We start from the raw sequence: 72,089 nt of genomic DNA, 5'->3' as shown, positions 1-72,089 counted from the left end.
GTTGCACAAATGTATGATGGAAACTATAAGTGACTGCCCAACATCAATGGTCGTTTCCTTTTTCTACCAAACATGGAACAGATGTTCCCTCTCTCTTATTACCAGTGTACTTCTATCCTAAGGTTCATGGATTGGGAACTTGTCCAGGAGCAGGACGGAGTTGCTATTGGACACCTTACCCATCACGGTGTTCATCTAGCTGGTTTCATTAGACAAATAGTAGCTTTGAGGCCTGGTTCGGTAAAAAAAGATCATCCAGTTAGCGAAACTGCTAAACTAGAAAACACATTTATCCAAAAATTTATATCAATGGGGAGAGAATTCTCCGCAAAGTATTTTAGGGCTCCGACGTGGGTGCACTCTAACAAAACTAGCTGGTGGGCTTAGATGATCGACTTTGTCTTGGGTGAACTGAACGAGCCACTCGAAGTTTCTGGCCTAAGGACCCTAATATTTGCCAGCCAATATGAGATTTCTCCTAATTACAGTGCTCTCTTTACAATGTTGGAGTTCTACAACCCAGATACCAGCATATTTTTTACACCGGTTAGAGAGTTAGGCTTTGCTCTCCACGAGATGTTCGAAATTTCAGGGTTATCATTCGGGGAATTACCTTATGAGGAATTCATACCAGGGGCCGAGGAACTAAGGATTTTAAGAAAGGTCGCTCCTGAGATTTATGAAACTTATTGGGAGTTAATGTGTCATTTCCACATATGTTCACAGATATCTAGAATGCGCGGGAGTGGCATCAAGTAGGGTTCCTGGGCTGACTACCTTTTCCAAAACTTACATCAAAAGAATATAGAAGTAACCCGGATGGCTGTTAGTACTCTCGATAAAATCAATTATCGCATCAATGTTGTTATTGCCCATTATGTTAATGAAGCTCAGGAGGACATTTTCCCCTCATTTACTAAATTTGAAAGTTTCCACTATCAAACAGATACTCTAATATATGACATGGCTCTGTTTGTCGGCTTCCTCACACTATGGCTAAAGCGCTGTGTGGTGCCTACAAGACCAGTGGATGCTATTGCACATGAAGTGATGTATCTAGCTATCCTATTGGCTCACGAGCGGCCTCTGAATCTTCTAACTACCATGGTGTGCTGTCTATAGAGTGGCCTTCGAGAATTAGCCTCCGAATTCATCTTGGTTAAGGAGATGGACTTGGACAGAAGAAAAATTCTCCAGACTCCCACCCTAAGAGTACCCATGCCATACATTTGTTTGGTGTCATGGTTTGTTTTGCATTGCCCTGCCTTGATGACAACACCTGCATCAAGTGACTCTTCAGCACCTCTTATCTAGCAACTCGAAACTGCTAGATGGGTTGGCTAGTACCAAGTGAAATTCTGGCAGATATTGACCAGGGATATTAGCTATACAATAGCTCATTGTTTTCCTAACTTTGAAGGAGGTGTGTATGGGCAAATGTACCAAGACACAAAGGGTCACAATTCATTTACCACTCTTAACGAAGGTGCTTTTTGGTGGCTTATCAATATATGCTCAAGTTATCTCGTCTTTTGATAGGGGAGGAAGTGTTTCATTGAGCCTTACCACCTATACCAATTTTCACGTTAATTTGGGTATGATCAAATATATATCGACAATCCTAACCCTAGACTTGCATTCTTTGGCAATGTATATATTAGAGCGAGGGCTTGGTACTATTCCATTACGGGTTATACCGGGGCCACATTCAGATTGCCCTACAAAACTCCTAATATATATACTTCCATAGGCTTTGTAGCTGGTACCAAGCCGCTTCACAAATCCCCAAACACAAAATTTATACTTCCTGCCTGAAGGCGATTCGGAAGATGTATGATTCGAAAAGGGGCTCTAAGGTGCCTCGTCTAAGAGGAATTGACGAGTACTTATCACTTGAGCCCAAAAATATTGCAGAAGATGAAGATGAAACACATGTAGTCCCTGCGATGGAGTCTCCCATGGTTACTACTCGGAGCAAGAAGGTGGCTGGAAAACGAGCTCTTACGGCGGAAGAGATGGGCCAGTATGAGAAGTGGACTCGCCGTAAGTTATTGGTTGGATCCCCTACTTCTAAAGGTCCACAAGGAGAAAAGCTCTTATAAGATGCTTTTAAATCGGCACATCTGGAGGAAGAGGAGGAGGAGCAAGGATCGTCTGTTAGGAGCCTCTCTCATCAAACTGGATTTCGTTCAGTTGGCCCAATTTTGTCAAGTACCGCCTCTTCCTATCATCCATCAAACAAAGAAGAGGATGGTGATGAATTGCTTGCTAAGGATGCAAAATCTCTCCCCACAATGGATCATGCTACTTCAACAACCCTGGGTCATGCTTCAGGTGTCACTCTTCCAATTACAAAGGCAATGCCAGAAAGAGTCGAGCTTGCCACCACCTAAGCTGAAGAGGGTAGGCCTCCTGTAGATGAACCTATAGTGGCCGAATCTAAAAAGTTTAGCAGGGCTTAGTCTCCCTCCAATTCAACATTAATACCACCCATAGGGGATATGAGGCCCAGCCCAATGACAAGACTTGTTCGTAAGTTGACTACTGTTGTGAGCTCGCCGGAACCTTCCACTACAGATGATGAAGAGCAAGTAAACTATGAGAGCTCTCCACATGATGATAATGATGATAAATATGATGAATGTAACAATGAAAGTGATGATAGTGAAGAAGACTCTTTGGACGAATGCGCTGACTTTGATGATACCCCGAGGGCTACTTCAGATAAAGCATCCACTTAAATACCTATCTCTCTCCTTGGTAAGTGTGGTTCATTTTAGACTTCCCCAGCAGTTATCTTTTGTATTCTAACAATAATATTTTATTTTATTTTTTTATGTAGGGTTGTCGACTCCCATGACTGAGGAGGCCACAATCGTAGCTTTGCCACCAAAACAGTTACCACCTATACCAACAACTACTCCTCCTCCGGCGTAACCATCTCCTGCATCAGTAACGATGACTTATCTACTTCCATTGACAATTTCTCTCTCTCTGATGGTGACTGTAAGTGCCCCAAGTTCATCTCAGACAGTGGAACTTATGACTCTTGCATTGAGTCCTTCGTAGTTAGACATCAATATTCAGTCTCCGGCCATCGTACCAAAATCGCCCGCTCACTTCCTACTTGTCTCTGCGACTTCGAGGACCTTGGTGCTATCTCCCATTGCTTCTTTAAGCTTGGTAGATGCTCCCGACCTACTCAAAATCTCTCTTGGCCATTTACAAGGTATGATGAAAAAGTTGGTTAAGATCGTCGCTGCTAGTCGGGGTACCTTTGAGTCTTATAGGCCTCTTCTAACACATAGTCTGAATAGCATTAAATACTTGGGTGACATTCAATGTATTGAATGTTGCTCAAAGGTCGTCGGTCGCCTAGAGGAGAAATTAAAAGCTTTAGAGGATCTAGGGCGCATGGATATCAAGGCTCAAATTACATCAACTTTCGCTGATATCCGGACTGAAGAGGCGAAGCGGTACAAAATAATTCAGCGTGGCTTAGCTGAAAAAGAACTCCGAATTGTAGATTTACAGAAGCAAAGTGTTCAAAAGAAAGAGGAGCTGAATATTTTAATGACTGCTTTAGAGGCTGCTCGCTCAAAGATCAGGCAAACTAAAGAGGCCATTGTTCGCTTACAAGTAGAATTGGTCCGGCAGAAGGCTGAATTCGATCGAGCTGAAGCTCTCACGACCACACTCAACGTCCAAGCTATAGAAACTCTTGTGACTTATCATAAAGAAGTCTGGGCTCTTGAAGAGGCTAAGAAAAAAGCTGCTGTTGCAGTGCTCAAGGAATATGAGCTCTGGGGAAGAGCTGAAGAGACGGTGCAGGCTGCCTACGAAGAGAAACTTTCTGATATCAAGTCCCAGCTCACATCTATTCACTGGATGGAGCTTTAAATTTTAATTTTATTTTATCATTCTTCTGACAAGAACAATAGTATCTTGTATCACTTCCTTTTGATTTTGAATAAAAGTGATACTATTTTATCTTTTCAGTGTTTCTTTTATGTGTCATGTTCTGACTTGGAACAATGAAAAATATAATTGAAAATACCAGAGGTGTGATTTTAACTTAGCATAATTTTCCACATAAAGTGAGATTTAATACTTTTCCTTATTATCATTTAAGATAATTGTAGAAAATTTCAATCTGCTGGAGACATTCATTGGCTCCCAGACTTGATATTCTGTTTAAGAATCATCAAACTCTTAGAGTTGTGTTGAATGATTGTCATTCTGTCGAAAAGAATTAGCATGATTGTTTCTTCCTGTGTTGCATTTTCACTTGAAACACTGAAGGAAACTTATAAGCGTCAGAGCTGTAATATTAACGTGACACAAATTTTTTTTCTTTATCACCACTTAGGATAATTCTGGAAAAGTTTAATCCGCTGGGAGTTTTATAAACACTTATTATTCATATGCAAAAGAATAACAAATTAAAAGGGGGTTTAAGCTGTTAGAGATATAGTGTTAACATTACAGCGATTTGTGGACTTATCATCCTATTGAAGAGGATTGATAAGTGATTTTGATTATCCGAGGTGTGATATTAACATGATAGGAATTAGTTACGATCGGAGCCACTTTGAGTATATATCATTCTATTGACGAGGATTGATAAGCAGATTATTAGATGTGTGATATTAACATGACAGGAATTTGTTACGATCGGAGGAACTTTGAGGACCTATCGCTCTATTGAAGAGAGTCGATAAGGGGATTGTCAGAAGTGTGACATTAACATGACATAAATTTGTTGCGATCGGGGCAACTTTGATGACTTATCGCTTTATTAGAGAGAGTCGATAAGGGGATTGTCTGAGGTGTGATATTAACATGACAGGAATTTGTTATGATCGGGGAAACTTTGAGGACCTATCACTCTATTAGAGAGAGTTGACAAGGGGATTGTCAGAGGTGTGATATTAATGTGACAGGAATTTGTGTACTTGTGACTTGAATGAGATTTTAGGAATTAGCGTCTCACTGGGGAGTATTGCTAAATGGGCTTATCATCAGAACTGATGAATTTTGGTACTTGTGACTTGAACAAGATTTGGAAAATTTATTACTTTGTTGAAGGGAGTTGATAAATTGATTACAATTTGAGCCATTTTAGGGTTTTATCACTTTGTTGATGAGAGTTGATAAACTAATTTTGACGGAAGAATTATTGTCACATCGGGGGGTGATGCAAGCTGAATCTAGGCTCTATGGGGATGATGGTCATCATAGGTGTAATGTTAACTTGATGATAGTAGGGAATTTTGCCAGCTAAATTAGCTTAAATTCTATAGAGGATGTATAGAGGTTTTAACAGCTCTCTATTAACAGGTTTCATGATACATGACCTTAGAGAATAAATATCATGTTGGAAAACACAATGGTTGACCCTACGTTTAGCAGAATTAGAATGCAAAGGTAGTCTTTATGTTTGGAGTTTGAAACGCAAGGCTAAGCCATGCGTTTAACCTTGGCAACTTGGGTCTGGGTTGAGCATTCAGAATTTGAACACAACTTCCAAAATCATTGTGTTTTTTTAAACACAGGGTCTAATCATGTGTCTTATCAAAAGTCTAAACGACTTATCTAATAACGCGAGACCATGTTCAGGCTGGAGTTTCTAAACTCAGTGCCATCTACAACATGACGGCTTGTTATAAATAGACCTTTAATGGTCATATCAAGGGTCATTAACCACCCATACCTCCACTTTAACTCTTTGAACGAGTTCGTCTCGTTAATTCTCGAATCTCTAGATGATTTTTATCTGTCCTCAACCACCAGCGGCCATGGCTTCCATGAGAAGAAGTCCTCGCCTGCAAGGGGTCATGAAAGCGGATTTTGTCTTACCATCGACCAATGACACGAGAGGTGTTTCTGATTCCATGTCAGCACCACCGTCGATGCCCTCATCACGAGTGTCTGGTCATCAAGGTACGTAAGCATCACTGTTTACTCTTTTTTGACGAGTTTGTTCAAAACCCAAAGTGGGTTCTTAGTTGACGATGATGAGGAAGACTTGTTTTCTTCTGATTAAAACGCAGAGTTGAGACTCTGTGTTAATTATAAAATGCAGTGTTAACTTTTGCATTTTGAAATTTAAACGCAGGTTTTGATCCCTTGCATTTGAGATTGAAAACATGGGCCTTGACCTCTGCGTATGAGATAAAAAATGTAGGTGTTTTGACCTTTGCGTTTGAGATAAAAAAAATGCATGTGTTTTAACCTCTTCGTTTTAGATTAGTCTTTTGGAATTTTAGGAAGTTTATTAACTTCCACCTTTTTTGTTTTGCAGCTTGAGATGATGTTCCCAGTGCTGAACCTCACACATCGTGATCCTTGGAAAATAAGCCCCTTACTGCAGAGGAGGAGATTCGTTATGAACGAGATGCCTAAAAGAGGCAACCAACTGAACCTATCATCATATCTGATGGTGAAAAGGAAGAGTCATCGAGAGATGACAACCCAAAGGATGCTCCCCTAATTCAACCCATCTCGATGATCTTCCCTGGCGAAGATCGAGAAAAGTTAACCCTTGACTCTCTTAACCTTAATCATGAATGTGTGTTGTTCCTCGTCAGGCGCTTAGAGAACATGATGAAACAAGCCATCTCTGTCGTTGAACACAGCTAGGGTACTTTCTCTGGATTTCATGCCATACTGAGAGTGGCTTAAATGCTATTGGTCAAGTAGATTATCGACGTGCAATGATTTCTGTGGAAAAACTCTATCGCTACATAAATGCTATTCGCTATCTGGAACAGTTGCTGTACACTGATCTAGGGCCCAAGATTGAACAAGCCGTATGTGTTGACCAAATCAAGAAGATGATTGAGGATGAAGTTCGATGGCAAAATATATCTGAAAAGAAGGCCTACATTTGTAGTATTTTTGTCAAAAGTTGCTTTTCCATTGCTTTTGAACCTATAACATCGTTTATCGGTTACAAGTCTGAACTGAAAGAAAAGTCGATATTTTTATAAGATCTTCTTACAATGAAAAAATCAAAAATTACAACTTTATCCAACAAAACACAATAATAGTTTATCTCCTGATGCTTCGTGTGAGATCTTTGCCTGTGCGTGTTAGTCCGTAGACCACCACAGATCAAATCAGGTTGACTGTATAACTATGCTCTTGTTTCACGAAGGAAATAATTGTGACAGCGACAATCACGACCAAGCGGGATTGTGGCTCTTCTCAAGATTAAAACAAGGTTTAATCTGGAGGAAGGTGGCGGAGAGAATCTCGAATCTTTCAAAGGTTTTTTCTTTATGAAAAAGTTCGCCAAGATTCGCTGATTCTCCTTTAAAATTCGTGGTTCACTGTTCAATTCAACAACACATCGCCCTCTGATTTTCAGATCCTCTCAAATAAAGACCCTGGGCTTCTATTTATAGGCTTCTGTTGTCATGTTTTCTAATAAGATAGGTATTCTGATGTCTTCTGCAGTTGATAATGATTCAGATATGTTTGGGGGAGGTTCAAACCGATTGAAGAAGTCCTAGAACGAAATAACTCTGATAAAACATCAAAAATACATTTTCAGGAATTTCAACCGGTCGGGACTGTCCGCGGTGGCCCAAAATTATACAAGACACCATTTGGTGGATCACAGAGGTGCGAGCCACCATTTGGTGCCTCGCACAAGTGCGGGTCACCATTTGGTGGCTCACAAAGGTGCGAGCCACTATTTGGTGGCTCACACTCACGCAAGCCTCGTGGCTTCCGTTTACCCATCTTTTCAATATTTTGACAATTTTCTGTTTCATTTGTTCACTTTCTCTATAGTTGTTTTTTACTTTATGTGTGTTCGTTGATTTATCTCCTCATGTGCAATTCGTTTTTATGCGTTCCGCAAACGGTTTATTGAACTTGTGGTTCGCTTCATGCGTTTCAATGATTCGCAAGCAAACATTCATCGAACACGCGATCCTTTTAGAGTTGGTTGGTGAGCGTGTGAGTCTGTGGTCTTGTTCCAAATATTTCGTGACTTTGTTGTGTCAACGATTCATTGTTACATCGCCTTGATCTGTATTCGGGGCCGATAGGTAGTTTTTGACGCCTACAGATACCCCCTCCAAAGTGTTTCAGCCTCATTTCTTTTATAGAAGAGGTTGTGATACTTTGGACATTTTACGTATGGTTCGTAATCCCTCAATTCCTCTTAGTCTATTCAATTCTTTGTAGAATAGCTAAGATTCGTCCGGTTCTACATTTATCATCTGATCATTGTCGAAATTTCTGGTTTAGACTGGTGTGTTTGATGTCTGGATTGGCTCATGTTTGTTGAATTGATCTAGAGCCCTACCTCGATGAGACAGTGGACGCATCGATTAGCGTTGAGTTCTCATCGCCGTTCGTTCGGATGACGTTGAATTATGTTGACCAATGCCTGCGTTCGCTCCTCTCCATGTTGAAACATGATGGAAAGCTAATTTATAATTGTATTCCTTTGTGAATTGCATTAATCGGTTTGAGTTTAAATATCTATAGGGAAGCTATGGGTTATCCTTAAGAATATGGTGTACGATACTCTCCAGGAACTTCCCGTTGAAGATCCGAATCAGTTCAGACTTGTGAACCCATCGGAGTATAAATACGAATATTCGGTCCAAGATAGGTCAGAATTTATCCGTAAATTGATCGAATCACTCATTTGTAGAGAATCTTAGCTTCATTTGGGTGATAATCGGTGAATCGCGGCTTTGCGCACGTGCGAATCAGCGAATCGTGGCTTCACGTGCGTGCAAACCACTGAAAAACTCTCTTGGGGCTATTTTGGTTTGGTCCGGTCTGGTTTGGTTTGGTTTAAGATGGTTCAGACTACGGGTTGGTTTGGTTGGATCAGGTTTGGTTTGGTTTAAGCTGGTTCAGACTGTGGGTTGGTTTGGTTGGATCAAGTTTGGTTCAACTGAACCGGACCCAAACCAAACCCTCTACTTGTTTTTGTGAATGACTGCAACCATTGTATTTGAACATTTGATATTATCGATGATATACATATCTTTTGTTCGATGTACTTCTCATCTTTATTGTGATTTATTATTCCGTTTAGAATAATTAACTGCAATACTTATAGGATTTTTGGCAAACCCTCAGCCATCAATAGATTTGATGAGCCATTGCCAACTACCATTTGAGTCGGGCTAGCATGTGAATTGTCTAAGTCCATTTTACATGTAACGTTATGCTAAAGGAATAAACTCCCTTAGACTTAGTGCTATGATATCGAATACATAGGCTTTGTCTCTTTCGCGAAGAAAGGCTAACCGACAACGTGTGTTAGGCGCTAACTTATCTCTGCTTAGGATTTGAGATAAAATTCCCCATGCGTGTAAGACATGGATTACGGCGTTATTAATGACAATCTACCATAATATCGAATATGTGGGCTTTTGTCCTTTTTATAGTCAAGGACTAACCGGCAATGTGTGTTAGGTGCTAACTTATCCCTTCTTAGGCTTCAGGATAAAATTCTCCATACTTGAATTCGGGTGTCTTTTTCAATCGGTGAAAGACTAAACTGACAACGTGTGTTAGGTATTGACTTATCCCTACTTAGGCTTCGGAATAAAATTCTCCATGCTTCTGAAGCACGGATTTCGACGTTATTAATAATAATCTGTCACAATATCGAATATGTGGACTTTTATCCTTTTTACGGTCAAGGACTAACTGGCAATGCGTGTTTAGGCACTGACTTATCCCTTCTTAGGCTTCGAGATAAAATTCTCCAGACTTGAATTCTGGTGTCTTCTTTAATCAGTGAAAGACTAAACCGATAACGCGTATTACGTATTGACTTATCTCTACTTAGGCTTCGGGATAAAATTCCCCATGCTTGTGAAGCACGGATTTTGGGAGTTATGAAAAAAGCAATGTCTTCTCTTGGGGCAAAGACGAACCCGATGCTAAAGAGGAAGAATTTTTATATTCTCTCTCCAGTTACAAAGGACACTTAAAGTGGGATCTCCACTTCAAAATCCGGGAATGTAAAACTAAGAGTGGGATATCCACTCCGAGAATCGAAAAGATTCGGATAATCCTAACTGTCAGATTGTTTAATTACCGAACGAAAGGTGGGTTTTTCGTTTATCGAGAGTGAATTATGGTTTTGCGCCTAACCGTTGGAAGGTTTGACCAAGTAGGAGGTTTGAGACGACCCTAAATGTAGGAATGTTTGATCACTCGATTTGGAAGTGGACCTCTTGTTCGTAGAAGGAATCGAGAGGAGATTTTAGTTGTGGTCCTAACTATAGGAAGATTGACCAAGTGGGAATGAAGGAACAACCCTAACTGTTTTAAAGGTATAGTCGCTTGATTTGGAAGTGGACCTCTCATTCGTGGAAGGAATCGAAAGAAGATTTTGGCTGTGATCCTAACTATAGAAATGTTTGATCGAGCTGAATCAATAGGAGTGAGGGTGCAAATCACAGTAGGAGTGTTGATTTGTAAAAGTCACTCAGCAGAATTTTTCAATATTAAGTGATAAGAATTTAAAATGAAAGGGGCCTGCCGCTTGCCATGAATTGGAAGCTAAACTTTGAGAACACTGCATTAGGACTTAACCTTGGGTGTGCTAAGTGCGCAAATGCAGTGAAAGTTTGAATGGATTTGACCAAAAGAACTCTGATTGGCTCACTGTCAATTGATCTGATCCATGAGGGGCAGTGGGAGTTTCATATTTATACCCGTTTATAGTAACTGGGCTATCCACCCCAAGCTTTCCTTACGAAACTGGATCTAATGAGGAATACTTTGTATTCTGATGAATGGTCAGGTTATACTTAAGAATATCATATACGCTATTCTTTCAGGAACATTCCGTTAAAATTAGGAAATAGTTTAGACTCATATATCTATTGGAGTATGTAGGGAGCAGTTTATCCTCATGCACCTATTGGAGGATTTAGAAGTAGTTTATACTCATACACTCTTCGGAGTGTGCCGTTCTCATTCGGCTCATTTTGGCATTATGATGCCAGCATCGATCAAGGCTTGAATGTTGTTCTTGAGAGTGAAGCAAGCCTTGGTGGAATGAAGGATCTTCCTGTGGTACGCACAGTACTTTGGATCTGAAGTGTTATTAGCTTTCTCCTGATTCGTAATAGGTGGCAAGCTTGATTTTGTTGTTTTCAAGGAGGTATTTGAAGATAGCAAGAACCTCTTTATCCTTGAAGGAGTACTCTTTTTGGAGTCTTAGATTCAGAGTCTTTTGCTATTTCTGAGGCTGTTGTTGTGACGTTTGATTAGCGTTAACAACCGCTGTATGTGCCTTTCCATTACCACGAGAGGAAAAATTCGAGCTTGGAGGGTTAGTCGTCTGTTGGCCTTTTTCGAGCTTTTTTCTTTTGAGAAAGCGTTTGGCCTGTTCCCTTCGTAGTTTTAATTATTTCCATATTATGGACGGTTCTACTCCCATAACTTTCAAGATATCAATGGACAAGTTATTATGACAGGTTTGGAGGATGAAGTTCTTTGTGACCGGATCTCGGTAATTCATCGCTTTATTCCGGAAGCGCTTAATGAAAACGTCAACCACCTCTCTGTCTTCCTGTTTCTCCTCAAAGAGTGTCCTGATTGATACCTCGGGGTCATCATCAAAGAAATTACCGAGAAATGAGCTTTCCATGTCATTCCAGCTGTTAACGCTTCTAGGCTTGAGATGACGGTACCAATCGAAGGCAGCCCCACGAAGGGTGCCCACGAATGACCGAACTATCAAAGCTTCATTGTTAGAAATCATGCCTAAGTAGGACTTGAAGTAGATTAGATGTTTAGTGGGTGAGCCCTTCCCGTCGAACGACATGAAGTTAATCAGGTTAAACTTCGCTAGGTATGAGATCGACTCCCACTCTCTTGGCTAAGGACATAGAATACCGAACTTCTTCACCTCTCGAGCAGACATCAGAGCGTTAATTTTGCTCTCGAGGTCTTTCATTTTTTTGTTCTCGTCTATATCATTCTTTGGATGATTTTTGAGAGGAACAACACAGCCACCCCCGACATTGTCATCTTCGGTGGGACCACCCCCAATGTTATTGTCTTCAGTGGGGCCACCCCTAGCGTTTTGGTCAATAGGAGGGTTATCTGCATCGAGATGTTCGTCCATGTTTGAATCGCCACCTGCCTAGTAGGTATTGTTGTGAAGACTAAATTCGCTAATCTGATAAGATAAAGCCCAAATCTATTGGTCATATGTTTCCCTCATCTGCTGCATAGCCATTTCCATTTCATATTTAAAATTCTCTCTTTGCTTGGCAAGAGCATCTTCGAAGATTTTAGCCATTTGTTCAATGTTGATCATGAACACCTTCACGAGATTGTCCTGTGCTAGACACCGTATTATCGAAAGCGAGTTAAGAGTTGACATCTGATGCTTCATCATCTGAGGATAATCCTCTATTCATCCTTTGATAGTCCCTAAGTCTAGTAGTCCCCTCTCGTAGCCGAGTTAGACGATGCGATATGAGCGAGTCAGAACTAGAAGGTCAAATTAACTTTCCCTTATCAGCCATGTTTATTATGACTTCTGGAAGTTCGTTATCTTGAATGGCTGATCATTTCTCGCGAAAACACCTTAGCTTGGTTTTCGACACTTCAAGGGAAAATCTTTGGGATACCGAGACCCTCTTTAGAGCAGTCTTGGGGTAGCTACATACTAATAATACTACCCTAAAAAGCTTGGTGCACGGATAATGAGAAGCTGCTTCCCAAGTATTTTCCTTTCGAGTCTTTTTCGTACTCGCGGTTCGATAGTACAACTTATCGGCATAATTACCAGAGCAACCTATCATATGTTGGTCATCTTCTTTTGGTGAAGATAATTCCCTAAGAGTCGCATGTTTAAAACCACGCTTTCGTGAGTGTGGGGCCTCAATGGGCTCTTGAACTTCAACTTGCAACCCGAGACGATTAGTCGCAGGTACCATCTCCATGTAAGTAGCCTTCAACCTATTGAAAAGACGCGTATATCTCCCAGTCTGTCGTGTTGTGCATAACTTATTTGTTAGTCCCGGATGCTCTCTTGCTTGGGTTTCGTCTTTATTTTTATGCAAAGGGCCAAGACAGTCTGTGACCTTCACTTTGAATTAAGACAAGTCCACGCTTTCATGAAGCTTAATCGGAGACTCCAAACTTATGGGGATGAGAACAGAAGCCATCGGAGGCTCTTAAATAACCGTGGGAACTGAAATTTCTACAACAAAAGGTTGGCCGGGCCGGGACATAGTTCCAAACGAACTAATATTTGGTGGTTCAGATCTGAGTGAACCAATCTTCAGCGGTTCAAGTCTGGCTGAACCAGTTTTTAAACCAGTTTTTAGCAACCCAGGTTCTGCTGAGTCAAATTTTGGTGGCTCGGATCTGACTGAACTAGTTTTTAGTGGTTCAGGTCTTACCAAACTAAGCTTTTGTTGTTCAGGTCTGGTTGAACCAGGAATTTGTGGTTCAGTTTTTCAAGACTTCGTATTGGATTTTGGCCTCCAAATTTGGCACAGTTTTGACTGTTTATTCGGCGGGTCGTGCCCTTGTAACTTCTTAGCCTCCTGTCTGAGGCTCTCCACACGTGCAAGCGACATGCGGTGTTTCCGGATTCACTCTTTAAGGGTTGAACGAGTCCTTTTGACATGGGTCCACTTGTTAGCCGTTGTTGTAAAAGAAGAATCTTTTGTTCGCTGCAGGGAGGTTTGATATCACTTAGGCTCTAGGTTTGCCTAATGATGGATTCCATCTACCGATTCTAAGGCCTTTGTGAATTGACGCACGAGGCGTTGGCATTGCCTTTGACGTGCTCTTTTTTAGAGAGTCGGCACATTTTCAGAAGTGAGCTCTTTGATTGAAGAGCTGTAGTTCGTGGCCTTAGCTTTGTCATACGCTGGGAGGCTATTGCGGGGTGTATCTTGGGCCGCCACGAGGTGAGGATCCTGATTTTGAGCCTTCAATTCTAAGTACCCTCGAATCTTCCTTGTGGAGTCTCTCCTATGCTTACGAGGAGAGGATGATCTAAAAGATAAGGATAAGTATTCCTCGTACTTTGCTTGGTCGAACTCGTACTCGACCTCTTCGTCAACCGGAATGATAATCTTCGGCTGTGATACTACAGCTTCGACAGAAAAGCTGTTGGCTCCCACTGTGGTCGCCAGTTTGTTTTCGTCAAAAGTTGCTTTTTCCATTGCTTTCGAACCTATTACATCGTTTATCGATTACAAGTCTGAACTGAAAGAAAAGTCGATCTTTTTATAAGATCTTCTTACAATGAAAAAATCAAAAATTATAACTTTATCCAACAAAACACAATAATAGTTTATCTCCTGATGCTTCGCATGGGATCTTTGCCTGTGCCGGAGATGCGTTAGTCCGTGGACAATCGCAGATCAAATCCGGTTGACTGTATAACTACGCTCTTGTTTCACGAAGGAAATAATTACGGCAGTGATAATCATGACCAAGCGGGATTGTGGCCCTTATCAAGATTAAAATAAGGTTTAATCCGAAGGAAGAAGGGGAGAGAATCTCGAATCTTTCGAAGGGTTTTCTTTATGAAAAAGTTCACCAAGATTCGCTAATTCTCCTCTGAAATTCATGGTTCACTGTTCAATTCAACAGCACCTCGCCCTCTAAGTTTTAGATCCTCTCAAATGAAGATCCTGGGCTTCTATTATCTTGTTTTATGATAAGATAGGTACTCTAATGTCTTCTGCAGTTGATAACGATTCAGATATATTTGGGGGAGCTTCAAATCGATTGAAGAAGTCCTAGAACAAAAGAACTCTGATAAAACATTGAAAAATATGTTTTCGAGAATTTCAACCGGTCGGGACTGTCCGTGGTGGCCCTAAACTATGCGAGAGACCATTTGGTGGCTCGCACTCTCGCGAGCTCCGTGGCTTCCGTTTACCCGTCTTTTCAATTTTTCGATGGTTTTCTATTTTATATGTTCGCTTTCTCAGCAGTTTTTTTTCTTTTTATATGTGTTCGTTGATTCATCTTCTAATGCTCAATTCGTTTCATGCGTTCCGCGAATGGTTTATCAAACTTGTGGTTCGCTTCATGCATTTCGTTGATTCGCAAGTGAACGTTCATCGAACGTGCGAACCTTTTAGAGCTGGTTGGCGAGCGTGTGAGCCCGTGGTCTTGTTTCGAACATTTCGTGACTTTGTTGTGTCAATGATTCATTGTTACATTGCCTTAAGTTGTATTCGGGGCTGATAGGTAGTTTTTGATGCCTACATGGAGCTTACAAAAGCAATGCCATTCTGCCAGGTTTGTTGGAGGGGAAATGAATTAGGAGGCATTCGATCTTGGGGATGCCGACCTTTACACCATCGTTCAAGCAGAGAAAGAGGCTCTTCAGGTGTTACAACGAGGGGTGACCACTGCTGCTACTATTACTGAGGATCAACTTCGGAAGGAGGCTAAACAAGAAGCTTGGGAGACGCATGCCAGGCTTATATCTCAAGTTGAAGCTGACCTTGCAACCTTTTCACTTATGTAACCTTGGTACTGCTCTTATTTTTGTTTTGTAATAACTTTAAATTATCCCCAAAATAATTAATGTCTGCCTGTGATGAACGGTTGATATTATTCTACTCTTTATTAGTTCTTTTTTGCTGTGTTTGGACTCTTGAGATGCCATTGTCATCATGTTGAATTAGAAATTCTCTTCATTATCACTTAGAATAATTCTAGAAAATTTTAATCGTCAGAGATGTAATATTAACTTAACGATATACAAATTGGGGAAGGTTTACAACAGTTTATTACTCTCCATTGAAATGAATTCTAAATAAGCAACCCCCGCTCTAAATACAATTGATTTCTTATCTTAGACTTGCTGGGGAAAGTTAACATGATTTGTTACTCTCTATTCAATGAAACACGAATAACCAACCCCTAGCCTAGGGAAAGTTGATTCATTATTTCAGACTTGGCTGGGGATTAGGAGAAAGGGAGCTTGATAGCCTACGGATAATATTTCTTGAGAAATTTCTCGTTAATAGGCATCATGAGCCCGTTGCCTTTCTGGTTGATGAGATGGTATGTCCCATTCGAATAGATTGATTCTATTATGAACGGTCCTTCCCACTTTGGATTGAACTTCCCCTTAATCTTGTGCGTCATCACCATAGGTCATCTGGTAGCTAGGACCAAATCACCTTTCTTGACGATACGCTCTTTGACCTTCTTGTTATAGGCTTTGGAAATTCGAGCTTGATACAACTCGATCTGTTGTTGAGCCTGAAGTCGCCTGTCGTTTAATACTTCAAGTTCTTTAATATGCAATTGATGTTGTTCTTCATCTGTCATCCCGGTCGCAAGGGTGACTTTCAAAGATGAGATCTAGATTTCCAATGGTAATAGGGCTTCATAGCTATATACCAAAGAGAATGGGGTGGCTTTTGTAGGGGTCTTTACCATTGTGTGGTAGGCCCACAAACATTCGCCAAGTTTTTTATCCCAATTGTGACGGCTCTTAGAAACAAACTTCTTGAGGAGCTTCACGATGGTTTTGTTGAATACTTCTGCGAGGTCATTGGCTAGTGGGTAGTATGCCGTAAATACGACACTTTGGATTCTAAACTTGTCGCAGAATCTCTGAAAACTATGACTAACAAACTATGTTCCATTGTCATGGAATATTCATCTCGGTACACCGAAGCGATAGATGACATGATGTTTGATGAATTTGATCACGTTTGAAGCTTTGACTTCTTTCAACAGAATCATTTCCGCCCACTTAGAGAAGTAATCGGTCACTGGCAAGATGAACCGATGTCCTTTGGTTATTGGCGGAGTGATGGGTCCACTAATATCCATTCCCCATATCTCAAATGGCCAAAATGCAGATGTCAGATATAAGTTCCTTGGTGCTTGATGAATGAAGTCACAGTTGATTTGGCACATGTGATAATGTTTAGTGTAGTTAATGGCATCTACAAACATCTTTAGCCAATAATAGCCAATTCGTCAGAGATGGTCTCCTAACTTAGCTACGGGTTGATGAGCTCCACACATCCCATCATGAGCTTCCCTGAGAGCCTCCTGTGCTTCTTTTCTAGAGAGGCAACGAAGCAAGACTCTATCATATGATTTGTGGTACAAGGTCTGAGAGACCACATCGTAATAGAATCGAAGAGGCTTCTGTTTGATGGCGGCTGCCTCTTTAGCATCATTAAGTAGTATCCCGTATAAGACATAGTCAATATACGGGAATCGTTAATCCCTGGGTTCCAGCTCAATTGAAGTTGCACAGGAGATCTCCACTGTAGTCTTATTTGAGTAGTGTTCTAAGGGAAGCTTCGGGTGGTACAAGTCATGACCCATGATGAATATCATCGTCTCTTCTTTTGGTGGCAATGCTAGAGAAGTTGCTAACGAGGCTAAAGCATCCGCATATGTATTCTGGGCTTGTGGGATGTATTCAATGAAGAAGCCTTCAAACTTCTGAACTAACTCTAGCATGACGAAGTGATATGGGACTAAGTCCTCATTACGTACTTTATATTCTCCTCGGACTTGATTCACAATAAGTTGTGAATCACCATAAGCCTCGAGATGTCAAATATTAAGCTCTTCGACCAACTGCATCCTTAGTACCAAAGCATTATACTCTGCTATATTATTGGTGTATGGCTCGATTAGAGAGAATCCTTTTAGGATTGCATGATCGTCTGGGGATACAAGTACCATCCCCACGCCAGTAGTGATTCCTCCATTAGGGTTTGCTCTAGGCGCACTATCATTTTCATACTTGTATAAATTCTTGAGTTGCACAAGCTTCGGCAACTTTATCTAGTAAATCTTCATCTAATTTGGATGATTCAGATATCGGATGGTCGACTAGGAAATCTGCTAGAGCCTGACCTTTAACAGCCTTCTGAGGTATAAATTGCATGTCATATTGCGACAAGAGGATTTCCCATTTTGCTAGATGACAATTCAGAGAAGACGGCTTCGTCATAAGTATTCTTAAAGGATTTACCTTAGAGATAACGTGGATTGTTTGGCCTACTAAGTAGTATTGCATCTTCTAGATAGCAAACACTAAAGCAAGGCACTCCTTTTCCACCAGATTGTACCAGTGTTCGGCTCCAATCATAATTCTGCTAAGTTAGTAGATTGCCTGCTCATGCCATGGGGCATTGTTTTGAGCTAACAAGGCTCCAAGGGAATGATCCATGGCCCTCACACATAATAGGAAAGGTTTTCCTGATATCGGGGCCACTAGGACGGGTGGTTGTGTGAGGTATCTCTTGATTTCCTCAAACGCCTTTTGGCAATCTCCATCCCAAATGAATGAAACACCTTTCTTCATCAACTTATTGAAGGGCTTGCAGCATCCCGAGAGGTTTGATATGAATCTCCAGATGTACGCCAATCTGCCTTGCAAGCCTCTGAACTCTTTGATATTTCTTGGAGGCGACATTTCTTGGATAGCACAAACCTTTTCTGGGTCGAGTGAAATTCCCTTTGATATGACTATGATTCCTAGGTATTTACCGCTAGAGAACCCCAGGAACGATTTGGTTGGATTCATCTTCAGTTGATATGCTCGCATGATGTCGAACATCATCTTCAGATCTGTAAGATGATCGCCTCTATTTTGGCTTTTTACTACAATTCATCCACATAACATTTTATCTTTTTGCGTAGATGTTTGTGAAAGATTATGTTCATGGCACGCTGATATTTTGCACCAGTATTCTTTAGTCCGAAGGGAATTACCATATAACAGTACACCCCTAGGGGTATTCTGAAAGCAGGATATTTTTAGTCTTCAGTGTACATTTTAATCTGGTTATATCCTAAAAAGCCATCCATAAAGGACATCCTCTCATACCAACAAGTATTGTCGATCGTGTCTTCTGTGATAGGGAGTGGAAATTCATCTTTCAGACATGCATCATTTAGGTCAAGAAAGTCGATAAAAATTCAAACTTTTCATTATTCTTAGGCACGGGGACAATATTAGCGACTCAGTCAAGATGTTGTTCCTCTCTGATAAAGCCTGAGTTGATAAACTTTTTGACTTCCGACTCAATTGCTTCCATGATTTTTGGATAGAACCGGCGTTGTTGTTGTTTGACGGGTTTCACATCCGGATCAATGTTAAGACAATGCATGGGTACTTTGGGATCAATACCAAACATGCCCTCATAATTCCAAGCGAAGACATCTATATATTCTCTAATAAGAGATATGAGGTCTTCTTTCTCAGGTGGTGATAAGCTCTCGCTTATGAAGATTAGCTTGAGATCGGATTCATCCCCATGTTGACCTGGATTACCTTATCTTTGGTGGGTGGTTCGTACTATTCGAAACGCATATCCCACAAGATGTTAAGGCGTTTGATCTAAGGATCATTGGTTGATTCAATTAATTCTTGGTCATCCTCTGCATCTTCGACCGGATGACTAACTGAAGCTATATTCTCGGACATGCTTTTAAATATTGCTCTGACACTTACATTGAATTCTCATGAGGATGTTTCGATTAATTATTTTGACACAGGCAGTTGCCAGTCTCGTCTTCTGAAAGAGGAGGAGTTGAGACATAACCTAACCCTCTTTTAGTTTTATGGTCACAATCAGGAGGTTTTCCTTCTAGAGTAGAAAGATGAATCGGCGCTCGTCTTCCTTTCATAAAATTTAAACCTTCCTATTTACCAAAGTCATAACTCATTCTTTTTATCAATTTGATGTAGTTAGGTTTATAATAATGGAATTGGGGGGCTCCCCGGTCTTCCTTTGAACTCTCTTGCTTGAGTAATTCAGGTTTGACTTTACTAAAGTAGATCAGCTTTTGCCCTTTTTTTTGGACGGGACCATAAAGAAAGACTTCTATACATCCTCCATCTCTTCAAATACGGTGAAAGATAATTTTAGATGCAAAGTGAGTGATGCCTCAGCGTACAATGTGTGCCATGAATCAGTACCTGTATCTATATCAATCTTTATTTGTTCATATTCAGAGGACACATCAAACAAGTACGCCAAATTAAAATCTTCATGAATGTACCACTCGCCCTCACTCGGTACATTGTTATTATCTTCATTCTGACCCATTATATCAAAATTCAACTCCCATGGACAATCTTTCTCAGGATCAGGCTCGATGTCAGCTTCGTTACCACTGTCAGCAGCCTTATTTGATTGCTCAGGCTTTTGTGAATCTAAATAAAAGACCGAGTCGGTGTGAAAGTTCTCCACTCCTCTAAAGAGTTTCTTCTCAGCAATCAGAGTTTGACTTCTCCCTCCTCGTCAGCATATTTCATGACCCGATGAAGAGTAGATGAGACAATATGGTTCACATGAATCCAAGGTCGTCCTAATAATAAATTGTAAGATGTGTCCGCATCTATGATGTAACAAGTCACTTCGGACTTAAGATTTTTGATTTGGCCCCTGAGTTTGATTTGACCCAAGGGTCATGTGCTGTTGTCGTTGAAGCCGAAGATGGTCGTCTGAGTGGAGTTCAAATGGTGTAGAGAAATCCCTAGAACTTGTATGACCCGATATAGCATGATACTGAGTGCCGAGCTCAGATCAACTTGTACATGACTGATCTCAGAAGAGCCGATATACCCCATATAATACAGAGGTCTATTATGCTTGTGTTTAATCTGCATGTCTTCCTGAGTGAATGATATGCATTGTAGACTTCTTGTGGCTAGCAGACGCTGTACACAAGATTGTTCCTTAGAAGTTTCTGGAACTGAAGCAACTTGAGTAATAAAGCTCTCAGTGTCTGTTAAAGCTTCAATTATAGCTTCTCTTATGGTCTTGGACAATTGTAGGAGCTCATACAAGGTGATCCTCGATGGGATGTTAGCCAATTGCGCCAAGACGTTAAATCGGAAGGGAGTGTTCGATCCTCCAGTCTCCTGTTGAAGAAGATTCTGGCTGAAATGAAGCTCTTTATGTTTTTCTTTATCGGTTGTCTTCTTAGGAGCAGAACCCCCAGCCTCCTGGGCTTGTTCTTTCTGCTCCTTGAGTATCTTGGCTATAGTTTTTCAAATATGTTTTTCTTGATCGGGTGCCAGGGTTATCTCTTTGATCTGCTGCATGGACAATACTCTCTTCTTCTGAGTCCGTAAGAGGTTTAAGATGATCGTCATCCGTATTTATAGAGGGGCTAATCATATTGGATGACTTTTCCTTGCCTCTCTTCTTCTTCCTTGATGCACTTGTCCACTGCTAGTCTTTAATTAAGTCAGTTGGACCAACATGATTTCTCCTTTTGGAGTAGTGAGGGGTGCCAAACCTTTATCCTTCTGACCATGCGAGCCAGCATTCTTCATGTGTATTTCTTCCTTAGGGATAGGGATAACACTGTCTGCTGCTGCTACAGGAGGAAACTCTCTGAACTGGACTGATATCAAATTAGTGGACACGGTCTTCTGTTTTGGTTTCAGCTTGAGTATATTATCATCAACCAGGAGTTGCAGAATATCTTTGAAGATATAACATCTCCTCGTTGGATGTCCTAGCATTCTATGATAATGACAGTAGTTAGGATGTCCACATGTTCCTCCTTGAAAAAGTACTGCTTGGGCACCCTTTGTTGATTTGATGTTTTTCCCTGCTTTGCAAGTGGTGCTCGAGTGTTGGTATCGGCGGCTAGCGTCTCCTTTCCCTTGGATCTAGGAGCATTGCCTTGGTTGTTATACGCTTGCAGGTTTGACTTGTTAGCTTCTTCAGCTCTGACTTAGATAATGATCTCTTCTGCCTGCTCTCGTTGTGAGACCATCTGCTTTTAGGAGCGATATTCTGCTACTCCTATTTGATCCAAGAGATGGGTCTGCAAGTTGTGCCTGCAAGTTTTCACCAAAGTAGATTGTGTCATACCTGATGAGCATCGTAGGGCCATACTTCGGAACCCCTCCACAAAGGTCTTTATGGATTTTCCCTTCCTCTAGTTAGTTGCGAGAAGTGTGGGGAAAGAGACTTCTGAATCATCCTCAAAGAACCTGGCTAAAAAAAGCCTTTCTAGATCTACCTATTTCTGAATAGACCCAGTAGGAAATTTTATGAACAATTCAAAGGAAACTCCCTTAAGGGTGCCGATGAACAGGAGAGTCAATATGGCATCGTTCACTATCACATCTCCAGTCTATGACTTGAAGTAATAGATGTATTGATTTGACGATCCTGTGCTATCAAAAGCTTGTAGAGTCGAGGCCTTGAATTTTGGAGGATAGGGAGTTGTGTCCCATTCTGCAGGATAAGGCCGCACTACTCCGTCATTTTAGGGCTTGCTCCTATTGGCAATTGCATTGAGACGAGCTTCCAATTCCTCCAACTTGATCGACTGAGGATTATGCTCATTTTCACCCTCCTTCTCTTCTTCAGATGTGAACTTTATGATGTGAGCTTCGTGGTCCGAATTCTCATTCATTTTATCTTTCTCTTTTGACGATTTTGTCTTTCGGGAGGATTCAGCTTTTTGAACCTTTTCTATGACAAGCAGAGTCATCAGATCTTGTAGTTAATTGAGAGTCTATTGCTGAGCCTGGAGCATGGCCTGATGTTTATCATTCTTTTTGTTGATAATTTTCTCACGAAATCCTTTTTGCGATGAATATATTCTTTTCTCGTTGTTACTCTTTAGCCTCAATATTTTTCCTCACCTAATCTCATACATTTTTCATCACTAAACTACAGTTTCCTCGCCAATGATACGTGAATAATATTTAATTTATATATAATAAAAGTTATAAAAAACTATTTTCGTCGTTGTAAGTATCTTTCAGCGAGTAAACTGTTCCTCACCAAAGGTAAATCTTTAACGAGGAAATTGATTTTATTCATTATATGTATCTTTTTATCATGGAAATAGTTCCTTAGTAAAGGGACTCAAAGACAAGGAAATTTAAATTTGTCGTTGTAGGTTGTACCCCATATTCTTCGCCAAAGAAATTCAATTACGAGGAAATTTATATTTATCGATATAGGTTATATGGTCTATAGCGAGGAAAATTACTTTTTCTGTTATAGGTTGTATCACTATAGCGAGGAAATATGTTTTTGTCGACGTAAGCAGTATACCCTGTAACGAGGAAATATTATTTTGACGACGTAAGCAGTATACTTATAATGAGGAAATTTTATTTCATCAATAATAATGCTATTACGAGAAAAACGCTCAAAATATAAATAATTGTCATCAATTGTCACCACAGTATATCAAAATAATTAAAATAAATAAAGCAAACAAGTTTCTACCATAAGTAACAATGCTAGTCTAAAGCAATAAAAAATGCAACACGATTAAAGAAATATTTCTCCAAGCTTTAGTTCACTAAGAATACTAAGCTGATGGATGTTGCCTGGAAAAATTAGCCATAAACTCCTCAAACTTTTTGGCTTGCTCCTCCAATCTTTCGATTACCTTATTTTGCGCATCGATCTTTTGTTGTTTTCCTACAAGTTGTTGGGTCTCTTGAAACTGTTCTTACAACTCTTTATTCATTTCAAACATTTCACTCATCGAAAAAACGAAAGAACCTTAATAGTGGTGGTCTAGGGCCAAAACCACAGCCTTTAATGTAGCTTGATTTGACTTTGAGAACTTTTGCACAAATTTCCTTATCTGTCATTGTTCGAGTTCCATCAGGTTGAGTGGTATTTGCTCGCATCATTATCATTTGATCCTATAAGTAAAAACAATATTCAGTTCAATCATATGCAACTTCTCAATTACAACCTCATCAATATAATATTCTTTAGAACAATAATATCAATTTAACCTATATTCTTAAAATATTATAAAAGCATGCATCATTGACACGTTACTTACCCAATTTTTCTTTTCTCCCAAGTCCTATCCTTTTTTTGTGCTTCTATACTCTGTTTCAAAATGATCAATTGCACATTGCATCTCTTCAGTTTGTGCTGCCTATTGCATTCAAACTTTTTTTTTCAACATATATATATGTACACAATTAAGTTACAAATTTATAAGCAAAACTAAAAAGTGTCTTATAATTTGCTCTTTGTGTGACATAAATGATTTTGACCCAGCTTTGTGGTGATATGTCAACTTTGACCTATTAAGAACATTCTTCTTTGAGCGAATCTAAAATTATTAAGACATACAGTTATAAAGAAGTAAATGAAAAAAGAAAAAATATAATACGTGGAGAAAAATAAAAAAAAGATATTGTACCTTAAACTTTTCACTAGAAAAATGAGTGCAAAGAAACTCCCATTCTTCCTTGAGCCAACAAAACAATACAAGGTATTATACTTCTGTGATAGGTGTCAAGCACACATAAATCTAGACAAAATATGCAAGTATTATACTTATGTATTCGTATTTTAATTATATGCTGACGTGTGCGAATTTTCTTTCTTATCAGCTACACCCATCCTGTTTCATCCTTCCAATGACTCCGGTGATTGTTTAATTTCAGGTTGGGCTGTCTATGTATGTATTATAATAGAAACATATTTTGCGTTCAAAACTCATACAAGCATTTGAACTAGTAAAGCTACTGATACTTGTAACTCTTGATCATCCCAATACTTCTTATTAGATATTGATAAGCATGAGTTAAGAATACAAAGCCTCAATATGTCAAAAGGTAAGAAGTGTTTACCTCTTGATTGAGCTTTCTCCAATGCCTTGCCATATCTACCACAGACTTGGAGCACATTGGACATGTGTATGAGTGTATCTACTGCAAAAGAAAGAAAAACAAGAAAAACATTAATAACATATACAATTTCCCTTCTTAAACACCAAAATCAAATTGGATTGGGGTCAAATTAGTAGGTACTACAGTTTAGTAGGGGGATGCAGCTTATTGATGATGATTCAACATTCACGCCAGACATTCAGAGTGCATTGTGTGCCCACATTTCAAAACACTTGTCACTTTTAACGAGTCAAAAAGATACTATAACATAGAATCTAACATAATGATGTTTCAAATTTCAAATGTAGAATGCGAAAGAATATCAAGAAAATGTACCTCAACACATATGGGCTAATTCTGTTTCATTGAGTTCTCCACACATGTATGCTTACCGCGTAGAGAATTTGAGTAGCAAGAACCTATAGATAATTTCGAATGGACAAAGATATGTAGATTAACAGAAAGTTACAACTAAAGAAGATGTATCCATAAAATGTAGATAACAAAGTGCCATGAATTTCATCTATTCCATACCACATGCTTGAGTACAATCAGATAGAACAATGAGCTCAACAAAAAGACAAAAAAAGCATGTATATACAACGTCAACAAAAAGGAAAACAAGATGTCAGCACTAAATGTAGATAACTGTTGATTGTTCTAATAGAAGTCTGGTTCGTCATTAATAGAAAACAATTATCAAGAAAAGCAAACAAATTCAAACATTTATCAAGAAAAGCAAACAAATCCAAATATTTATCAAGAGAGAGGCACATACCACACATTTCGCAATGGAAGAAATTATCATGCCTTCCAACTTGACAAATACCGCAATCATCACAGTGAAACTGCCCTTTCTCAGTGTCGTCGTAAATTTGTAGATTTCACAGAAATACTCCCTCATGTTTACACCACACTTTGTACAAACTTTGGTAACCTAAAATCACCCTAACTCTTGCAATAATTCCCAGAAGGAAAAAGAATTTCAAATAAACAAAAATAATTCAGAAATTTTACCCATTGTTCAGTATCGCAGACCAAACAAATCACCTAAAAAATCACAAAAAATAAAAAAAACTTGAGAACAAATAATCACACATCAAGCCCAAATTTAAAAGAAGAAAGATACATATATACCTTCCAAATCAATTATACTTGAAATCTTGCCGCTGGCGGTTGAAGATCGTAGCACGTTTGGTTTAATCTATCTTCCAAATCAATTATATTTGAGAATCAATTATATTTGAAATCTTGCCACTGGCGGTTGAAATCTTGCCTCAGATCTGACGGTTGAAGACGTAGCCGTAGACGAAGGAGGAGCTCGCCGGGAACCTGAAGGTGAAGATGGAGTCGATGATCGAGGATCGGTGGTGGGCCTGGTGCATTGAATCAGGGAACGAGGAGAAGGCGATGAGGAGCTGCTGGTCGGCGGTGAAGGAGTACGGTGGGAAGAAGAACTCGACGGTCTGGCCTTGCTCGAGATTGAAGCGGATGATGCAGAACCCTAGGACCCAGCGGCGGAGCCCGACGAGATCGAAGCAGATGAAGACGACGTGGAGGCGGCGGCGGGAGCGAAGGAGGAGGAAGAAGATGGCTGAGGGATTTGAGAGATTGGGGTTTGAGAAGAGGGATTTCAGATGAGGGATTTGAGGGGATGGGGATAAGGGGCGCGGGGATTTTAGATTTTGGGGTAAGTTTTAGGGGGGAAGCAGAGAACGGATTTTAGATTTTGGGGGAAATTTTGGGGGGAAGCGGAAGAGCACAGAAGAAGAAATGTTTTATTTTAAAAAAGAAAAATAATTAAATCACCTAAATGAGTTAAACCATTTGGGCTAAACATCCCAAACGGTTAAACCTCTTTGGAGGTTACGTTTGGGATCTCCTAACAACCCAAACTGTTTCAACCATTTGGGTTTTATTATCCCAAACGGGTTTAATCGTTTAGGATATTTTTACTTGTCCAACCGGTTCTAATAACTATTTGGACTGTCCTATTTTGTATTAGTGCTATGCCAAATAGAATAAGAGATTTCATTGCACGTTTGGTTTATATGCCAAATAGAATAAGAGATTTCATTGCACGTTTGGTTTAATCTATTTTCAGAAGTCAATATTATATATTAACATAATCTAATTTCAGAAGTCTGCACGTTTGGTTTAATCTATTTTCAGAAGTCAATATTATATATTAACATAATCTAATTTCAGAAGTCTAAAATAAATGTATATTCAAAACTCGCAAATTGTTTAAATCTTATCAGATTTGTGAGTAAACCTTTATCATTGGGATCCCTTTGAACCTGAATAAATATTAATTGGTTGTTAATCTTCATGTGAATTGTGCAAAAAACTACAAAAAGGAACCATCAACCAGACAAACCAAATCCTTATTTCTATCCATACTGGAGCTTTACCTCGTGCTGGACATTTATTGATTCTTTTAACGAGGAAAGGGTTCCATGTAAAACAAAAAAAAAAATTAGTGAGGAAACCTTCAATTTGTCGTCAATGAATTTGGCGGGTGTTGCATATTTTTCCGCCAAATTAATATTGAGGGAACTATAATTTTCTTGTTAATAGGTTCTTTTTTACGACAAAACGGTTCCTCGTAAAACAAAAACTTTTAGCAAGGAAGCCTTAAATTTATTGCTATTGAAATTGGCGGGTTTTGCACATTTTTCCACCAAACTAATAATAAGGAAACTATTATTTCCTCGCTAATTGTTTTTTTCAACGAGGAAACAGTTCCTTGTAAAACAAAAATTTAGCGAGGAAACCTTTAATTTATCGTCAATGAATTTGACGGGTGTTGCAAATTTTTTCACCAAATTAATAGTGAGGGAACTATAATTTCCTCGCTAATAGGTTCTTTTTAACGAGAAAACAGTTCCTCGTAAAAACAAAAACTTTTAGCGAGGAAGCCTTAAATTTGTCACCATAGAAATTAGCGGGTTTTTTCCCCCGCCAAACTAATAATGAGGAAACTATTATCTCCTCGCTAATTAATTCTTTTAATGAGGAAACGGTTCCTCGCAGATTATAGATCTTCAGTGAGGAAATCATACTTTATCGCTATTATATTTGGCGGGTTTTCCTCTATTTTCCACCAAAAGAACAGCGATGAAATGATTATTTCCTCGTTAAATGTGCATTTCACGATGAAAAAGTTCATCACCAAAATCTCATATTTCCTCGCCAATAAAATAACTAGTTAGGAGACCAAATCATGATCATCTTTAGTGAGGAACTAAAATTTTCATCGTAGAAGGTGGTCTACTGTAAGGAAAATATATTCCTCGTAGAAGACCTACTGATATTTACCGAGAAAACAATTTTTTCATCGTCGAAAGTGTTATTTGTTGAGGAAAATAATTTTCTCGCAAAAAAATTGGTCGCTAAAAGACCTGTCTGTTGTAGTGATACCAAATATTATAAATAATGAAATTGTGCATAGAATAATTAGCTCACACTACAACAAATAAAAACACTTCCTGCACTCTTACAGACTAAAACATGTAAGATTGTTGATTCTTGATTTTTGACCGAACATAATACTTAACTTTTAGACAATAAATAAGGTTAAAATGCAAAAACACGTACTAAAGCATCACCAGATACAGGATGAGTGTCAAATTGAGTGTTGTTTCTTAATTATTGAAGAAATACAGGAAATTAACTAGCCTTCTACCATTCTTGATTATCTGAAATTGCAAATTTATGACCCGATGAACGATATTTATTCCATAGTTTAACATTTTTAGCATGTACAACACACAAGAATGAGGAATTTCAGATCTCAACATCCAGGCGCCGAAGCAATTTCAGAAGACAATAACGAAGAAGACAGTGACGAAGCAGTTTCAGATCTCAAGTTTTGAAGTTTGCCACAATTTCTGCGACGACGAAGCTAACGAATAAGGCGAAAGACGAAGACGGCGAACAAGAAGACAGTGACGAAGAAGATTGTAGGAGATTTCTGATGGGAGGAGAGAGACAAGGAGGTAACCCTAGCGTCACCAAAAAAATCAACAAGAGAAACCAAAGAGCACTTATCAGACACGGCTAGGGTTTTTTTCAATTTCTCTTAGTTGGAGAAGGAAATCGGAGAGAGGAAAAAATCTGAGGTGGAGAAGTTTTTACCCTCTGCTTCTCCCCTTCAACCCTAACGGACCAAACCTACGAAAAAAAAGCGGCGGAAAAAAAATATCTAATGTGGCATTGATGTCAGGCCCAGAAATGGGTTTCTTTGGGCCTTTTAAGCAAACCAAACATACCATATAATTGATACCAGAGAGCACTTGTCAGACGCGGGCACGGTTTTCCTTAATTTTTCTCGGTTGGAAAAGGAAATCGGAGAGAGGAAAAAATCTAAGGTGGAGAAGTTTTCACCACCGTTTCTCCCCTTCAACCCTAACGAACCAAACCCACGAAAAGAAAGCGACGGAAGAAAAAAATCCGATGTGGCTTTGATGTTAGGCCCACAAATAGGTTTCATTGGGCCCAGAAATAAGGTCATTTTCCTTTGTTCACATCTTTACCAATCTTTCCTCCAGTAGAAGTAAAACGCAAAAATAGAATTGTAAGCCCGTATATTATCAATAAATTCTAGATTGTTCAAAAGATGGCTTAAATACTGTGGTGGCTTTTAAGCAATGGTAATTCGACTGTACCTCCCTGCAAGATATTAAGAATTCAATATGTTTATCATTTTTGTGCTTATCATTTCTTTTTTCATACCACGTAACAACACGATAATGAGGACGTGTACGATCTGGTTCCCCAAAAGGGCCAAAACCTAGTATTTCCTCAAAACTTGCACATATTTAAGAGTTAAAAACAAAGTTAGAATGCTTACAAAGAATTTCCTTAAGATTGTACAAATATTTCAATGCATATATACAAACAACTGATTTAAAAGTGTAAATTTTAATTCTCTTTGTATATAATATGTTGGATTTGCAAGGCACAGTTTTTTTTTTTTTTTTTGTAGTTTTTCAAAAAATATCATAATTGGTGTAAGTTTTATATATGCCCAAACCAACCACAACCCAAACCAAATAAAACACAGTGCAAGCAAAATGCCAAAAAAAAGTAACCATAAAAATAAGTATTAATTTATTAATAATTAATTAAGTAAGAACTATATAGTTTAGTTGTTCATGGTTAAATTTTCTTTGAAATATATTAAATTAGAATCAGCGGTATACATAAATAGACCCCAAAACCAACCCCAAGCACAACCCAAGCAAACCAAAATGCAAACCGTAGCCATAGTCATAATTAACGAAGATTAAACCTATCCATAAAATAAAGATTTAATTTATTAATCCATAGAGAACTATTTAGTTAACTCGTTGGGGGTTAAATTTTATGTGGAATACATTAAATTAGAATTAGAGGAACACATAAATAAACCCCAACCTAAACTCGACCCAACCAAAGTGCAACCTTAGCCGTAACCATAAGTATAACGAAAAGTATATGTAACCACAAAAATAACTACTAATTTATTAAACTTTAGTCCATTAAGAACCGTGTACTTTAATAGTACTAGTTTTTTTTTTTAACCAAGTCAGACTGGCAACCTCTTATTGACTCGCTTCATAGAAAATTGTCAACTTGGAAGAAAAATTCACTCTCTTATGGCGGTAGACTGGTTCTTTTGAACTCAGTTCTTACATCTATCCCTCTTTATTATATGTCCTTTTATAAGTTACCAAAATGGCTTATTAAGAAAATTGACAAAATCAGAAGGAGCCTTTTATGGTCAGGCAAGGCAGATGCGACCTCCTTCAAATGTTTAGTTAAATGGAAGAAGGTTTGCTTAAGTAAAAAAGAGGGAGGTCTGGGTGTGAAGGATATTTCCCTGTTTAATTCTTCACTTTTATCTAAATGGTTATGGAAGTGTCTAGATTCTAATTCCTCCTCAGGCAAGTTTCTTCATAATCTCTATGTTCAAGATCATATATCTCTACGTTCCAGCGTATCTCATTCATCCTTTTGGAAAGCTGTTTTATCTCATAAAGATTCTTTTTTGCATAACATAAGATGGCATTTAGGAACTGGAGAAAGAATAAGATTCTGGGAAGATAAGTGGCTTGATTCCAACAGTCTAGCAAATCTATTTCCACAGTCATACAAGTTCTTTCTTCTAATGCTTCCGTCAAAAGTCAAGGTTTTTTCAACCATCAAATCTGGAATTGGCATTTATTGATGAGAAGAAGTATCCTCCCTTGTGAGAAATCTGAGAAAACCGATCTTTTGAATCTTATTAAAGATTCACATCCTTCAAATAACTTTGATCATGCAGAATGGTCTCTAACTACAAATAAACAGTTCTCTATCAACTCTCTTTATAATTTTCTTAATGAGAGAGGTGTCCCTAGTCCTATATACAAAGTTATCTGGAATCCCCTTGTTCTATCAAAAGTTCGTATTTTCCTTTGGTTACTTTCTAAGAACAAACTGCACACAAAGGAGGTTCTTTTTTCCAAAGGATGGCAAGGTGACACTACATGTTCCTTCTGCGAATTAGAACTGGAATCTATAGAGCACTTGTTCTTCTCATGTCCAGTTACGAAAGTAGTATGGCAGCATTTCATAAACTACAATCTTCCTTTCACTTGGCCGGCAAAATGGGCTGACCTATTGCTTACCTTAGAATCAGTTCTTGGGTGGAAAGGTCATATGCGGCGCAGTATATTTGCATCTGTTTGCTGGAGTCTATGGAGATCAAGACATAATTCTATTTTTGATCAAAAACAGTTTTCTATCAAGTCCATTATTAACTATGCAATATCGTCATTACATGATTGGACATGTTATGGAAATGGAGCAGCAACATGCAAGGTTAAAGCAAAGTTGGAAGAAAAGCCGATTCAAATGAGCACATAGATGGGATTGTGAATGTCTCTTTTGGTTTTTAACAGTATATAAATCACTTTTGTAATCTTAGTTTTTGTTTTTTATTGGGCTATAAAAAGTTTAGTTTCTTATTACTATATATATGGCTGGCTTTGGTTCTCTCTTATATCCATGTCAACGGTGAATGACGGCAAGGCCCTCTCTTCACCTTCATGGATGTTTGATAGAAGAAAGTCATATATCACTAGTATTGAGAAACTATCTTTTCTATCTTCCAATACTTGGATACAGTTCGTATCCTTTTTTTGTATCTATACTTTTGATTAATACAAATGACAGGGTATATCCCTTGTTTTCTCTCAAAAAAAATAGTACTAGTTTTTTTGTACGTGTATTGCACGTGGTTAAATATTATAATTATTTACTTTTAGTTTATTTTCTTACTAAAATTTATTTTTTGATTTCAATTTGATAGGTTTTACTCACTTAGCCTCTAAAATTTAATAATGTGATTATTTATCTTCTTTAATATTTGTTTGAATGAGCTATACCTAAAAAAATTTTACCCTATGAATATTACTAACATCACAGAATAATGTTTATAAAATATAATCAATTCATGTTAAGCTATTATATCACTGTCTTTCATTCTATCAATATATTAAATTTTAATCTATCAATATATTTTTCAAATTTTATGATTTTTTTTGTAATTTTGAACTTTAAGGGTCTTTCTATAAATTTTAAAATTGAGGGTGTTAATTGTAAATTTTAAATTTTAGGGGGCTACTACTAAGTTTTAGATTTTATGTTCGTTGTTTTAATTTTTGAAAAGTCAAGATGTTTTATGTAATTTTGAACTATTGAGGGTGTTTTGTGTAATTTTTGAAACTTTTTAGTTTTTTTAACAGTAAGTCATGTATTATAGTATGTTAGATACTTATTATTACCATTAGAGATCAATATATATAAATTATAATCAATTAATATTAAAATATTATATTATAGTCTTTTATCAGTTTTTTGCAATTTAGTCTTCTATCAATTAATGATACATATGTATTTTTTTGCTCTAACATATTGATAAAATTATATGCAGTTACTTTAATTTATACAATAATATTAATTTTTAATCTATCATATATATTTTAAAATTTTTATTCTTTAACTGGATATTTTAATATGTTATTATTACTATTTTTCTGCCAGTATCAACTTGACTATTTTCAGATTCTGAAAAGGGATAGTAAACCTTAAATTATAAGTTATATTTATATATCTTAATAAAAGAATATCATGCAATTACTCTTTTATTTGCCAAGTTCTAAATTTTTAGCTTTTTATTTTTTATAATTTTAAACTTTTGAGAGTATTTTGTCTAATTTTTAAAACTTTTTACTTTTTTATAATACTTTATGTAATAAACTGATACTACGGAGCTGTTTCATATATTTTATTAATTTTATTTAAATTGTTGAGCTATAGATAGTTTATAGGGTATTAGGATTTTATAGGGTATTAGGATAGGATACAAATATGATTAGGATAGATTATAATTTAAATTAAATATTTAAAATAGTACATGATAATTTTGACTATTGAAAGCTTTTCCCGAACTCGTGCTTTTAAAGGGAGTATGATTTTTATTTTACTTAATTTTTTTTTATAATTTTAAGAGTGACTTTTCTTTCTTTAATTTGTTTGGTGAATTTTGTAAATATATCATTCACATTATGTATATTTGTAGGTCTACCTTGTTCCTAGGTTCGACCTTTAGGGTAGACAATTATTTGTCTCATTAATTTACTTGGTTTTTGTATATACACCCTTTATTTTGTAGACATTTACAAATTTGGCATTTAATAACTTTTTTATTAGATTTACATTTCAATTTAAACTGTATCCTCATCTTCATACTATGCATATCTAATAAGAATTCATCAATTTATCAACTTACTCTTAATTAATGAAATAATATTTGAATTCCAATGATACTTTTGTCTACCGAAAGATTTTTTTGAACTCGTGCTTTTAAAGGGAGTATGATTTAGCTTAAATTTTCTTTTAAACACATTAAATTAGAAGCACTGGCAATAAACCACAAAGCGAAGCCCAACCCAAACCAAACCCAACCATAGAAACATGCAAACACTAGCCCTAACCATAGATATAATGAAAATTTTAGTAAAAATCTATTTCTAAATAACTTTTTAAAAATTATTAAACGTTAACTCTGGATCGAATAACTATGTTTTTACCTTGTTTTGAAGTTAGGATGATACTGTAATTGATGTGTTGTAAAAATAATGTCAAGATTGTAAGTGCATAATTAAGTTATAGTATAGTACAATGTCAAACCCACAAGAAAGGTATGTAGGAAAAATCTAAATTTGAATCCTAAAATTGTGTGTGAACAAATACGAGTGAAAGTGAAGAGATATGAAAAGTGTGTGATTATTTACATAAAAAAGTAAATTAGAACAAGATGAGAGAAAGAGAGTGAACAAATTAAAAGGGCACAAAAAATAAACAAGGAGGACAAATAAAGAAAATAGAGAAGAACAAAATCAAGAACAGAAAAAAATAATAATAAAAAATCAAAACAAGTAAAAGATAGAGTAAATCAAGTAAAGAAGATAGGAATCTAGAATTGAATCCATTAGTTACTTTCATTTAGGATTTATGAACTACTCTCTTTTTAGGATTTAACTACTCTCTTTTAAGATTTGTAAACTACTATCTTTTTATCACATTTTTTAGATTTACTCAGTATAGACTATCAAACCCCTTAAGGAAAGCATAACCTATTAATTTATCATTGGAGAAATATCATCTTTCATGAAAAGAACAAACAACTCGATAATAATTCTAGAATTCATAAGTATAACCTATCAAATCACTCAATATAAGCATAAATCATCAAATTTTTCTTCTACCAATCAGTTCGATCTGGTTGATTATCCTAAGCATAATCATTTTGAGCACAAAAGAGAGCAATCCACAAATCATAAAATAAATCAAACTAGTTTCATGCAATTCTAGAATTCCTATAAAATAAAAATAAAGAAATAAAATCTAGACTAGAGAGCATAGAAGAAGGGGATCTAAAATAAAAACTAACTACAAAAATAAGAATAAGAATAAGGAAATAAATATCTAAACTATGAGCATAAAGAAAATCTTACTAACAAAAATAAAAAAGGATAAAGGTAAATCTATACTAAAAATGCAAGAAAATAAATTCTACAAAGCATAAAAATAAACAACATAAATAAAAGAGCATGAAAAATAAATCTACGCTACAATGCATGAAATAAATCTAATCTACTAGCATAAAAAGAAAATAAAATCTTAAAACATAAATTTCCAAACAAGAAAATAAAAGAGAAAAATGAAAACTTAGCTTGTAAGGGATTGACTCCTTGAAAGCAAATCTTCATCTTCATCAATAAGGAATAAGAAATAAAATTAAAAAAGAAAAAAAATTATTTATTGTAAACTTAAAAAAACTTTACAAATTGGAAGACCTAATTAAAGGTCCTCCTCACTAAAAAGGAGTTTATAAAATTTTTAACATTCAAATTCCTCACCCTTTCTCCCTATTTATAGCCTACAATAATCAACAAGAACTCTTGGATTAGTCTTGGACTCCAAAAATAAATCGTAGTTGTTTACTATTTCTGTTATGAACCAATCAGTCAGCTAATTGGTTGGCCAATCGGTTGATCGACTGATTAGTCAATCAGTTGGTGAACCAATTGGTTCCTAACAGAATTATATCATTGGTTGATTAGTTGGCTTAATTTTCCTTGATTCCTTGGACTTTTGCCGGCCTACTCTTAGCTTCATATTAGGCTTCAATAAGTGGTAGGAAAATAAGAGAATTTGATTCTTTTAGACTCTTATTCATCAATTCTTCTTTTCCTGCAAATTAAGCAAAAAACACGTTATTAGTGATATATTTATTCAAATAAAATATATAATAATAATATCAAAGTGTAATGAAATATGATGATCAAATACGCCCATACCTAAAATTTTGCTAGTCCTCTAGCAAAGAAAAACAGAGAAAAATAAAAAAATAAAAATCCTAACTCACTTTTGTAGGTATCGCGGTTGTATTTAGCATATATAATAAGCCTTTAAACTCCTAGGTTGCCCTAGAGGACAAGTTGTAGTATCGTGAGAGTTTGCAGCGAATACACCCACAAAATTCAATCAACTTGTCAATTTAAAAAAGTTAATATATAATTAATTTACTCGATATATTTAAACAATCTAATTGAAGCTAGTTTTGACTCAGGAAAATATTTTTATGTATAATTCCAAAGTAAATCTCTTAAAAAACCTTTTCATTATAGTTATATGAAACAAAATCTAACTTAGAAAACTGGCGGTTCAATAGGTTCAGGATCATCATTAATGATAAAACTCCCACATGGACGAATGTGATTGTAATACTGAAAGTAGGAATCTGAGGCACTGTCGTAGTTTTCGTGCTTCAGAAATCTAACAGACGCTGAATTGACGCTTTCCTTTTCAATTAGCACACAGTGGCATGGTATTCCGTACTCATCTCTTACTGCCCATATCTCACCATTTTTCAAGCTTAAAGATGATCTTTCTTTCTCAAAATTGAAAGTCGATGAAAAAAAATACTTCTTTGATTGAAGTTCCCTCATTTACTTTTCTTCTCTTTGGAGGCAGAGGACCAGGGGTCGAGCCATCTCTCTCAGTCTCTGATGGTCTCATTACAGGAAAATTTTCCCTAAATTAAGAGGAGAAACCAGGGTGCATAAGCATTTATTCAAAGTCTTAACAACAAACCTCAAAACAAGGCACCTAGAAAAATGTAACTGCAGCAGCAGAGGGAAATACTGCACTTAAATTAGAAAGTGATCACCAAAAGAAAACAATTCGCATGGGATCAACTTGATCCCGAATGCAATTCTAAAAGGATACAATTAACTGAATAATAGGAGTAACCGCATGAAAAAAAAAGAAGGGAAAAAGGGGAGAAGAAAGGCCAAAATAGATACCTATCCCCAAAATGATGTCACAGAAATGTTTTAACCGTTGCGTTCAGTTGAGGCTTCAAATTAGTGAATGTAAGAGGTTTAAGAAAGGGCAGTGCACTGCGTTAATGGTGCACCACAAAGAAATCAATCTTTGAATCAGTGCACACATCTCTAAGTCCAATAATCCAATATCTGATATCTCACTGTTTAATTAATCATTAATTCCATAAAACGGATGGATACTTTCTCAAAATCCTGAGAGAGGATAGAATATTGTGTTAGACAGCCACCATCTTTGACAAAGGAATGTCAGGCAGCCACCATCATTGACAAATGAAAATCGGTGGCCACAAATTTTGAGAAAAATAAAAAGGTGGTGGGTTCCACCAATAAAATATTATTAGTGACGGGTCCCATCAATAATATATTATTAGTGCATAGTATTTCTCAAACACTATAAATAAGGCCAAAACTTATCAGGAAAAATCATCCTAGAAATAACTCCTCTTATCGAAGAGTGAGAGAAAAGAAAAAATAGAGAGTATTTTCCTAATATCAAGGAGAGTGTTTGTGAGAATTCTTGGAGTGTATCTTGATCAAGAGAGGGTGTTCTCTTTGATCTAATTCTTTTGGAATAATAAAAGAACTGGGCGTCGTCGTTGCACCGTAAAGTAGCTCCGGAAGAATGAACCACATTATATATGTGAGTATTGTGATTGAATTTGTGTCTTTATTCTGTGATTCTAAAAATCTTTGGGTGTGTATTGTGTCTCCGTTCGAGGCATTCTTGTTGACATATACTCTGACAACTGGTATCAGAGACAGACGTAGAGTATGTATATCTGCTTATCATATGCTATGTGGCTGCCACTAAAAGTGGATCGTCCACATCAGAAAATAAGTTAGATTATTATTACATCTTTAAAGGCACTAGGCACTATTCATGAGTACAGTACTATCATAAATACTATTACTATTCACAAATACGGTTCGAGAAAAGACGAAATCTTTCGCCATGGGATCTACAGTTGAAGACAATAGGCTTCGGATTGAGAAATTCAACGATCAAAATTTTAGATATTGGAGGATGCAGATAAAAGATTATTTATACTAAAAGGATCTCTTCCTACCCCTCTAAGGAGTGAAGGGAAAACCTAAGAAGATGAACGACGATAAGTGGAAGGTGCTCGATCGTAAAGCACTTGCCACCATCAGGCTCAACCTTCACTAGCATGTGATTTACAACATCTCGCATGCAACAGCTACCAAGGAGTTGATGGAGGCCTTGAAGGCGATGTATGAGAAGCCGTCTACTTCAAATAATGTGTACCTGATGAAGAAGCTATTCAATCTAAAGATGCAGCAAGGAGCTCGTGTGGCAGACTTCTTGAGCGAATTTCAGGCTGTAGTGCAACAGTTTGCTGTAATGGATCTCAAGTTTGACAATGAGATCCAAGCTCTTCTGCTACTTTCTTGTCTACCAGATTTGTGGGAGAATTTTGTGATGGCGGTGAGCAACACTAATGAAAATGACAAGATGAAGCTTGACACGGTGATTAGGGCAATTCTGGATGAAGAATCTCGTCGCAAAGTCTCAAGAGCTGAGGCCTCTAGCAGTGGGAGTGCTCTTCATATCGAGACATGAGGGCGTGCGCAGAAGAAGGGTAGGTGATGACGAGACTGATCAAAGTCCAGAGGAAAGTCTAAAGGGCCGAACCCGAATGGTTACAATGAAGGGATGTGCTTCAGATGTGGAAAGAAGTGTCACTTTGCACGGGACTACAGAGTTTCTATTCCTACATTAGCAGGAGATAATCAGGCTGACGTTGCAGCCAATCTCAGGCACGAAACAGATTCGGATGCGCTTCTCCTATCCCTAGAAGTAAAAAACGATATGTAGGTCATCGACTCTAGTGCATCTTTTCATGCAATCTTACAACAAAATCTGCTTTCATCGTTCGTGAAGAAGGACTTGGGGACAGTCTATCTTGGCAACGATCAACCTTAAAAGGTTTCCGGGAAGAGAAATTATACCCTCAAGATGGAGGGAGAAACCACCTTGACGCTGAACGATGTTTGGCATGTACCGGATCTCAGGCAAAATTTTATATCAGTCGGGAAACTAACTGACTCCGATTACAGAGTATCCTTCGAGCAGAGAAGCTGAAAGATGTCCAAGGATGTCTTGGTGGTGGCACACAACAAACATGAGGGGTCTCTTTACATCGTCAATGGGAAGATCGACCGCTTGCTTACCACAGGACAAGCATTATCATCATCATCCGTCGACTGCATGACTTGGCATCGACGACTTGACCACATGAATGAGAAGAGGATGCAGGTTATGACCGTGGGAGAGAGGCTTCCGGGTCTGAGCAAGATCGATTTGACTTTCTGTGAGGACTGCATCCTAGGAAAACAGAAGAAGTGAGCTTCAACAAAACCGGACCGGCTCCAGAACTATAAAAATTAGAGTTGGTACACACCGACGTGTGGGGACCTGCGCAAGTCCCTTCTGTTGGCAACTCTCTTTACTTTGTCACTCTTATTAATGATGCTACTAGAAAACTGCGGGTGTTCTTCTTGAAATGCAAGTCCGATGTATTAATCATCCTCAAGAAGTGGTTTGCCTGTGTGGAAAATGAAACATGCAATAAGCTGAAGTACTTAAAGTCTGATAATGGAAGCGAGTATTGCAGCTAGGAGTTCGAGAACTTCTGTTCGTCCCATGGGATTAGGAGACTAAAGATCATCCCCGGCACACCTCATCACAATGGAGTGGCGGAGCGTATGAATCGCATTATCTTAGAACACGCTAGAAGTATGAGGATCCACTCCGGACTGCCCAGGAGTTTTTGGCCGAAGCTGTCAATACCGCTACATACTTGATTAACCACGGACCATCCGTGGCTCTCAGTTATGGGATACCTGAAGATGCTTGGATTAGAAAAAAGCTAAAGCTGGAGCACTTACGAGTATTTGGTTGTGACACCTATGTCATGACCAATTCTGCAGACCGGTCAAAGCTTGATTCAAAGTAAAAGAAGCTCTCTTTCATCGGCTATGAATGAGATGGGTATGAGTACCATTTCTGGGATCACAATGCATGCAAGGTGGTGCGTAGTAATGACGTCGTGTTCCATGAGAATACGATGTACAAGACCAAAGAGGTGAGTGGGAGTCAGCTATTTCCCCCTCTTTTTTCGGATATTGCTGACAGTAAGGAAGACGGTGAGATACCAATTAGCATAGAAGATGGAGACCAAGATAACATGCCAAATGCACATTAGCCAGATCTAGCAACGTTGCTGATCGCAATTCATAAAGCTCCAAAAAATCCAAGGGTGCCAGAAAGGTACATTTCCCCCATGAATTATCTTCTACTGACTGACAGTGGTGAGCTAAAGAGCTATGAGAAGATACAACAGACCAACAAAGCTCGGGGCGAGTGGGAGTCTGCCATAGAGGAAGAAATGAAATCCTTGATGAAGAATAGGACTTGGGAGCTCATAAAGCTTTCAAGAGGGCGAAAGGCTCTTCACAATCGGTGGATTTATCGCGTCAATGATGAAACCGATAGATGGAGACGCTACAAGGCAAGGCTTGTAGTGAAGGGCTATGAGAAGAAAGCAAGGATAGACTATTTTGACGTTTTCACTTTCGTCGTCAAGTTGACTATGATCCGGACTGTGCTAAGCATTGTAGCAGTTCGAGATCTCCATCTAGAACAGATGGATGTGAAGGCAACATTTCTTTATGGAGATTTGGAGGAGGAGATTTATATGCATCAACAAGTGGGCTTTGAGGAACGAGGTAGGGAGGGCCTCGTGTGTCGCTAGGAACGAGGTAGGGAGGGCCTCGTGTGTCGCTTGCGTAAGAGCTTGTATGGCCTGAAACAAGCTCCGCGATAGTAGTACATGAAGTTTGAGAACTTTATGGAAGAGAACGGTTTTCTCAAATGCGACACAGATCACTGGTGCTTCATCAAGAGATGTGGAAAATCCTATGTGATACTCTTGATTTATGTTGATGGCATGTTGATTGCTAGGCACGACTTAGCCTACATTAAGGAACTTAAGAGATGTCCGAGTGCTTCGAGATGAAGGATCTGGGTCCAGCAAACCAGATTTTTAGGATGAGGATCATCAAAGACAGATTAACACGGACGCTGAGGTTATCTCAGAATGCCTACATTGAGAAGATTCTTAAAAAGTTTGGTATGAAGAAAGCTAAACCGGTGGGCTCGCCGTTTGTGAGCCATTTTAAGCTATCGAAGACCCAAGCACCAGAGACTGCTGAAGAGCATGAGTTCATGGACAACATAACATATGCATCTGCCGTCGGGAGTTTGATGTATGCGATGATGTGCACGAGGCCAGATATTACACAAGGAGTGGGAGTTGTGAGCCACTTCATGAGCAATTCGGGGAACCAACACTGGGATGCGGTCAAGTGGCTTCTACGCTACTTGAGATGCTCGTTCGACCATTGTCTTGAGTACGGCGAGGCGGATTTATAGCTAGAAGGTTTTTGTGATGCAGACTACGCTGGGGACATAGACTCAAAAAGGAGCATGAGCGGCTACATCTTCATCTTGGATGGTGGAGCGATAAGTTGGAGATAAAAGTTACAGGATATTGTGACTTTGTCAACAACCGAAGCGGAGTACGTGTTTGCAGCAGAGGCAACAAAAGAGTTGCTATGATTGAAAGTTTCTCTTCTTGAGCTTGGGATAAGCTTTGATAAATACTTCATCCACTGCGACAGTCAGAGTGTCATTCACTTGTCAGAGAATGATACATTCCATGCTCGGACCAAGCATGTTGACGTGAAGCATTATGCCATACGGAGATGGCAAAGTAGGAACAAGTTCAAGCTTGTGAAGATTAATACGAGATACAATCCAGCCGATATGCTGACCGAGCTAGTTCCGCTCGAGAAGATGAGGCTGTGCGCAGTCTCATTTGGCCTCCGTTGAGAACATTGAGGGCCGTGCAAGACGCCAAAGATACAATACATTTGGATGATACAACCAAGAATGATGTGAAGATATAATTGATACTCAATCAAATTTTTAAGTGGGAGATTATCAGACAGCCACCATCTTTGACAAAGGAATGTCAGACAGCCACCATCTTTGACAAATAAAAATCGGTGGCCGTAAATTTCGAGAAAAATAAAAAGGTGATGAGTTCCACCAATAAAATATTATTAGTGGCGGGTCCCACCAATAATATTTTATTAGTACATAGTGTTTCTCAAACACTATAAATAAGACCAATACTCTTCAGGAAAAATCATCCCAAAAACAACTCCTCTTATAGAAGACTGAGAGAAAGAAAAAAATAGAGAGTTTTTTATTTTTATCAAGGAGAGACTTTGTGAGAATTCTTGGAGTGTATCTTGATCAAAAGAGGATGTTCTCTTTGATCTAATTGTTTTGGAATATAAAAAACTGGGCGTCGTCTTTGCACCATGGAGTAGCTCCGGAAGAGTGAACCACGTTATATCTTTGAGTACTATGATTGAATTTGTGTTTTTATTCTATGATTCCAAAATTCTTTGGGTGTGTATTGCGTCTCCGTTCAAGATGTTCTTGTTGATGTATACCCTAACATATTGTGTTTCTGAAACACAACCCCTATTTTAAATGCTTGTTTAACTATTTTGGATCCAATTTTTATCATAATATTTTCCATGTTGGAAGCATTTTGATGTCACTGCATCTAATTTACTCTCATGAAGTTTAAGATCTCAGTCCTTGCATTTAAGATCTCACATTGAAAGTGTATAAATAGGATTCACACGCAGATATATTAGTTTTGTTTGGCTTTCTTGTTTAAGGGATGATATTGCTTGGACATTTGTACTGCTAAAGCCATTATACAATTTTGTTGGAACAATTGCGTTAAAAAGCCCATTGGTTAAACCTTAAACCTTTTCTTCATTATACCACATGCCTCAAGTTTTGGAGGATTTCTTGTATCATATGTATCATATCTCATTCCCATAACCCTTTTTCAAGATTAAAGATGATTTTTGTTTTCTTCTCAAAAATGAAAATTGATTAATTGTGTCCACTCTCTAGTGAAGTTCCTTCACTGTTGCTTATTTTTCCAATTGGCTTTCTTGCTTAAGGGATGATAATGTCTGGACGCTTGTACTGCCAAAGGCATGACACCATTTGTTGGAAGAATTGCAGTTAAACCTTTGCTTCACTATATATCCCATGCTTCAAGTTTTGAAAGATTTCTTAAATCATATACATCATATTGTTATATCTAATAAAAACTTAAGATCTAAAATATAAAGCCATGATTAATTCAAAGAGATTAACAAGAATAAAAAAAAGAAGCGGAAGCTTATACATGAATCCATAGATAAAACTTTTAGATGAGTTTTGGATCTTCTAAACTTAGGGTTTCTCTTGCCAAATTTCTCTCTAGATGGGGATGAAGAGAATTAGAGAATGTAACCCTAGATTCTCTAGATGGGGATGAAGAGAATTAGAGAATGTAACCCTAGATTAGGGACCATAACCCCTTATTTATAGGTGTTGTACATTTGTTAGAGAATGTAACCCTAGATTAGGGACCATAACCCCTTATTTATAGGTGTTGTACATTTGTAATTTGGTCCCTCATCAAATTACAATTACAACCTGGTATCTGCACATATAACCCTATGATTATATTTAAATACTCATTAACTCAAATTGATTGATCACTTTAGTGGGTTATCCTGAAGGATAGCAATACACACAGATTAATCATATGTGTCTACAAATAGATTTAATTAGATTTAAATCCAATAATCTCCCACTTGGGCACCATATGACTCCTTAAATTGTATATAACCTTATGAGCTCAAAATTGCTATCACTGAAAAGGTATTTCCAAACAATCTCGTCTATTGACTATATCAATATAGGATCAAAGCGGCCTTTGTCACATTTATCGTGACTCGACCCATCAATGGTCACATATACCAATACAATCAAACGACATAGATCAATCATGGATATGCAGCATGAAAATTACATGCAATATGATCAGTACTTGTCTATTTTCAACTGGTACTACTTTAGTGAGGTCAAAACCAAACATAATATAACAGAGTGTTTGAACTGAAAAACTTTATTCTGATCAGACAATACAACCTAACATAAAGCACCACTATTACGAACTCCCACTAAATCATGATATCCTTGAATATCACCACACTCATATGAGCGGTGTGCTCATGAAAGACATTGGGTGGCAATCCCTTAGTAAGAGGATCTGTTATCATGGAGTTTGTTCCAATGTGCTCTATGGATATCTGTCCACTCTGTACCCTTTCTTTCACAACCAGGAACTTAATGTCAATATGTTTTGACTTAGTTGAGCGCCTGTTGTTATTGGAATATATTACTGCAGATTTATTATCACAATATAACCTTAGTGGTCTTTCCATATTTTCCAAAATACGCAGTCCCGTGACAAAATTTCGTAGCCATATTCCCTGATTTGATGCCTCATAGCAAGCTACAAATTCCGTTGCCATAGTGGAGGAAGCTACAAGTGTTTGTTTGACACTTTTCCATAATATAGCTCCTCCTGCTAACATATAAATGTAGCTTGATGTAGACTTTCTGCTATCTTGGCATCTAGCAAAATCAGAATCAGAGTAGCCAATGACCTCCAGCTGTTCTGATTTTCTGTATGTAAGCATATAATCTTTTGTTTTCTGAAGATACATCATAACCTTTTTGACTGCTATCCAATGATCCATATCAGGGTTGCTTAAGTATCTGCCTAACATCCCAATAATGTACGTAATATCCAGAAGCGTACATACCTGAGCATACATTAGACTTCCTACAGCCGAAACATAAGGAATCTTCTGCATTTCCTGAATTTCAAGGTTACCTTTAGGGCACTGATTGAGACTAAACTTATCTCCTTTAGCAACAGGGGTATCTCCTGGTCTGCAATCTTGCATGCCAAACCTTTTAAGTATTTTATCGATATAGCTCTTTTGTGATAATCCAAGAATACCCCGAGAGCGATCTCAATATATTTGGATTCCTAATATAAAAGAGGCGTCCCCAAGATCTTTTATCTAAAAATTCTTTGATAGAAATCTCTTGGTTTCGTGCAACATGTCTATATCATTAGTGGCAAGCAATATGTCATCGACATACAGAACCAGAAAGATATGCTTACTCCCACTGAACTTGTGATATACACAGTCATCAACAATGTTCATCTCAAAACCGAACGAGATAATTATTTGTTAAAACTTGTGATACCATTGACGAGGAGCTTGCTTGAGTCCATAGATGGATTTCCTTAATTTGCAAACCATATTCTTTGGGTCTTCTGACACAAAGTTTTCTGGTTGCATCATATAAATCATCTCATTAATGTCTTCATTGAGAAATACAGTCTTAACATCCATCTGATGTAACTTAAGATCATAATGAGCAACAAGTGTCATGATTGTTCTGAATGAGTCTTTCTATGAAACCGGAGAGAAAGTCTCTGTATAATCAATGCCTTCCTTTTGAGTAAAGTCTTTAGCTACAAGACGTGCCTTATACCTCTCCACATTACCGTTTGCATCCCGTTTGGTTTTAAAAATCCATTTACAACCAATTGGTTTTGCACCTTCTGGCAATGGGATAAGTTCTCAAACTTTATTATCTTGCATAGACTTATACTCTTCATTCATGGCATCAATCCACTGTTGAGAGTTAGAACTTTTCATGACCTGAAGGAAGTTGATTGGATCATCTTCCAACATTCCATTACTTTTCTCATGTTCTTGGAGAAATACAATATAATCATCCGAAATAGCATTTCTCCTTTCTCTCATGGATCTCCTTAATGGCACTGGTTCTTGAGGTTGTTGAGTTTGTTCATCTGGAACAGGGAGTTGTTCAATATTGTCATCTTGAGGTTTCGGATTTACTTCTTGAGCAATAACAGGTATAGGGACCTAAATATTGTCAAAAGTAACTGTATGGATTGGATCTGATGCCAATTCCTCCTCAAAAGCAATGTCTCTAACCTTATTTCTCCCCCCAAACTCAACATCCTCAAAGAATGTTGTTGTTCCCGTCTCAAAAATATTCCTCAGTGTGGGATCATAAAACTTATAGCCCCTAGAGCGTTCAGAGTACCCAATAAAGTAGCTACTAACTGTTTTGGAGTCCAATTTCTTTTCATTTGGCCTATAAGGCCTTGCCTCAGCTGGACATCCCCAAATATGTAAATGCTTTAAACTGGGCTTTCGACCAGTCCAAAGCTCATAAGGTGTTTTAGCAACTGCTTTACTTGGTACTCTATTCAGAATGTAAGCTGCTGTCTTAAGTGCTTCTCCCCAGAGTGACTCTGGTAAAGAAGAATGAGCAATCATACTTCTTACCATATCCTTAAGAGTCCTGTTTCGTCTTTCAGCTACACCATTCATGCTAGGTGAACCCGGCATGGTGTACTGTGGGACGATACCGCATTCCTCTAGGTATCTAGCAAATGGTCCTGGACGTTGTTCACCTGAACCATCATATCTACCGTAGTACTCACCACCACGATCAGATCTGACGGTTTTAATTCTTCTGTTGAGTTGATTCTCAACTTCAGCTTTATAGGCTTTGAACATGTCCAGAGACTCAGATTTTTCATGAATAAGATATAGGTGCCCATAACGTGAGTAATCGTCTATGAATGATATAAAATATTGTTGACCATTCTAGGATGTCGTAGGGAATGGCCCACAAACATCCGTATGTATCAATTCTAAGATATCCGAAGATCTGTTGGCACCTAATCTCTTAACTTTGGTCTGTTTTCCCTTGATACATTCAACACATACGTTGAAGTCCGAAAAATCAAGAGAATCCAAAATGTCATTAGACACAAGACGCTCAACTCTACCTTTTGAGATATGACCCAAACGCTTATGTCATAATGTCGCCGAATTTTTCTTATTTAATTTACGCTTAGTACCACGTGATTCCATATGCAAGGATTCATTATAAGAAGCAATTGTATCGAGCAAATATAGGTTGTCATAAGTACTCAAGTAACCAGTTCCCACAATATTTGAATTAAAAGATAAATTGAATTGATTATTTCCAAATGAACAAGAATAACCTGATTTGTCCAATACAGAAACTGAAATCAAATTCTGTCTAAAAGACGGTACTACAAAAGTATCCTTTAAGTCCAAATAAAAACCAGTTCCTAATAGCAACCTAAAATGCTCAATTGCTTCCACATCTACCGATTGACCGTCGCCCACAAAGATGTGTCTTTCAACATCACTTAGCTTTCGGTAGCTCAGGCAACCCTGCATAGAAACACTTATGTGTCGCCAAAAGCTTCTTGAAAGTGTTTACGAAGAATGAAGACTCTCTCTCTTCCTCAAAATCACTAAAAACTCAAGACTTTTCTGCTCCAATCTGCTCTCTCCTCTTTATTTCGTGTCTAGGGAGGTATTTATAGGGGTAGGAGTGCACAGACCAAAGTAAGGAACATACCCTTATTAGCACGCCAGGCGTGATATTTGGTACAATCCTTCTTTACATGTCCAGGTTTGTTACAGAAGAAACAACCCTGATTATCCTTATGTTGTTTCTTCTGAACTGGACCATTAGCAGCTTTATTATCATTCTTTCTTTTCTTGCCCTTATCCTTAGAGACATAGGCCAAATGAGCACTTTCTATCTTATCTTGCTTTAACCTGTCTTCTTCTTGCACACGATATGAAATGAGCTCATTTAGAGCTCATTTCTCTTTTTGACAGTTATAACTGACCTTAAACTGATTGAATTGTGCAGGAAGAGATAACAAAATCAGATGCACCAATAACTCATCACAAAGATCAAGTTTCAGTGCCTTAAGCTTTGAAACAATATGAGACATTTCCATAATGTACTCCCTGATATTTCCTTTGTCCTTATACTTCATTGAAATCAAGCGGGCGAAATAACCGACCGGGTGACTGTTCTTTGGCCGCTGCAGTCGACACTGTCGCGGCTATTGGCGCGGCAGTGTGGACTGCCACGGCCAAAGAGGCGGTTACCAGCATGTTTCATCGTGCTTGAAACCGTTCTCCCACGACCCTTAACCACTTTTTTCGTTGTTTAACTGCTTGTACACGTCAGCACACGTTCTATTTCTGATATGCTGCCACGTGGGCTTCAAAAAATTATCATACAACTGTCTTGTAACCGCCGCAGCACCCCTTGTAATAGCCGCGGCACCTTTACCTGTTCCTGATGCACCATGGCATGATATCTCTATGGACTTTGTGTTGGGACTGCCTCGAACATAATGTACTCCCTGATATTTCCTTTGTCCTTATACTTCATTGAAATCAAGCGAGCTAAAAGCGTGCTTATTTATACTTTATCGTTTTTCGCAAAACGTTTCTTAATTTTGGCAAGGTAATCTTTAGACTTAGTAATTCCTTCGGATTCTATGCCCTTGAAGGCTTCCGAAACGCCGCGCTTAATGATCATAAGACTCATGCGATTTGAACGCTCCCACTTCTCATACTCCTTCTTTGCATTGCCTTGAGTGGTATTTGGATGTCTGTAAGCATTTTTTGACGCCTACAGATACCCCCTCCAAAGTATTTCAGACTTATTCTTTTATAGAGGAGTTTGGAATACTTTGGATAAGATAGATTTACTTACGATCCCTTCAATGCTTGGTTGAGTAGATCGTATAGAAGAATCTGTAAAATGGCTCCAGCTCTTGATCTCTTCATCCATTAGTCTATTCAGTTCTTTGTAGAAATAATTAGTAATCAATAAAATTCAAATAATGACAAATCTCATCCAAGATATCTGGTACAACATTAATATTAAGTATTTGGACAGTAATATGAATTGCAAGTGATTCCTTGTTGTAATGATCAAACATTGACAATAACTCATGTCAAATAATGAAACTATGTTTGGATCGATTCATTATTCACATGTAAACCTTATAATTGTCACACGCCATGTCAAATAATGAAACTATGTTTGGATCGATTCATTATTCACATGTAAACCTTATAATTGTCACACGTTTATCATCACAGATGTGTATGCAGTCTAAATAAATATTAACCTTCCTTTGGGCCGATTAAATATTTACACGAAAGCATACACACAAACATCTCACATTCCTCATGAACAATCTACATAAGAGAGGTTACTTTGGTAACTTCTTGTTTCAATTAAACAATTGGAGTGAGAGACAACCTTAATACCTTAGTGTCATAATATTTGAATTAAATAATTGATTAACTACCAAAATTAATTCAAATTAAACAGCTTAATCTGAATTAGAAGATTTTTTCATAGCTTAATTAGGGCACATAACTTAATTAAATAAATGAAAAGTCGAGCCTCAAGCATAGTGAACACGAAGTTCGCTTGACTTGAGAATGAACGCAATGTTCAACTTGAGAACGAGAGCGAGGTTCTACTTGAATTGAGCGCGAGGCTCACCTGAGAACTGAGCGCGAGGTTCTACTTAAATTGAGAGCGAGGCTCACCTGAGAACTAAGCGCGAGGCTCACCTGAGAACGAACGCTAGGTTCGTTTGAATTGAGCGCGAGGCTCAACCTGAGAATGTACGCGAAGTTCGTTTAAATTGAGCGCGATGCTCACCTTAGAACGAACGCGAAGTTCGTTTAAATTGAGCGCGATGCTCACCTTAGAACGAACGCGAAGTTCGTTTGAAGCTTTCAAGCCTCGCCAAAACTTGAGGTAACCACCTCCTTTATTTTCGCCACGTTTTCACGCACGAACCCCAAGGGTTTCAATCTGAAACCTCCACCACCATTACTCCTGCACCCAAAGGTCGAAATCCTAGGGTTTCCTGACGTAGCCGTCGCCGTCGGAGTCGAGAGCGAGGCCGCCAACGAAACTTTGTCGGCGAGGAGCACGGGACCGAAGACCAAACCCAAAAAAGAATCCAAAAAATTCCTCGATTTTTATTTTCAAATCCAGATCCAGAATCGAAAAAACAAAGGATGATTTCTTGAACCAGATCCCAAAAAAATCGAAGAAAAAATCCAAAAAATTAAAAACTTCACTGTTCACGGTGAATCTTTTACTGCTCATTCGAAAAATAAAAACGTTACTGTTCATCCGAGAACAGTTCTGAATCAAAACCAGAGATTTAAGATCAAAAAACCCAATTTTAAAACTTAAATCTCTAAGAATTAATCACGGGTGGCTCTGATACCACTTGTTATATCTAATAAAAACTTGAGATCTAAAACATAAAGCCATGATTAATTCAAAGAGATTAACAAGAATTAAAAAAAAGGAGCGGAAGCTTATATCTAAATCTATAGATGAAACTTTTAGATGGGTTTTGGATCTTCTAACCTTAGGGTTTCTCTTGCCAAATTTCTCTCTAGATGGGGATGAAGAGAATTAGAGAATGTAACCCTAGATTAGGGACCACAACCCCTTATTTATAGGTGTTGTACATTTGTAATTTGGCCCCTCATCAAATTACAATTACAACCTGATATCTGCACATATTGTTGTACATTTGTAATTTGGCCCCTCATCAAATTACAATTACAACCTGATATCTGCACATATAACCCCATGATTATATTTAAATACCTATTAACCCAAATTGATTGATCACTTTAGTGGGTTATCCTGAAGGATAGCAATACACACAGATTAATCATATGTGCCCACAAATAGATTTAATTAGATTTAAATCCAACAATCTCACTATCCATATCTCGCCCTTTTTCAAGATTAAAGATGATATATTTATTTTCCAATTTTCACAAGAAAATTTCCCCCAATGTAAAATGATAAACATGATGCACAAGACTTTGTTAGGGTTTTAACAACAAACGTCTAAAATCTCAAGATACCTGAAAGGGGTGAAAATTTGCAACTGCAGCAGCCAAGGGAAGTTTAGTTTGCCAAATTGGCAGGCAAGTAATACTGACCTTAAAATAGAAAAGCGTTGATCCGCAAGAAAAAACCCTAGTTGCCTGAGATCCACTTGATCCTCCCTGCACTTTTAAAGCGATGTAAGTACTTGAATAATAGTAGTAATAACATCAAAAAGAAGGGGAAACAAGTGGAAAAAAATACAGGCCAAAATAAATACCTATGCCGATGATGAAGTTGGACTCCTGTTCTCTTAAGCTCCTCCCACTTTTATAAACACCGGACGAAGAAAATAAAACATAATCCGCAAAAAACAAATTACGGTTATGTTAATTTAGGAAGGTAGTAATAATTTGTACTTAATTGAAATAATTTTATTTAGGCTTTAGAAAAATTAAACCCCACAAAGTAAGTGTTGGGATTGTGTCTTTGATTCTTTGTATAACTTCATGAGAATTAGATAGGGTTAGAGATCTATCATGATTATGAGATTGGGTCTCATCATGATTAGGAGTTTGAATCATATTCTAATTAGGAAGTTAGGTTAGAAATAAGATTTTGGTTTCTATATATTTTTTTTTCTATTGTTGGAGGAAAAACGAAGCAGATGAGATAGAGCCAATATTCTTGTAATTTAGGGTTAGCAGAGGACATAACCTGATTCAAGAATATTGTGAGAGAGATGAGAGTTTCATAGTCTTTGTTCGTGCAAAAGATTACATCATTGGGAGAGGGTTTCACAGTCTTTGTCCGTTCAAAAGATTGTAAGGAGAAGGCTTTTTAGATAATATGAGAGTTGATTATGTATATGAGGTTGAGAGATTGAGAAACGAGAAATGAGTGGTTCCTCTTATAGTTCTCCCTGATACATAGTGGATTTCTCGTATTGTTGCCCGTTGACGTAGGTTAAAGTTGGTCGACTGAACCACGTAAATCTTGGTGTTCTTTCTTCTTGATTATGGTTATTTTATATCTTATTAATTGTGGGTTGAGTTCTAAGTTGCGCAAATCGTAGTAGGTGGGGAGACTAAAATTCCCCAAATCAGAGCCATGATGATGGATCCGGGAGCGAGTTCGCATGATAGAAGACGATGTCATGCAAGATTGAAGATCAGCGTTACAATAATCAAGATGAAGAAGATAAAAAGGGAAGGAACGGCCATTGCTAGCAGGAGGATTTACCAGTGACTAATCGTCTGGAGAAGAGCGCCCGAGGGATGCGGTGTTAGACGGTGAAGTCTGCAAGCGATTGCAGTAGTGAATCGCGGTGTCGAGGAGGTGTAACCGGTCACCGATAGAGGGATTGCGTGGAGACGAATTGGCAGTGAGAGGAGCAGGAGTTGGCGGAGTTGCTTGAAAGAATTCTCGAGATGGCTTTGGTTTGGCTCTGTTCGTGAAAATCTGAGGAGACAATCACGTGATTTAATGATGAGGTGATCTTGTGTATGGAATATTTTAGTGTTTGGTGTTTTTGACTACACGTGATAGAGAAAAATATCATTCTTCACACATAAGAGAAGGAACCAGATTTTTTCATTCCCAATATTCGGTGTATGGCTTTACATGGAGTTTGGTGTTTAGTTCAATCCAATGGCTGAGATTGATTGGAGTGTAGATGGGTGAATCGATGGTGAATTTTGGCGATCTAGCAGTCGATTCCAAGGTTTTAGAGTGCTTTGACGCGATGGGAGAGTTTGATTTTTCAGATTTTTCTCAGATTGATCAGAAAGTGCTGATAAGTTTTGATAGTGGTAACGAGACAGATCTGATGGCAGATAAGGCAAATGAGTATGCGACGAATGAGACTAATATAGAGAATTAGATGTGATCCTAGCAGTAGAGTTGTCAACATATAATTATTCAGATTTTCCGCGGGAGCAGGAGTTGATTGGTTTGTAGACTCGAAGAGAATTGTGTTAGATTATGTGGAGCTTGCTAGCATGCACGACCGAGTGACACACAGGGAGATGAAGATGGTGGTATTGGACTTGTAGATAATGAACGCTCATATTCGGTCCAAGCTAAGTGATAGAGGAGATGGAGGCATTTGGGTCGTTGTGTGGAGTAGGAGAGGTGCACCAATATGATTCGAGATGAGTGATGCAGGTGGAGTACGAGGAAAGCAAGTGGTGGAAGGCTACTGCCAAGTTCAGTTCGGGAGGAGAAGCATGGTTGAATTGCTTTTAATATCGTAGGCGGCAGATCTCTTGGTATGCACAAGAGAGGTGGAGGGCGTCGCAACAAGGCAGATGAAAGTGAGGGTCATAAAGGTATCGAGTTGGGAGTGCAAGTGTTCTGATTTGAAGTGCAAAAGAAATAGAAGACTCTAGCGGGAGAGATAAAGTTTCAAGATGACGATGATATATATCAAGGGAGTTTGGGAATCAAATCCAAGATAAAGATTGTTGGGATTATGTCTTTGATTCTTTGTATTACTTCATGAGAATTAGATAGGGTTAGAGATCAATCATGATTATGAGATTGTGTCTCATCATGATTAGGAGTTTGAATCATATTCTAATTAGGAAGTTACAATAGAAATAGGATTTTGGTTTCCTATATATATTCTTCTATTGTTGGAGGAAAAACCAAGCAGATGAGAGAGAGTCAATATTCTTGTAATCTAAGGTTAGCAAAGGAAGTAATCTGATTCAAGAATATTGTTCGAGAGGAGAGGGCTTTGTAGTCTTTGTCCGTGTAAAAAATTACATTATTGGGAGAGAGTTTCGCAGTCTTTGTCTGTTCAAAAGATTGTAAGGAGAGGGCTTTGGAGATAATATGAGAGTTGATTATGTAGTTTTCCCTGATACATAGTGAATTTTTCGTATTGTTGCCCGTTGACGTAGGTCGAAGTTGGTCGACTGAACCACGTAAATCTCGGTGTTCTTTCTTCTTGATTGTGGTTATTTTATATCTTATTAATTGTGGGTTGGCTTCCAAGTTGCGCAAATCGTAGTATGCGGGGAGACTAAAATTCCCCAATAGTACAGGCACAAAAAAATCAAATTATGGTTTTATTAATTTAGGAAGACAATATATGTGGATATTAATTTGTACAAATTTTAAGTAATTTGTTAGGATTCAATTAGGCTATAAAAGAGGGGAAACTAAAGCAAAATTTAGCCAGAGGTAAATAAAAACCAATTAATTATGATAAGTAAAGTTATTTACAATATTGCCACCAACATGACGACATGATCATTAGATCCCATAAAAGTTTAACGACTTTAATTCAGGAATGTACTAAATCTTCATATCACGCACTTTTAAAAGGAATATTAATAAAAAAAATCGCTGAAACATACACTTGTCAACAAAACTAAGTAAAGCATATGAATAGGAATCTCAAACTGACATTTTATTGATATTTTCTAGTACAGAAACTTAGTTATTTGCTGCTATTTTGATGATCAGATATTGACTGGGGAATTAAAGATCTGATGCTATGAAGAATAATGTCCACTGTAAGCATTCCGTTCACTAGAGGTCTCCCAAGCAGGGGGAAAAAGATATCCGTGGATATCTCCATAGGTCATGTTAATGAGCCTGCAGCAGACACAAACAACAGAGTTTCCAACAATTTTCAGACACCACCAAAATTTACATGCATCTATGCTCTCTAATGTCTCTCATACTTCTCTTGTTCACGAACCCACTTGCCTGCTCTTCTATGTTTTATTGTTGATTCTTCTTCTATTCATTCCAAATGTCATTCTGATGCCCACCTTTGTGTGCAGAAATCATCACCATTTATCTTGCACGAATTAATGTTTGGTCAGCCATCATCATGTCCTGATATTTAAGTGCCAAGATCTTTTGTGACTAGAACAAATGAGTAACAATCTAAAATCTTAAAATTCATACAGATATGTGCTCTTGCACAGAGTCCATCATTCATATTCGTCACATGAGAGTAATAGGGTAGATCAGCTCTACACAAGAAGGGAAACTCATACAAAAACATCATTTGAAATATGAATTCAGCATCAACATTATGCACAAAATGAATAATACAGTTCAGAATGAACGCAAGATGTTATCTGCATATATAGATAATCATAGAAAGTTTTTCAAGAGACAGATACTCCTAGAAAGTCGTGTCATGGAGCTACAAAAAGAATTCTTAAAATATCACAAGGGCATAAAAAACATTAGCAGCCAAAATACACATAAATAACAACAAACTAGTCACATACACTGACAAAACTTACACATGAACAAGTGATAACTGCATAAGAATTCAGACCTGCGAAATAGCAGCACCAAATAAATGATACTGAACTGGTATCGGAAGCATTCATCAAAGAGACCATGCAATTTAGATCCAAATCTACTTTGAAAATTTCATAAAAATGGGGATGACATCAAAATCTCTAACCCTTCTTCTTTTACTTATGAAGGATTACATTCCGGATCTCTTACTTCCTTCAGCAACAGAGTTTGGAGATACAATAAGCAAAAGTTCAAAGAAGCTCTTTATGATCTTTGAATATGCCAGAATCCCTTCCTCTCTCAAAAAAGAAATAACAAGCAATGCTCTTTTGGCAGAAGAGATTAATAGACAAGGTATGTCAGTTGATCAAAACTTACCCGTATGCTAGAAACAAGAAGAAAAGAAAATTGGTTTCCTTAATTTGTTACAAATCAGAAATGGGAAGCCAATATTAACAACCAAGACTATAAATTTTAATGGAGAGAAAGAACTCGTAGGGATATTTTACAAGATATGTATAGTAACCAAGAGATCTTCTAGAGTTGGAAGATTAAAGAGTCTTCCCTCTGTGGAACATATACACGAGATACCAAAAGTTTGAGTAAAACCAAAAGTTTGAGTAAAACATATAAATTTCCAATAATTCAGAAAATTTAAGTAAGAAATAAGGAGTATCTTCAAACTAATAGAGAATATGATTTAACAAACTCCATTTGAAGAAACCAGAACCGATCGTGTTCATTAGTGAAGCTAAGAGGAACATAGACAAGTCTGATGACTCTGATCAGCACGTATAGATTTTATAGGTCAACAGTATACCGGAATTTTTCCATTAAGAAAGAAATAGATGAGATAGTTTAGAAGAAAGAACTTTTTCTTATCTAGTAGAGACAGAAGCCCATATTAACTGACAGAAATGCAATTTCTTAGAAGTATTACTAGCAAGCAATTCAATGTTGAAGTAGGATATGATTGATCGGTCCCTCTAATATGTAAATTATTAAATATAAACATATTAACTAAGTAATAAATCCAGTCTTTCACAAAATGGTGCCATCTACCTCAGTCCACCAAACAGAAAAGTAAGAAATACATGCACTGAGAGAAGTCCAACAAAAATACATTAGAATCAGATTTTCAACACATTTGAAGCAAACATGCATGTGCACAAATAACAAAAGTAAAAGATAAAAAAGAAAGCATGATGTTTCTAATAAGGAAGACAATGAAGATGAAGATATTATCAGAAGTTAGCAGATAAGAAATCAATTAATGAAAATGTATAGCGTTATAAGACATGCTTTTTTCTAACGGATAGCCCTCAAATATTACTTGTAACAACTCAAAAGAAACATAACATATGATATATAGATCACCCGCTGATATGCAAAATTTACAGATTTAAATATTTCACAACTACGGTATTAGTAATCATGCTTACAGTGATGCATTAGCAATGGCGCAAGAAAAAACTTCCATATAAGAGAAGAGAAAAATGATGCACATATCTTGAATGGTCTTGAATTGTTTTACCTCTGCCCTTGATAATTTATATTCCAGTATGACTGAACTTAATCTTAATCAGCCCTTCATAATTGCTACACTCTTTGTGTGCAATCATTTTCGCAGATGGAATACAATGTGAAAACCTAAGCAATTCTTTTCTTTTAAATATCTTATACAACCCAAAATCTTCATGTTGCTGCCTTCTGAAAATATATTCATGACCCTCTACTCTAACTAAGGCTTCGACAGTTACACCTGCTTCTTCTGTAAAATCAGTCACAATTTCTACCAGCTTGTATTGACAATTATTTCTCATATCAGAGATCGTCCACCGAGGATTCCAATGCTTGTAAATAGCCCAAACCTCCCCTTTTTGCGGAAAAACCTCATAGAAAAGGTTTTTCCCTTCACCAGATACGACTTTGTACCAAAACAATGGTATCTCTCTCGATTTCACTTCATTACATATGATTCTGTGTGAAAAGAGTGTTATGTCTTTAATACAAGTGTATTGAGATGTTTTAAATGTTCCACAAGCCACAGGAAACCTTTTTCCAATCCACTGCATCTCTTCTTCAGACATAGGATGGGGTTCTAGTAAAGTCACCTCTACCATTTCTCGTGAAATAAAATTATTTATACGAGCATAAGAATGAGGTAGTCCATCAAATTCGCTATGGAGAGCCCATATCTGACCCAATTCAAACTCCTGTTTCAGTTTAGGATCTTGAAAATCATGAAGTTTAATGTTCAAATATTTCTGCGTAACATTATGTTCAACTCCTTCGGGATTTAAACCTTCAATTCCATTTACTACTGCTGGTAACATCTCTCCGATGTTTGGTTTCTCATCATCCTCATCAACCACGACGTCTGGATATTTTGTCCAGTTTATGTTGCAAATTCTGGACTGCTGATGGATATTATCTCGGCCATCTAGACTAATACCATTCCTCTGTTTATCGACGATAAATAAGATAGCTGACCAGAATGGACAGGCTTTTGATTTTTCCAGAAGAAAAGGATCATCAAAAGAAAAGCATTCCCCGTCCTTTTTTGGAATTAGTAAAGGATCCAATACAAAAGTTCCCTTCAGAAATTCTACCCTACGACCATCAAATCTATATGATGGTATCTTGTGTGAGAACCGGCAGCATTCATTGATAGGAATCTGCATCTGACTTGAATGGCCACTCTTCTTTCTGAACAAGCCTCTGAATCCCTCCACTCTGACCAATAATGCAACCGTTATAGCTATCTCCGTTCTTCCCTCTATGACCACAATCTGATACTCAAGTGCTCCTTCGAAATTTTGAGACCTTGTTATATTTGGAGCTTTGTAGACTCCCCAAACATCTCCTTCTACTGGATATATTTTACAATATTCACTGTCTAACATGCAATAGTCTTTATATGGAAACCGAACCCGATGTGAGAGGATATAGTGTTTATCGGTTTCTGTGGGTCTTATCATAAAATTTCCGCAAGCTTCAGATTCTTTCCACTTCTTCTCATTTCCATAAATAGAACAAGGAGTAAGTTCATGCATCACTTGCTTAATCCTGGAATGAGAATTCTTAGAACGAACTGCAACATACTTGACCGGGATTCTACATTGATGATCATATGCAGCCCAAACAAAACCTTCACCCGATCGGTAACTGACCTTTTTATCAAGTAGAGCCAGGAAAAGATAATTATCATTGATCTCATCCACAAGACTACCTTCAGGGTCATCAACACAAAGTGGCAATGAAGTAGGATCGAGTTCCAAGAAATCACCAACTGACTTCTCTCCAGAAAACCGAAAATATGGTACTTGATGGGAGAAACAATCTACTGAAGAGCCTTGTGCACCAATGCAGAAAAAACTCTTACTTCCTTCAGACGCATATCTGTGAAAAAGGCTTCGATATCCTCCTTTAACCTTAACCAATGATACAACCTTCACACCATGCTCAGAGTGATAGTCTTCAAGAACCTCTACCATCTGATATTTGAGCAAACTAGGACTAGCAAATCCAAACACAGACTTGGAGCATTTTGTGATGGCCCAAACCTCACCCTTTTTCGGATATATCGTAAATTTATCAGGTCTTTTTTTGTTTCCCCATCCAACAACCTTATGCGAGAAATACGGGGGATCGAGAGGCTCAGGATCGGTGTCAACCACAAATATGCCACATGAATGAAGAATCCCACAACTCTTATACCTCTGATATGCAACTTTTCTATTGTACTTCAGATACCTAACCGAAGCCGAGCTGAAACCTCCATCTCTCTCAACTAGCACATATCGACGAGGCATTCCATAATCATCCCTAATTGCCCAAATCTCATCCTTTCTGAGGACGACAGAGGATCTGTACTTCTCAAAATCAAAAAATGATACCAAATTTTTAGTCCCATTAGAAGAAGACCCTTCACTTTCTTTAGACCTCTTAAGAGGGTTTAACCCATCAAACCCATCTCTATCAAAATCTAATCTTTTCATCTTGCTTGCTTGGTTTGTCCATGAGTTGAACAATGGTTCCATTGCAAGATCAAACCTTTTTTAAAGGGTTTATTCAGGGTTTCTAGCACAGAACAACATGATTACTGACCTTGAAGCCCACTTGATCCCAAGACCCAACTTCATCTACACCAACTTAAAAGACATCAAAATTAGATAAACAATTGACGTAATTGAAGGATCAAAAGAAGAAAATTTGAAAAAGGGTACCTTTTTCTGGTGAGATTGTGTCAGAAATGGAAAAAGATTGCATTTTCAGACTCTTCTTCAGCTCTGATCGTATTGGGAACGAGGAGGAGGAGGAAGAGGACGGAGGTAGAGGGAGAAACTTTCGACGCTTTACTCTGCTGAGTATTAAGTCTCCAAAAGTAATAAACAAACAAACGAAAATACTAAAGAACTAAATACATGGGCCTTTTGGGCTGCTATTGATCTTCCACTGTGAACAGTTGGCCCAAGACTTAGATCCTTGGGCTAATACTATTTGCACAACGTTAAAGGGGTGAATGAAGGAGGGGAAAAGGGAGATGGAAAAGTTCATCTTGTATGGATATTTATTATTATTATTATTATTATTATTATCAACTAACAAGATGGAAAGGAAGGAAGGTGACCAAGTTGATCTCAATTACCCTCCACTCTATGCGATTTGATCCCTTTAAATTGAGGGGTAATAGAGGTGAAATATTCTTGGACCATCATGATATGAATTCAGCGGTTAAGAAATGACTTTCCTCTATTCCCTTTAACTAAACACCCAACCATGGTATTATATTTTTCATTTGATTTATTTCACTTTCTATGCCCTAGGTGTCCTTCTCTTATTTCACTTTTCTTTACGCTAGCATTTTAGTTCCTGCTAAGCACGATCATTTTCCCATAATTTAATATCTATATCACACTTTGACCATTATAAAGACCTATATACCTCATCTAATACATATCATATAATCACTTTTATTTTTCATATTCTTAATTTAGTTTATTTATATATATATATATATATATATATATATATATATAAAATATATATATATATATATATATATATATATTATATATATATATATATATATATATATATATATGATAGATTAATGGGTATCCTTGTCATAGGAGGGGATTTCCTCCTATGACGTCTCTAAAATCACATGAATTGAGCGACATTATGGATGCATCCGCTCCGTTGAACTTGATCTACATATTCTAAAACCCAACACATCAAAGTCGGAATATAGGGAAAGTGAATCTAAGGTGACACCCTAGGCTCGCCACCTAAGGACGCGACCTAAAATCACGATCATTCCCTAATGTTTTTTTATGATGCTGGCTCCGTTGACTTGATCTACACGTTCTTAAACCTAAACATCATTCCCATATATATATATATATAGTATATATATATAATATATATATATATATATATATATATATATATTAATATATATATATATATTATATATATTATATATATATAATATATATATATATATTAATAACTAATTAGAGTAAGTTAACTTTCATATTTTTGTAAACAATAAAAAATATTAATTTTAATAAAATATTTTATTTCATTTATCTTATTATGCCCATCAATTTCCCGTTAGGATGTGTTACAATTTTACTATATTAAGTTGTAAGATTAGAACTTAAACATAAAAGAAAAAAAGAAAAACAGTAAAAAATAAAGAAAAAGTAAAATGCTTACCTCTTTAGCATTCAAATCAAGAGAAGAGTCCCGGTCTATACTTACAAAACAATCTCAATTCTAAAAATAGAAAAATAACAGTTAGAAATAGAATAAATGGAGATTCTCATTAGGTAGATATTCATTAATATTTGAAAATAATTTTTAGGAAAATAAAAAATTAATAGGGATGAACCTAATTAATTAAAATTGATGAGAAAAATTTCTTTGTCAGAATCTTCTATTTTAACTACAAACAAAATTGGAAAGGACTTAATCTAAGTAAACTATAAAAATAGATTTTTAAAATAAAATAAATAATAAAATCATGCCTAAATAGTTATCAAATTGAAGAACAATTTAAATATTTAATATTTTATCCACTTTATTATGCCCATGAATTTCCCGTGCTACAACTTTACTCAATTAAAATACAAGATTTTTATTTTAGCATAAAAGCTTCAAAAGAAAAATAATAACAAATAAAGAAAATGAAAATTCTTACCTACAGGTCAAATCAAGAAAAGAGCACTCAATCTGTAATTCTAAAACACCTCTTATCAGTCCTCAAAAGACAAAATAAACAAACTAGAGCACAATGAAATAATTAGAGAAAAAATAGAATAAAATAATGATAAACCTAATAAAGGGGGGAAAAAATAGAATCAAGTTGTAGTTCCGATTAGAAAAAAAACCTATAATATTTCGATTATCCTCAACAAAAGACACAACTAAATTTTCGCAATTCACTAAATTCATACAAAAAAGTAATAATATCGAAGAAAATCAATAATGAAACCCTAATTAAGTAAAATCAAGAATGAAACCCAATTAAGTAAAAACAAGAAAATCATAGAAAGTTCAACAAGTTCTTGTGATTCCAAGTGATATCTGGCCCTCGAGAATTAAAACATAGAATTTCAACTTGTGCTTGCATCATCCTATCACGAGAAACCAAATAGTGCATCAAAAAATTAAAATAGGTAAAAAACTAAAAGATAAATAAACTTTGAGGGAAAAAAATCACAAATTTGTTATCAAAATATTGTAAGATTATAGTCTAATATCAAATGTTGTAAATAAATGACGTTACATTAAAGAGTATAATATCAGATCTCATAAATAAATCTAAGTGAAAAATAAAAAACATTAAATTTTAAAATTACCTCTATGCTAAGAACATAATAGATGAGTTTTTCAGTTTACCCAAGAGAATACATAAAAAAGAATTATATAACGGATGCTTGCATAATCATCAACAATAATTGTTAAACTCCTTAGGATCTCTTATATAAAATTTCTAATTAAACAATAAAAATGACCAAACGTACCATTTCCCTCTATTTTTTTAAATTTAAATAATCTATGAAATTTGGTAACTAAAATTTAGAAGGCACATATTTGCATAAGAATATCATATGCTAATATATGGTCCTAAATTTACTCAAACCTTACCCTAATAAAGATTTGTGTGATTTTAATTAATGATTAAAAACTAATGGTTAGGACTTGCACTTATAAACATAAATAGCTGATTAAAAAGTACGCGTGCCAAAAAATTAAGATTTATTGAGATATTACTTTTCATTATTTTAATAATTAATTAAGATATATTAGTTGAAAAGATTTTTCTCTATTAGTTAATAAGATTTTTTGCATATATATATAAAGATAAACATTTAGTAAGATATTACTATTATTTAGCAAAGTTTTTTAAAATGTAAAAAAATAATGTAAGGAATCTTATCATATATTTTCAAATTTTATGAAATGTATTCCAATCTATGTTTCCTAATATGGTAGATATTATAAATATAGATGGATCTTGAATATTGGGCACTATATTATAGAAATATTTTGAATAATTGGAAGTAATCATATCATTAGATAATGTATTAAAGGTATATTTTGATTAATAGAAAATTATGAATATTATTTTATTTGGAGGATAAAATTAAATATCTCAAATATGAAAGAATAAATTCAAAATAAAAAATAAAATATGGATCAATAACGTAAAAAATAAAGAAATGAGGTATGTATTATAATATGTTGATCATATCAACCAAAAATATTCAAAGGTAACTAGACGTGCGTTGGATGAGCAAAGAAATAAAATAAAAAATAAATCCTTTTGAGCTTGCAGATGAATATAGACAAAGTCCAATAGCTTTGGCCTAGCAACGATATTCACGAAAAGAATATAACATCATATCTCATAAATAACTATAAGTGAAAAAAAAACATAAAATGACGAGGTTACCTCTATGATGCTGAGAATAAAATGGATGCTGATGAAATCTAAAAGACATTTTGTTGATATCTAAAAGATATTTTGTTGATATCTAAAAGACAAAATGTATGTTGATATCTAAAAGATATTTTGTTGATATCTAAAAGACAAAATGTATGTGGACATTACTTTGTATGTGGATTATTAATTTCATGTCCTTTTGTATTCATCTAAAAGACAAAATGTATGTGGACATTACTTTGTATGTGGATTATTAATTTCATGTCCTTTTGTATTCCATCATGTATTTATAAATTGTACGATGTATGGAAATGGAAGTGGATGAATAAAATGAGATGATCACTTTCTCCCTATCTCTTTTGCTATATTGTTATAATCAATTGGAGTCAGCTTCACTGTGTTGTCTGTTATTTGGACTTTTAAGTGATTACTTATATTGTTAAGAGGTAGCAAAAGAACCTAACCACATACAGTATATTAACCTGTTATTTGCTTGCAACAAAACTTAGGCTTTTGAGTGTAATCATGTAAACCTGGGCAATCTAGCTTTTTTATGATTCTCAATAGATGGACTATCGGTTCCATACATGTTAACTGATTAAGTACTAGTGAGCTGCAGCACTGCATACTTTTACTTTATCAACTCGTCTGTTGCAGTATCACAATCTAACTCATTCTTCGCAGTAGTCCTATTTGGGTTTTTTTTCCTTCTAAAGTGATACTGATACATAGTTAACTCTCTGTATTGATCTGGTAGAACATTTTTCTTCACTGCCTTCACATAGTGATTGCTGTCCTTGAATTGTGATCTTCCTCATAATTGAACACATTTTGGTTCTAGAGTTATTGCCTACGTGAACCCATTGAATATAAATCATATAAATCATATAAATCATATGATATGTATCTCCTCTGTCATAGACATGTGGTATTGATATAATGTTTTCCTATATAGATCATTAATTGTGTATGTTAGCTTTACAAAGAAAGTGACATTTAACCAAAAGACAAATGATTATATGCAGAAGTTCATACAGAGCATCAATCATGAAAAAGTGTCATAATATATCAATTTGATGCTTTTGCTTTAAATATTTTATTTTGCTTGAGTTTGTGATGGTCATTGATCGTCCGAGCATTTAAAATTTTGTGTGAATTTTAATATCAGACTAGTTTGCTAGAAGCAAACATTTGAAAGATAACATTTATGAAAATCTTTAAAAAAAAAGAAACTTGATGATTTTGGTGATTATGTGTGATCTTATTAAAATGTGAATATTTCTAATTTCTCATGCATTAATCTTTCTTCCCCATGATTAGTGCACTGTGAATTATTATTTATCTTTGGCCTCGAACGTTCATTTTTACTAGACACCATTGTGCTTTTTGTACGATTATATCTCTTGATTTAAGTATCTTTGCCCAGAAGGTAAACACTTTAATTTTTTTTTCTATCAATTAAGACGTGAAAAATTAATGCCTCACTGAAAAAGTATTCAATTTTCTGGGCAATCCCTGAAGGATCACTTTGATCTATGGAAACCAATAATCTTCCCTCAAGCGCAACTGGCAGACTGAATCAGAACTTTTTGGATTCAGCTCTGTACCGCATTATCTAGCAGCTGAAACTCTGTAAGCAGAACATTACAGACAATGACAAAATTTATCGAAAAATTGTTTTCCCTATTCCACGCAAATAATATTGTACTCCAGTAGCAGTACATGACCAAGAATTGCACTTAGCATTCTGAATTGATATCTGCATTAGTAGTCGTAGAAATGCACAATCAATTGATGATTAGAAATCACAATGTCAGACTAGTTGGCTTACGAGTTGTGTTTGTAGCACATGCTACAATTCAGAAAATTACTTATACGCGTGGACAAGGGGAAGGCTATGAACATAGTAGGAGATCTTATCCTGTAGCCATTTTTTGGGATTTTAAATCCTCGACTGAATACAATTCAACAAGTAACATTGTACTCTTACAATAGTACAACTAAAAATTATATTAAGCATTATGATCTAATCCTTGCATTAGTAGTTGTTAAAAACACAACCAGCTATTGTGAGAAACCATAATGCAAGTTCAGTCATAGTGCCTGAAGCACATTAATATTCATAAGCTTGGACGAGGGGAAGTAGTGGATCTTATTGAGGTAGTCAAGGTACACTATTTGGTTTTCTATATTTGGATTATATACATTTACCAGACAATTTTAATTTATCTTGATTTTGCTTTAAACTCTTGTGAACCTATGTGGTTTTTATTCATATGTGTATATTTTAGAATTTGTTTGACCTAAAATACAACATGTTGCGATAAGTTTGAGTTTAGGGACCTAAATTCTTTTAAATTCTGGCATGAGCGATTGGGTCATCTTGGGCAAAATATGATTTGTCGGATTTACTTAAATTAAATGGGGCATTCAAACCAAATCCGACCAACTGCATATCACAATTTCCCCCTTTATCTAATACGTGGTGTAGAAGCGAAACATTTCCCATCTGCGTATTCTTTATTTGCAGTCCATGTTTCTATATCACCACCATAGCGTACCTCTATGGGACCTCGGTGAAGGTACATACATTATTTATAAAACTCCGTCAATAATTTAGTACCTATGGCCCATGTTAGGGGATCAATTTATAATTTGGTACGCTGACTGCATTTTTATTGAAGATCAATTCTCGACATTAGGGGGAGATTAGTGCCCAAAATACAAAATAATATCAAGAAATTCTATTGGTGAAAAAGATCTTCAATCTTTATATCCACGTACTAGTCAAACTAAACCAGAAGTTCAAATGATAATCTGTTAAGAAAAGAGTGACTAAGCCCCATATTCATGTTGAATATATCATTGATGATTTGGTATGCCAGAAGCATATTGTGCCAGAAGCATATAAAACATGTTAGTGTAAAAGATAGAAGTCCGCGGCAAACTAAATTATATATATAGAAAGACAGTCACTCCCATAACCTCCGGAAGAGGTTCATCCTGAAGATGGAATCTCCAGTAAATTGCACGTGCACTTGATAATCACAATACTGGAGATGCGGAACGGCCAAATCCAATTGTTAAGGGAAATGACGAGGATTTGGTTGACGTAAAATAAGAATTAAAGTGGCCACGAATTTGTGAAAAAGGAGAAATATATAATAGAAATATAAAAGTTGTCGACAACATAGTTGCCTCTACAGTTGCTCTTACTATCTCCGAAAATAATCTGGATCCAGAACCTAAGTCGGTAATAGAGTGCTTGAAGCACTCGGACTAGGTGAGATAGAAAGTGGCAATTGAGGCTGAGCTGAACTCGCTAAAGTATTTTTGAACCTGTAGTTCATATATCCCTGCGTTGAGGCTGAGCTGAACTCGCTAAAGTATTTTTGAACCTGTAGTTCATATATCCCTGCAGGATATAATGAGTCTTCGTAAGAAAAATAAATGACAATTGTAAGGTGGTGAGATGTAAAGCAAGATTCATAGCTCAATAGGTTCACACAGAGACCCGACATCGATTTAGATGTAAAATATTCTCCTATTAGTGATTGTATTACGTTCCGCAAGTTAATACATATGGCAGAAACTATGAATTTATATATGCAGTATATGTACGTCATGACCACATTTTTATATGAGTCATTAGACGCTAATATTTTTATATGAAAGTCTCTGATGGACTTAAAATTCCTGAATTAAGAGAAAACGAGAATCGTAACATGTATAGCATTAAATTATAAAGGTCGTTATATGACTTGAAATAGTCGGGTAGAATGTGGTATAACTAACTGAGTAAGTTCCTCCTGAAGAGGAGATATGCAAATAATGATGTCTGCCCTTGTGTGTTTATAAAGTAATTCGAAAATGGCTTTTGTATTATATTAGTCTATATTGATGATATAAATGTTATTGGAACGCACAAGGAGCTTACAGAAGCTAGCTCATGCCTAAAGACGGAGTTTGAAATGAAAGACTTGGGAAAAACCAAGTTTTGTCTCGGCCTGCAGATCGAACATTTTCCCAGAAGGAATTTTTCTACACCAGTCAACCTATGTGAAAAAGGTTTTTGGAAAGATTTTATATGGATAAATCTCATCCACTTAGCACACCAATGGTCGCCCGGTCCCTCGAAGTGGATAAAGACCCATTTAGACCCAAAGAAGATAATGAAGAAATGTTAGGGCCAGAAGTTCCCTATCTGAGCACCATTGGAGCACTTCTTTATCTCGCAAATTGCACCAGGCCTGATATTGCATTTGCGGTGAACTTGCTAGCAAGGTATAGTGCTTATCCTACAAGGAGGCAATGGAATGTCGTTAAACATTTCCTTCGCTATCTTCAAGGTACAAAAGATCTTGGACTATTCTATAAAAGAAACCAAGATATGACATTGGTGGGCTATTAGGACGCTGGCTACATGTCTGATCCCCATAATGCCAGATCCCAGACTGGTTATGTTTTTCTCTGTGGTGGTATTGTCGTTTCTTAGAGGTCCGTTAAGCAGACCATGGTGACTACTTCTTCTAACCACTCAGAGATTATCGCTTTATATGAGACCTCACGAGAATGTGTATGATTAAGATCGTTAATACGACATATTTGTGGCTCGTGTGGCCTAGCGAAAGATGATATTACCCCCACTATCCTTTATGAGGATAATGCAGCTTGTGTTGCATAAATGAGTAGTGGATATGTAAAAGGAACCATGATAAAACATATTGCGTCAAAATTCTTTTATCCACATGAGCTCCAAAAGAATGGCGAAATCACCATCGAAAAAGTTCGCTCAAGTGACAATCTTGCAGATTTGTTCACTAAGTCTCTGCCTACATCAACTTATGAGAAATATGTTCACAATATGCATAGACTTGAAAGACTATCTTCTTCAGGGGGAGCAAATTCTTAAAGAACAATCCTGAAGATTGGGCCCTAAAAGTCTATTATCACATTTTGCCCCTTTTAGCTAAGTTTTGTCCCACTGGGTTTTTCTTAGCATAGACTCAGAAGATTGTCATCATTAGGGGGAGCGAATTTTCAATGCAATCCCAAAGATTGCGCCTTGAAGGACTATAGTTGTACTCTTTTTCCCTTTGCTAAGTTTTGTCCCACAGGGTTTTCTTAGCTAAAGGTTTTTAATGAGGCAACTAATGCAACACAAGTTTGGATCCCTAAGATCTATAGTTGTACTCTTTTTACCGTTGCTAAGTTTTGTCCCACAGGGTTTTCTTAGCTAAAGGTTTTTAATGAGGCAACTAATGTAACAAGAATGCAACTAATGTAACAAGAATCTACTAATGTCGTGTACTCTTTTCCTCGACTAGTTTTTATCCCACTGGGTTTTTCTAGCGAGGTTTTTAACGAGGCATTGACATCATGTAGTAATGTCCAAGGGGGAGTGTTGTAAATATAAATACAATGAATGTGGACATTACTAGAAAAAGTCTCTTCACCTACTTGTGACTTTTTCTAGTAATGTCCACATTCATTGTATTTATATTTACAACAGATGCATTTTTTAGATTATCCAAGAGATGATATAGTAGAAGATTAATGTAACCAATACCAACATAATCATAAATAATAATTGGTAAAATATCTAGGATTTTTTGCACAAAATTGTTAACTAAAAAAATAAAAAATTACCAAACATATCATTTCCCTTTGGTTTTAAAATTTTAAATAACCTATGAAAATTAGGAAGGTACAGATTTGCATAAGAATCACATAAGATAAAATAAAATCCCTAATTTTATTTGAAAATTACACCTTAATAAAAATTTGCTCGGTTTAGTATTAGATTAATGGTTAGGATTTGTCACGCCCCCTCTAAGTCATAACGAGACGGGACCCAAGAGGTACATAAGAATTGGGTATGACCCGACCATAATAAGGAGAGTCGGCCTGCTCAAATTTTTTTATATATTCCTATATATATGTATAATAAAAGAGTCCACAGAATATGAGAATAGCAAAAAGCTAAAGGGAACAGTAGTACATCACAATTCTAATAATAAACTGCAATACACATTAGTACATGTTCAACAACTCAAAAGTACAACAAATATAAATACAAAATTACTCCTATGATGATTGTAACAGGAGCTAATCTTATTTATCGAGGCTCGCAATCCCGTTGCCTTTGTCAGCTGTGCAATCTGTGAATGGATGCATAAATAATAATGGCGAGCCTAATGCCCAATAGTCAATCATAAAATCTTGGGTACAATGATAATCACATTTTTATTATATTTTTATACCCTCATTATCTATTTGATTTAAATAAAAATGTCTCTAATAAATATGTTTTATCTTAATTATAGGTTAATGAATAAAAGCCCAAAAGAACTCAACATCTCATCACTCAAAAAGCCCAAGAAGTCCAAGCCCATACACATAAGAGAAGATTGGCCAAAGAACAAAATGACTGAGTATCGATACCCTATTGATAGTGGTATTGATACCAAGTTTACTGTTACGAATTAAAGGCTGAAATTGATTAACTTGGGGATCATTTTTAATCCAAAGGTTGATATTTGCTGTAATACTCTATAAATAGGGTTAGAGAGTAAGGGGTTTAAGTGCAAAATATTTTGTAAAAAACTTCTTTTGAAGAGGAGTATTACTCTTAATTGAGAAGACCTTCCAAATTGTAACTTTTTATTGCAATTAATAAAGAAATATTTTTACCTTTTTTATTTTTTTCTTTTCTTCTCTTTTTTTGATTATGAAGATGAAAATCAAGATGAATGTTTGCTATCACCTTGAGGCTAGAACCCTCTTAGGATGTAAATTTTTTTTTTGTTAATAAATTTATCTTTTGCTTTCTTTTCTTGCTTAAATAGCCAAGACGCAAGAGCTCTCTTGTCTTGGGTTTATTTTCATGCATGTAGAGTAGATTTACTTTCTTGCCTTTATTTCTTGTTTTAAATTCTTGCATTAATTTTGTAGTTTAGATTTTTGTAATTTATTTTATAGTTTAGACTTTATTTTTTTATACTATTCACCTTGAGGCTAGAACCCTCTTGGGATTAGTTTTTATTTTTATTTATTTTTATTTATTTTGATTTGCCTTGAGGCTAGAACCCTCCAAAGAATTGCCCCTTTTTTAAAAGTTGTGGAACTAATACTTGTGGGAACTCAAAAAATTGCATCAAACTAGCTTGTAGATTCAATTCTAGATTCTCCATATCTCTAATTGAATCCTCTATTTTTTACTTTCTTCATTTTCCTCTTTATTCTTGATTTTTCTCTTATTTGTTCTTGATTTTATTTCCTTCATCTTTCTTTCTTCCCTTTTGTTAGTTTTGTTTATATTTATACTTTATCACATTCACTCTCAATCTCGTTTTGTTTTTATTTACATACAATCACTCTCACACTCTCTATCTCTCCACAATCACATCCACCAAATCCTAATTGTCACACACACAACAAAAGAACCAATTTTGATCATCTCCTACAAACATCTTCCTCGTGGGATCGATAACTTTTTATACTATAATTTACTGGTTGTGCACTTGCAACTTTAGAGGTATACATTTATGCCAAGTCATACAACATAAGGGGATAAAAAAATAAGCTACCAATACTCATATCATGATCATTGATCGCAATAAAATAACAGATGTCAATATGAATAATCAATCTCTTATATTCAGCATTCCAAACTTCTCTAATTATTGGATATGTCAATAATTCACAAATGACGTTGTTTATACACTCACCAGTAAGCGTCCTTACACAAATCATGTCCCTAATGGGACCCACTTTTATTCACCACCCACAAGTGAAGCTTACTTCACACAAGGGATAATCTATGAATATAGAGTATGGACAAACTATTAAATAAAAGAATATTATCATTCTTAGCAATAGAGTCATCGAAGCAAGTTAAATTACCACTATATAGTCAGTCATGGAATCTCAATGATATAATACTAAAATGAACAAATAACTATTTCAGGTCTTTTACACTACAATTGACACATATTATGATAAATTGAAGGAGAATTTTATATTTCCTCGGGTTCCTTTTTACATGCTGATGAAGTGTTGATCTTGTACTCCGTTGATTGTTCGACCAAGACAATAGGTATTTCGCTAATTAATAATATCTAATCTCTCGAAAGATAGCATAGTCGTCTCTGGATGAAGAAATATTAATAGATTATTTCTCACAAGAACTATTAATTAAACTAGATGGCTAACAGAGGAGAATGAATTCTTTCTCACAATGACTATTGATCAGGACAAATGATTAGCCGATAATGTTGATCTATAAAGATCAATGAGAATGGAGGAGAGATGGGCTTTTGTCAGTGTAGCATATGAATCTCTCTCTCTTTTCTCAATAGCAATGAGTCTAGCCAAGATAATGTTAGCCCCAAGACTTTTTTTCTCCATCCCTTTTTTTTATGTTGATCATGCTTATTTATAGGCTTGGGAGCATTAAGTGGGCTTTAGCTCCCCTTAAATGAGTGAGTTAATGGGTCTTAACTTCCCTTGAATGAGTGAGTTAGTGGTCATTAATCCTATTTAAGTGGGTGAGTTAGTGATCATTTACTTCTTTTAAATGGGTGAGTTAGTGGGTGAACCGTCCTTAAAAATAGCTTTTGAAAATGGTTATGGATGAGGTCCACCAATAATGACCATGGGTGAAGATCGCCAATAACGACTATGGGTGAAGTTCAACAATAACAGCCATGAGTGAGGTTTGCTAATAATAGACATGATCGAACTTCGCCAGAATGGAGGTAGTCCACTTTCTTTGGAACGTGGGTAACATGGCCCACATGGGCTATTGAGCAAAGCTCTCTTAGGAAAGCTTTGATCTGACTTCTATGAGTTTCACTGCGGCTTCAGTGAACTTCGTTGTAGCTTCGGCGAACTTCGCTATGTAGCCCATGTGGCTATTTGGGCAAAGCTCGTTTTAGGTGAACTTTCCCTGAAGCTTCATATTAATTTGATCATGAAAGCAAGCTTCATTGTGACTCATGCGACCTTCGTTGTGGCTTAGGAGAGCTTTACTGATAAGTGTAGGTTTCACTCAGAATCCGACTTGAACTCCTTTATTAACTCAGTCGACTTGAGAATGTCTTTCGACTCAGCCCTGTTTGCATTGAAAGTTGGTTTATTTGTCGAATCCATTAGACGTTTATCGATTACAATGAATTCAAAAGAGTTAGTCTTTTTATAAGACTACTCGCTTACACAAATAAAAGGAAAATTATAACTCTTTTCAAACACATGCAGAGGACGTTTATCATTGCTGCTTACGTGAGATCTTTACCTATGTTGGGGACGCGTTAGTCTATGGACCACCGTAGATTAGATCCGGTTGACAGAATTAAAATTCAATGCTATTGCTTCACAAACAAAACAATCGCAGAAGTGATAATCTCGACCAAGTGAGATTACGACTCTTCTGGAGATCAAAACCAAGTTTGATCCGGAGGAAAGGGGAAA

General features: G+C 36.6%; 2 protein-coding genes and 1 pseudogene across 3 annotated transcripts; 1 reads left to right on the top strand and 2 right to left on the bottom strand.

The window, feature by feature from the left end:
• On the bottom strand, positions 22,261 to 25,783 carry LOC109831048 (annotated as a pseudogene).
• LOC109831047 lies at positions 30,866 to 31,546 on the top strand. The gene has a single exon (XM_020398386.1). The coding sequence runs from the start codon at positions 30,866 to 30,868 to the stop codon at positions 31,544 to 31,546; it is 681 nt and encodes a 226-aa protein (XP_020253975.1).
• Positions 56,008 to 59,030, bottom strand: LOC109830651. 2 transcript variants are annotated; one of them, XM_020397974.1, is made up of 2 exons: positions 58,888 to 59,030; positions 56,008 to 58,812 (listed from the first exon to the last, which is right to left on the bottom strand). In XM_020397974.1, the coding sequence occupies exon 2, from the start codon at positions 58,699 to 58,701 to the stop codon at positions 56,209 to 56,211; it is 2,493 nt and encodes an 830-aa protein (XP_020253563.1). In that variant the 5' UTR covers positions 58,702 to 58,812; positions 58,888 to 59,030; the 3' UTR covers positions 56,008 to 56,208. The 2 variants fall into 2 exon arrangements, with proteins under 2 accessions (XP_020253563.1, XP_020253562.1); XM_020397973.1 differs by having other exon boundaries at positions 56,008 to 58,803.

This window comes from Asparagus officinalis, chromosome 2 (genome assembly GCF_001876935.1).
Source record: "Asparagus officinalis chromosome 2, Aspof.V1, whole genome shotgun sequence".
Taxonomy (NCBI): Eukaryota; Viridiplantae; Streptophyta; class Magnoliopsida; order Asparagales; family Asparagaceae; genus Asparagus; species Asparagus officinalis.
This window is presented reverse-complemented; position numbering and strand designations above follow the sequence as displayed.

Bases quoted from the DNA above. Each gene is read 5' to 3' on its own strand.
- LOC109831047 (XM_020398386.1), top strand. From the start codon at position 30,866: ATGAGAAGAAGTATCCTCCCTTGTGAGAAATCTGAGAAAACCGATCTT.
- LOC109830651 (XM_020397974.1), bottom strand. From the start codon at position 58,701: ATGGAACCATTGTTCAACTCATGGACAAACCAAGCAAGCAAGATGAAA.